Below are 64286 nucleotides of genomic sequence, written 5' to 3'. Positions count from 1 at the left end.
CAAAACATTGACAAAACAACAACTGAATTATTAAATGTTCTCTGAGGTCCCAGCAGCGAGGGGTGCGCCCGGAGTATATATGCACACACTGTGAAGTACACATGTACTGTGAAGTGCAGAGTGGGCTGCTATCGTCCATGTAGCCGACACGAGCACGAAGTGTCTGTTACCGGCTACCAAAAACTATGAAAAATAGTAAAGAATGAGCTACAAAATCACTATCAGTTTTAAGTTGCAGGTAGAATAAGTCTGTGCCTTAGTATAAAATACTATAAAAATAGTAGAAAGTGAACAACCAGCTGAAAGTTAGTTGAGGAGACCTTAACCGCATATCATTTGCATCTCATTGTCGGCTACATGGACTGTGTAGTGCAGAGTGGGCTGCGATGTAACAGGTTTGGGCTGGAAAGAATAAACAATGCTGGATTTTTAATGGTTACAGATGGATCATGCAGATCATGCCTGAAAAAGATAGAGCAGTATGTAAGCATGAAGTGTCAGGAAAGAACCTTAAGGATGAAAATCCACAATAATGTCAAGTATAGCACTTTTGTGAGATAGTTATCAAAAATTGGAACATATCCATGCATGAGTTTGTAATGCCAAATATTGCTGTTTTCCCTCAACATGGATCACCTCATAATTATTCGATCATACCGTATGATTATGTGTTCAGGCTGAGCACAGGTGCGTGGAGTTGCCAGTGTAGTGTACATAACTATGTATACTACACGGCAACTCCACGCACCTGTGAGGCTGAGTATATTAAAGGTACGATCTGTCGTCATGACAGTCATTTGCGCTATTAGTCAGGTGGCTTAGCAACAAAAACCGGCAAGATCGTTACACGGATGACAAAAGTGCCAAATTTGCTACAGAGGTTCGCATACATGTGAAGATCAAAATTAGCTATTGCTCCAAAAATTTGGGCCACCGGAAAGGCTCGATGACGTCATAAATTCAGAATGGCCGCCATTATATTGCTTAAAATACGGTTTATTCGGCTAGTTTTCAATATTTTTTTGAGTAAACGGACACAAACATTCTCAATTACAAATACAACATAAATTGATGCAAATCAATTATTATGATGACGTCATAAAGCCAAAATGACCGACCAAATTCAAAATGTCAGTCGTAACATTGTCTAAAATGTTAAAGCACTGTTAATAAGCCTGTTTCAGCATTTTATCGCTTGAACTGAAATTAAGACCCCAAATTACAGACAAAACATATAATTGATACAAATTAATTAATGTGATGACGTCATAAAACCAAAATGGCAACCGAAAGTTACATTAATTATGGCCTATTATGAAGTTCACTATGCTCGTTACAATAGCCCAATTACGTGACAAACTTATAGTCAAAATAAAAGATAACTGTACCAAAACTTAGCCAATAAGTTCAACACAAATAACAAACCTTTATGAGATTATTTATTATTAAACAATAATCTGTGTTTGAAAAATCGAATCGATATAAAAGGAAATGAAGGCACCTTCACACACTGGTTCAACCTTGTTTATGATACGGTATAGTGAGTGGATCAATGTGGTTTTGTGATAGGGAAACATGGTGCGAAACCAGTGAATCGATAGTGTTTTGACCCTCGTAATGTGACCTTTTTCCCAGAAAAAAGGTAAAATTTATATTTTAATGAAGCATTTGAAGGTTGGTGGCAGATAAATATCGTCAGATGGTTTTGTGTGGGTTTTACAATCGAGCCATCTCTCTCGATTGCGTCTCTGGCATTTGAAGACCACAAGGTCAGGGTATGAGATTTTGTCGATAAAATATTCAATTATGAATTCCCAAGTTTAACGTAGGGTACAGGGTGTTGCACTCGTCGACAAATGTTCTGAATGTTATAAAATTATGTTCTGTTCCTGAGTAAATCATGAAAATGTTACCTTTTAAACGTTTCCATACGAATATTTGACCGGATTTGGGATTTCATATAGTTTTCTCCGTTTCATGGTATGAGATATCAGCTATTTCTGGTGAGCCCATTCTTCACCCATAGATTTGCTTGTATTTTCTCAGTTGAATTAAAATATGTTGCGTTTCAGAATAATCAACAGTAAGGCTTTCATGTACGTTGTTGGTAGGTTTGTTTTTGTATCGTATCAGTTGGTTGGTAATGTTTCAGAGTCCAACGCTACGATCGCTGTATTTATGGCTTCATTTTTCGCATATTTGTATACATTGATACCACTTCTAATGTTACCAGAATAGAGTTTGCTTGTATATTTATTGATTCTAACTAGTTAATGAAGTTTTTGTGTCCTTGACATATGTAAGTCGTCTTTGCATGATTGGTTTTATGGCAAAGTCTAGAAATTCCGAGATTTGGTTATTGGACTCGAGCAGCCATTTCTATTGAGACGTTGGATGATGATTGTTCCTTCTACTTGGGTTTTGTGTATTTTTGGCAGGAGATACCATCGTATTTTACAAATTATTCTACTTATGGGAATGGGGAAACTGTAAATCTCCTCGTCAATGATCTTCTTGTCGCAGATAAACGATATCATATACAATTTCCATCGTATAGTTAATGTCGCCAAGTGTTGCCTTAATGTACATTAATAGTGTACATTTCGCAGCTGTCTATAACTTTCTTTAATGTCATTTGTCGTATTCACAATTGCTATGCCTCTTACTTTATTGATGGGTTTTATTGTGATTTATTTGTTTTTAGATAGATTGTTCAGAGCAGTCTTTTCTTGTAGAGTCATGTTCTTTCTGATGTGGGTTGCGAATGGAATTTCCTCTATCGATCTAAGTTGCTTCGAGACAGTTTTACAATTTGGGTTTTCCGCCGTTAGTAGTGTCGACATTGGATTTATCTTAGAACAGATGTCTGACTGATGAATTGATCGTTTGTTTCTCATGCGAATAGATTTGTTGATATCTGATAGGACAATTTTTCTGTATGGGCACTTCGGAATGGGAATAAATTTCAAGCTTTTGCTTGATGCTTTGATTTCAAAATTGGTAAGGTTTGATTTGCAAGATTTTTAATGAATCTGAGAATCTTCCTTAGTTCTTGCTTTTTTAATCTTCGAATTTCTGTTATGTTCTTCCTGATTTTGTTATGTTCTTCTGGCGTTTTTTATGTTTTTGGTTTCCAAATAGCAAAACGATACCAAAAACGAAAGGCAAAGACGCTTTTCATAGAATTCGTGAAAACTGCAAAAAGCAAGGTAAGCTAGCTTCAAAAGTCAAAAAGGTCTTCTCTTTGTTCAAAAAACCCTGACCAAACGGTCTTTTTGAGGCCAGCACATCCTCAAAAAAGAGTACTAATGTAACACAAAACTATGTGTCTGTCACCACACATCGAGACATAAAGAAACCAGAAAATTCAACAAACGAAAAAGGCTTCTCAAACAAATGAAGCAAAAGACCAAATCACAAACATAAAACCTTGTTTCGGGGCCAAGGTCACATGACCAGGGTCAAGGCATGATTAATTCGCCGGTTCTCGCCATGTTTTTCGTTATCATGAAATCACACTACTATTGATCTACTCACTATAACATAACACTTTCAAAGGTAGAACCGATATGTAAAGTTGCCCTTATTTCCTATGATATTGTTTCAGTGTTCAGACAGAGGTCATTTGTAAATAATCAATAATTTAATAATAGTTTGCAACTTGTGTTGAGCTTATTGGCTAAGTTTTGGTACATTTATCATTTGTTTTGAGTTTACGGATCATCAAGACAAATTGTACATTGCCTTGAAACTATTATATGCTGGACACAGGCTTCATCAACAGTAATTCAATATTATCACACGATATTATGGGAGATATTTTGAATTTGGTCGACCATTTTGGCTTTATGACGTTATCACAATAATAGATTTGCATCAATTTTATGTTGTATTTGTAATTTAGGATGTTTGTGTCAGTTTATTCAAAATAATATTGAAAAACTGCCTGAATTAGCAGTATTTTACCATTTTAAGCAATATGACGGCGGCCATTTTGGTTTTATGACGTCATCACAATAATTAATTTGCATCAATTATATGTTTTGTCTGTAATTTGGGGTCTTGATTTCAGTTCAGGCGATAAAATGCTGAAACAGGCTTAATAACAGTGCTTTAACATTTTAGACAATGTTACGACTGACATTTTGAATTTGGTCGGCCATTTTGGCCTTATGACGTCATCATAATAATTGATTTGCATCAATTTATGTTGTATTTGTAATTGAGAATGTTTGTGTCACTTTATTCAAAAAAATATTGAAAACTAGCCGAATAAACCGTATTTTACCATTTTTAAGCAATATAATGGCGGCCATTTTGAATTTATGACGTCATCGAGCCTTTCCGGTGGCCCAAATTTTTGGAGCAATAGCTAATTTTGATCTACACATGTATGCGAACCTCTGTAGCAAATTTGGCACTTTTGTCATCCGTGTAACGATATTTTTGTTAAGCCACCTGACTATACACTGCACTGTCTACTGAAGCGATAGCACGTCCTTAAACAGCGTGAACCCATGTGACCAGCCTCTTTTTCGCACAAGGGAATGACCCCGTTGTGAACCTTGGTTATCACCAGAATCCCTATTAATTTCCGGGTGTGCAAGGTACAGGGTATAAGCGAATCGACGTCATAGGCACTGCATTGGTGCTTTCAATTTGTATTCCTGCCATTTGTCAGTCACAAAGATGGAGTTACAGAAGGAACGACACCGCAGCCGCTTTTGACGTCATGTGGGATTAATTTGCTTAAGTTTGAGCATAATTAAGGACTCCCTATACGCCACATTACCAAAACATTGCGCAATCGTCACCTACCTACTCCAAACACCATGGGTATGTTGTATATATTCATTCTTTATCTGCGACGCTTTGCACTCTATTGCGTCAGTACTCTATTTGATTTATGGATTGTAGATAGCATTCCTCAGTAAATGATACTGTATTCAGTTTCGATTGTTAGAGTGACGTGAGCGATATTAAGTGACAAAATATCTGTGAAAAGGTGGAATACTATTGTGTTATATCTTCTATTATCATTTTATCAACTATAAGACAAATGATTGATAAAGTCAATCGCCTTAACAACAGTAGGTTCCCTTTAACATGCTATATTAGAATCGTTGTTTGAAGGCGGGAAAACATTGCGTGATTGTACGTTTGCCGCCAAAACTGAAAACAGTTGACCATGCAATTAGCAAATATCCCTTTCACGAAATGGCGAGCAGTGTTTAACTTCGCAACGTAGACCTGGGTATACAATTGCATAAAGATTGCCACATGTACTTGAGCCTTATCCAAAGTCTCACACGCCTGCCCCTGACTTGCGGTGTTTCCATGAAATCGATCATGACATTTCGTTTCTAGTTTAGAATAATTTTGTATTAAAAACTAGTTTACGGCTTAAATCACACTATTGACAAATTTCTATATATAGATCATTCACGTTATAGCATGACGTAGCCCAAGGATTTGAACAATCGATTCTGTGGCCGATATTTTTTTTTCCTAGAATAACATCCGTTCAGTTCTTTCATTTTCGCTTTTGCGCACCAATATTTGCTGACGCACTCCACAGTCACCTGTGGTCTATTCCGCTCTGTGTCTATATATGCTCCCCAATAGACGTGTTTACTATATGCCCGAGAAGAAGACAGACATATGTACACACGTCTATGGGGCTCATATATAGACGCAGAGCGGAATAGACCACAGGTGACTGTGCGCATTCCAGACAGTGCGATCCCTCTTTAATCACTGTACTCGTTCAAGTATTATGTACCTCCGGCATGATCCATATTTCAGCAATAAAATGTAAAAGTTCACTTCAACCAGGGGTGTATCATAATACTAGAAGGGTAAAAACAGAACACAGCTCCATATAAACCGTGTTACCTATTCAACAGCAGAGTAGATCGCCATCTTTGAATTTCCTTTCTGCAAGTCTCCTCTGTTCTTTGTCCAGACATACTGACCTTGTCAGCGGGCGTTGACGGGTTAGTTCCCGACTCATGTAACAGCACCGAAACAAACACATCCTGTTTCATTGAACATATGCTAGCAGTGCCCCAATGGTGACCCTGTCAGCAAACCTATGAGAAGCACACAACCACGCCGAACTCAGCTTTCATAAACGTTTTGTCTACAGAATGATGGAATTCACCACAAACTTATTATAGAGAGAGCACTTGGTGATTTAAAGTATTAACAATCAGGATAATCTTGCATATACGCTGCTAAAAAGTGATAGTATTTATCCCCATTCGCCAATGATCGAAGGGGAACGTCGGGGGGAGTAGCTCCATTAGCTGTAATTTTCATGCATTTTTCAGTGTTGCATTCTGTCTGTGAAATATACTTCTTGCTCTATTCCCGATCCCAACATCAAGTAAACGTTCCTTATAAGCTTGTCAATGCTCTGTGTGTGTAACTATCGTACAATGTTATGGTGAACAATGAATATAAGTGCTGTCTGGAAGTCATTTTCCAACAACAACAAGAACATCGCGTATATTGTATACAGTGCATTATGGTGGCAAGACTAACACTTTGTATTGCGCAATACTTTAGAAAGGAAATAAGAATATACTCTGACTTTATGGAACAATAATAATAATAATATTATTGTTTGTACAGCTATCGCTCCTTTAAAACAGAGGTAAAGATGATATGGGCCTCCGTGAAGCGACCACCGCCAACCTGAATAAACAAAGAACAAAGGAGGGGTGAAAGGTCGCACTATTTACATCTGCCTTTAATCCTATTCGTGTGTAGACGCAACATCCGATAGTAATTTCGCCAGCATCGTCTGCGAGTGACTAGAATAAGCGTTTTGATTATAAAATGATGATATAATATTACATAGATGATAGCCTCTGAACTTTCTCGTAGCAAGTAGGTGAAACCCGGCACTCGAAAGGTGGTTCAGTTAGGCAACAACGTATGTGCATTTAGGTAAATAATTACTTGACAAACTAACAGTGTTAGGGAAGGGATACCAAAACCAAACTAACAGATTACAGATTTAGAGGTGACCTTTGACCTGCTTACCATATATAACAGCATGCATTGTTAACATTTATCTGAAGCGCATGGCATAAGTCTCAGATTGTGGAATGCGAAGTCAAAAAGACGTCGGTGTCCCTGGGTCCCATGTTTCCTTTCAACAAGAGTAGTTCTTCTTTGTTGATTAGAATGTGGAGGTACTGTGGATGGAGCCTACATTGCTCATAACCATGGAATTATTTTGGTCATCAGTTTATCATAAACTCAAGACGAATAACAAGATATAAGTTTTTCTGAAATGATCTAAGTATAGAGAAATCTGTGAAATGTAAATATCAGTGTATGTTTATTTTGGTCTTCTAAAAAGTTGTAAGAAATATATATAGATATACTGCCTATATGTTTTGTGCTTGTCTTCTTCAACAATAGAAAGAAACACAACACCTGGCATGATGTTCCGGTTTTCTAAGATTAATGGCATTTAAGTTTTGATGTTTTCATCGGTGTTAATCTATAAATTGTTGTGATTTGTCTCAGACGACTTTCAAAGTAGTGTTCACGAATTAAGTATTACTCTAGCACATATAGTACCAGAAGCAACATCATAAACGTCTATACACTGCGCGCATTGCTTGCAATACATTCAAGAGATACATAGGTTGTTCCGTAAAGCTGGAAATAGATTCTACTTGCGATGTAGTCCCTCCAATCACTGAGAGGGACTGCTTCCAGATTTAAGGAAGAGAGATTGTCATGCTCAGTCCTGCCCTAGAAAACTACTATCTGTGTTTGTCTTCATGATGTTGTTCACACATTATGCACACTTCTACATTCCTTCTGAACGTGAGTGAACTATATTTGGTAAATCACCTGGAGGAGTCGTTTCATTTTACAGGGTCATACATGTATACTAATCAGAATTTGTTTGCTGTGGCGACAACAACTGAACGCCGGAATGCCACTTCGTACCCAAACGATATGAGTCTTTGACTGATCCAAACGTTTACAATTGTTCATAATGCAGTACAGTCTAACTTTTATCGTTCTGGTGCCCTTACTTTCACACAAAGTAACTATAAATATCGCATTGAGTTCATCGGTACATTGTCATGACGTTTCCAAATAGACACATACAGTTTCGAATTTCCATACTTCCATGTGGAATACATATTTGTTCAAGGGAGATCAGCGCCAAATAGGCCTTTTTGTGCAAATGTATTTGCCCCAAGAAAAGTGAAAAATGTATGTTAAAAGGGATTAATATACTTCGGTAAGTAAGCTTCTTCTACTGATCCCCAGGCTGATAATGGCTACTAACCATATCGTCATAAACCATTTAATATGAAAATATCGAATTAAAAAACGACATGGACAGTGTTTTCTCTGCATGTTCATCGAAAGGGGCACTTTCTACCCCATTCATCAAAATAAGGGGGAAGATTTGACGTTTTAGGGGGCAATGACTTTTGATGTGAATTTTGCCTTCCTATGAAGCGCTTCCTTGATGTCAATACGGTCGTCACCCAGTTCGGTTGCGTCGTCTATATCGTATGAAGCACATATGCATAAACATCGACATGATGACATTTGTCAGCTTTTGATGTGCTCGGCTGCTGTCTATCTTCTGTCTAATTGTCTCTTACAAGTTTCCCCGACTCAGGATTTGACATACATGTTCCCTCGGATACGATTTGATCCGAATTTAGGGGGCTTAAATCCATGAAAATATGCACCGATCCCCATGCGCCGATCAAACGATAGTGTTGCATTGCTATACACGTGCCTACACAATGCTAAAGCTCGAATTTTCCCAACTTCCATTATTGATAAACACAGTTCGCTGTACTATGCGCTTTGGTCACCCTCATATATCAATATATGTGAACGTCTTTGCTTGCTGTGTTCTGCGCGGTTTTCGCGCAGTCAGTGACTTTTTCAGGGCAGACAATGACTCGAAATGCGCAATTTGCGCAATCGCGCAGTCGAGAGAAAACCCTGCATGCATATTTCTGGTCACATGTAGCTTACGCATATTGAAACAGAAAGTTTTGATTCACTTCTGCTGATATCTTGGTTTAATATTTTAATCCAATTAGATTTTTTCTCGTTACACGAAGAGGCTGTAGCAGTTATATATCTAACTGGCACATCGGGCGGCAATTGTGTACACCTGCCACACTGGGCGAATTAGTATTTTGATATTATTCTTTCCGTGCTTCCAAGGTTTTGCAAACTGCTATTAACAGCAAATTGCAGTCGCTCTCTTTCTCAGAAATCTCTGGTATACACGGATAATACAACGGCGTTGCTACTTGCTTCATATAGGCTACTCTGAAGCGCACGAATTGTGTTTCTCTTTTTCGTTGTCATGTATGAGTGTTTCGTCTTCTGATTTTCTTTTTTCTACTTTTCTTCACAGATGCCTTTGCCGTTTATTATCAGATAAAGGAAACAGGTAATCGATTGCTCAAAGAAGGTCGGTTTTTCGAAGCAGTCCAAGCCTACTCAACTGCTCTGACTGTAACTCTACCGGGAGACAACAAAGAAGAATCGATCATCCTCAGCAATCGTTCTCATGCGTATTTTAAACTGAACCAGTTTGATTGGGCTGTAAATGATGCCCTGGAATGTATCACAAGAAACAGAACGTGGTGGAAGGTAAGGACATGCTTTCGAAACGTTGAAATTGGACGACCCAGTCACCGTGAAACGTACTTGTACATGTTGTATGTCAGTGAATAAATAGCCCTGTGTGATGTCGCGAATACAAACATGACATGAACTGAAAATGCTCACGTGTTTCATTATATATTGCAGTTGTGTGTAAATTTTAACTTTTGCCACATGTTTTCAACTTTATTGAAAGTGTTATGATCAACATCATGAACAATATTAATCATAAAGGTCACTAATTATACAAATATGTAATTAGCTGAAATAAAAATACTAAATTTCTTTGACTGCTGTCATTGTATCACCACTTTATATAGCAAGTGTAATTCAATTACCTATGGTCAAGTCCTTCAAACTTAATATGCCAAACTGTGAACAAAATGCGAAATGACTTTCAATATTATTTTAACTTGGTATCATCAATGTACATAGCATGTTTTGCAAACTTTGATCAAGTAAATCCTGGTATATATCCCTAATTAGGAAAGTTCATTAAATATGCAAATTAGAAATTGGCTGAAATTAAATGCAAAAGTGACTTTGAATAATGTTGTATCGAAGTATCTTCAATGTACATAGCAAGTTTTGTCAACTTTGGTCAAGTCAATAAAGATATATATCCTTAATTAGGAAAGTTCATTAGATATGCAAATTAGGAATTTGCAGAAGTAAAAATACAAATATAGAATACCGGGCGACGCGCTGACCATTAACGTTTATTTATGGGCAAGGGCGAGAGGAAAGCCAAAAATTAACGGGCGAGGCTTGCCGAGCCCGTTAATTTGGCTTTCCTCGAGCCCGCGCCCATAAATAAACTTTAATGGTCAGAGCGGAGTCTGTTATTTCCATTATATTATCAACGAACCGGAGAAAACCGTCAAAATTTGCGAAAATTTCGGAGCGAACGACAACTGGGCCCAAGAACTGAGCAATACGCGACGCACTGTCACGCGCGCTGTAAAATATTGGCAAATCCGGAGATATTTTCAGAAAAAAAGTATCTCAACTTGGCCCACAAGTGCTCCATTTTATTTTGTGATTGATTATGATTTACGTTTGAGCTGTAACGATACGATACTTGAGTTGTTAATCTCATAATTCATATTCAAGGGCATGTAAACAGACCATTACTGTGTATTTGTGATCAGTCACGTGGTTCAGCTCGACAAATCAAAATATGACAGGCAGATCATGGTAATATAATGCTTAATAGCTTTCAATAATGTTGTATCATAGTACCTTCAATGTACATACCAAGTTTTATCAACTTTGGTAGAGTCAATTCAGATATATATCCCTAATTAGGAAAGTTCATTAAATATGCAAATTAGAAATTGGCTGAAGTACAAATGCTTAGTAACTTTCCATAATATTGTATCAAAGTATCTTCAATGTACATAGCAAGTTTCGTCAACTTTCGTCGAGCCAATTCAGATAAATGTCATTAATTAGGAAAGTTCATAAAATATGTAAATTAGGACTTTGCTGAAGTGAAAAAAGTTGGATGACTTTCAATAATGTTATACCATAGTATCTTTAATGTACATAGCAAGTTTCATCAACTTTGGTCCAGTCAATTCAGATATATATCCCTAATTAGGAAAGTTTATTAAATATGCAAATTAGGAATCGGCTGAAGTAAATGTGTTTAATGACCTTCAATAATGTTAAGTCATAGTGTCCTCGATATACATACCAAGTTTCGTCAATTTTGATCAGGTCCATCAAGATATATATCCCTAATAAGGAAAATTCATTAAATATGCAAATTAGCAATTATCTTTCATGTCATCCCTTAATACCTTTCATGGCTAATATATCTTGTTATGATCATCATTTGTTACAAATCTCATCAAATTGTGTGCAGTCGTTCCCAATTTATGCTCTTTTTTTCTAAAACCATAATTATGCAGATGAGCGAAAATTAAGCAAGTCACACCCACCAAAAACTAATCAGTTCTTGTCATTTGCAACCTGAATCTATGTACAGGATTTGATTTTGACCTAATGCGCCGTTTTTGAGATATCAGACAGACAGACAGGCACACACACAGACAGACGGACAGACAGACAGACAGACATCGCTGCGACATATGCTCACGTGTGTGAACACGTGAGCAAAAAAATGGCATCAGAAATTCATAGTTCACTCATTGACCTTGACGTCATAGGTTCCCAGCATAGTTTACCCTGTGTAGACTCACAGTCAGTTGCTGACAGTGGAGTCTTCGGCGACATACAATACAAGATAAATGTAATGATAAAAATGTAATGTAAGATAAAATCCCTTGCGTTCTTTGCATACAATGTGTGCACACCAGACATCAAAACAGGAAGGTTAGCAGCAACGCCCTGTAAGAACGACCGTATTATCGTCTGTGTACACTGTTTTTGTCCATGTTTCGATATGACAGTATAGTGCTGCTGCTTTTGTTAAAGTTTAGTCATCCTTTCATCGTTCTTAAATATTCGATTAGTTTATACTGTAATGTAAAGTAAGTGGACGAACGAGGTCCCTCATGACGAACTGTACAATGTTCGGCTCTTTGAGTCACAGTCTTTCGAATGTCTTTACTTTCAGAATGTCTAGTCCCATGTACTGAATAAACGACTGGTACAGACTTTAGCTTTGATTGAAAATTTTTAGGCAGTACATGATTATCTTTACTAATGGCATTTTCTTCACAGGGATATTACAGAGCTTCCTGTGCTTTCAAACAGATGAATAAAAATCATGATGCGTTGATGGTTTTGGTAGACGGTTTACGCTTTGTGAAGAATAGTGGAAATTACGCCAAAGAGAATACGATAACATTCCTGGTAGACATCGCAAAGCTAGTGAACAAAGTCACAGGTGAACCCCCTTTTGAGTTTTTCATATAGTGATAAACATCTATTAATTTGAATTTGAAATTTTTAAACCCATTCCTCATTTCTTCTGCATCATTCCTTAATTTCACGGATAATTATTTTCCTGACTTAGAGTCAAATTTGACAAATTCACTTTCTTGACTGTTTCAGATGGAATGCAATTACTTCATAAGTGTCAAGCACCTCGTGAAATCTGGTCTCAAGTTGTCCTCAAGTTGGCTAAACAAAATGACTGGGATGTACGTATATAACAGATTACAACTTTTAATTATATTGTTCGGTTAATTAAATTCTCTTTCCATGAGTATTATTAATTGTTTGTTGTCAAACAACGCCATTTCTTCCAATTTTGTCAGCATATCATAATCTTAGTTTTCGAAAGTCTATGTCTTTCAATACTTACAATTGAGACAAAAGATACATTACAAAGGGATTGTGATGTAATGTTGCTATTGCCAAAGCGATGACTGGCCATTGATGTCTTCTAATGTATTGACAAACCTGTTTGTCAATTATGGATACAAAGTTTTGGATTCATTTGTGCATTTTCCACCATCTAGCATTGTACATCGATTTCCCACGAAAGTTCATGCATGGTACTCGCAGTTTTTCCAGTATTAGTGCTTGCGCGAATGCCACACTGAGAAAGGTTTCGGCCGCCTAAAGACAATCAATTTTACACAAACCCACGCACGTAGAGAGACATAAAATTGCTTGTACAGATTAGCATCAAATATCACTACGCGAATGAAAATGCCCTGCAAAAACAAAATAGACGGGTTCAACATTTGGGAAGAGCTGCAAACTGCATGTGTAAACAAATGATAACTCACACCGGATATAACGTCTTGCCGTCTCTATCGCTAGCAGGAAATCAAATTCGGTAAAATAACTTGAGAGAAAAAATGTTATGGACGCGTTTTCACAAAGAACAAAGTGTAAGATTGAGTAAGGCAACTCATACGCGCAGTATTAATCTTTGTGTCATCTTACAGCCTCACAGGGTGTCGGCTATCACTCATGTACGTGACCTTTAAACTGATCAGTCCAAAAATGGCAGGTCCAAATAAATTTATTTCCTCGTACAGGACTAATGATGAATTGTGCTTATTTTGGTAAAGGCAATCCATAAATTATTCCTTGGAGGGGGACAAGGCAAAAGACCAGGTGTTGGAGGCGTCGCAACCGGATGTGATACGTCAGTCGTTCGTATTGATCAGCTTTGCAGGTATGTGAATACCGTAGACTTGTCATTGGTTATCTTATGACATTTTAGAAAAGTATTAACGTTGAATTAAATATTTTCCCTTTTTCCTATACAAGCAATTTTCCAGTATATTGCAGCGAAGGGTAAACACGTATGCGCAAGTACAGTACTCATCTGTATTTAACTGTTTCTGCAGAAATCAGGGTAAAACGGATGGAGGTATGGCGTTAGCTAGTGAACTGATCAAACATGGATCTGATCCAAGTGCCCTGTACTTCGTCAATGAGGAGCCAGCTATGCACTGTGCCCTCAGATATGGACTACACAGAGGTTGGAATTTTATTTTATTCTGCTACATTCCTGATAGGACTGAATTTTGAAACCCATAAAAAAAGTAGTATTGTAAAAAAGATACACAAATACAAATACTGTCAAAGTACAATATTAAAAATCCCGGGATTAAAAATGAGAGGAGTTACGGGTCACACGCACTGCATATTTGACTTTCACTCACTGGCTTGTTTGCTAATGGAAATATATCGGATTAAACAGCTTTGCGAATTCAATTCAAAGATGCGCACTATCGTTAATGTATTGATCACAGGATTTAATAAATTTTCTCTATTCAGCTATCCTCGATTCCTTTTGCATCCAAGAGGAATATGGTGTCAAATTAACAAAATATATGACTTGATCGGTGGACAGTAGAAGTATATTTTAGTCTAAAATCCCTTTGACCGTAGAATGCCGTGAATGGATCATTCACTTAGGGGTTTATAATGAATAGATGCTTTGGATGTACCAACACAATGCAATCCCCTCGAATTCAGATCACCCAGCAAGCTTGCTTAAAATGCCAATAGTCAGAGTATGAAATTTGTTTGCACGACAATTATTACTGTTGTGCCGAATTTTACATTTCTAATAAAAGAGGTAAATGTCCACTAAGCTGGGAATATCCCCAAACCAACACGATACTCAACAAATTTATCGAAATTACTCACAGGCAACTTTATTCTGCTGAAGCATCTCTTTGAAAAGTATCCGAAGGCAGGAGAAGAAGCTAACATGACAACCAAAAGAGGTGAATCTTTGTATCACATTCTGGTTTTGGTCGCTGCCGGTCAACAGATCACGGAAACTGCCATGCGTATCTTGATAAACAATAACGCAAACCCCTGTCTAAAGGTGAGCGAATTAAAGTTTTATTTTATTAATTGATAGAAACACCTGACAGGAAAAGCCTGATTACAGGAAAACTATACGAATACATAAAGCGTTAAGATTAGTGGACACAGAGTTTCACATTATCCACTTGTATTTTAAGGAGTTACTAGACTATAGGGTTAGGGATACAGTATATAGCCAGACGCCCCTGAAACCAATTTTGTTCGTATCCTAAAACTTCTGCCCACTTTTAGTCACATAATTATTATCCCCTGTAGCGAGCTTGATCCTTAGATTCCATTTTCCTTGATTAGTAATCTGTCATCTCAAACAACTACCTCAAAATTTTACAAGATCAAGTAACTGACAGAACTTAATGAAATACGCTGAATTGCAAAAATAGAGAAGCCATAATTGAAATTGGCAACTTTAAAATATTAATGTTAAACATGATATTTAAACAATTACTCTAAAGTTGGCGATCTGCGCACAAATTGTTATCTTCCTCAACAAACACTGACTAATACTGACACTACATCCTTCTTGTAGGATCGTTCCGGTAGAATGGCTTTGGATTACTTGCACTCTCAATCACAGCCAGCTTTCTTACTGAGAAAGGCAATGGAGAAATATTTTGATCAAACACAAAAACAACAAACGTCTTCCAAAATACAGACAAAAGCACCAGCACCTCAAGAACAGAACACAACAGGTATTTTATGTTAAAGGCACATGTGTCACTGAGTGGAAAGAATCTGCTGTATTTGTTGATCATAGACTTTTCGTCCAAATACAGTCTGTTTTTTCCTCAGGTACAAACCCTGTCACAATGCCACAGCTAATTATCCCATCGTGCACTACGGTTTCGTTTCTACAGACCGAAGATATCCATTTTACAAAATCATTTCACTTGAGTCGGTTAGATATATCAGTCTTATGAAGTTTGTGTAAAAAATTAAATGTTAATAGTATAGAATAGTAAAACCACTTTAAATACAACGCCAACCATAGGGGATTACATATTTTGTATAGAACAGAGAATTCTTTATGTCCGACTTTTCAGTACACTTTTAACGCAAAGAAACGAGCTACACAATGTCCACATTGCTATTGACAGGCAGGAAGACGGGACCGTCAACAGAACAAAGAGACAAATCGTCTAAACAGCAGGATCAATCGGCTTCTGTCGACAGACAAAGCGAAAGTGAGTTCAAATGAAACCAGGAAAAATGTTATCTATACAACTCATGTTCGATTTTAACAGTCGATATTCGTATACTTCCCACTGATTTCACGATGGACAAACATTGTTGTATATACACCATACAGTATGTACGCATCCGTTCATCCATTGTAGTATGTGATCGCTTGCAATCAAAAATGAACTAACCTGTAGCCATCGTACTTTCACTGAAATTAGGTAGAAGGCGCCTGGAAAAGAAACCTTCAGACTCCGAAATTTTTACATATCTGTTTCCGATCTATCACTTATCGGACCTTTTTTAAAGCTTTTGTAGTAAGAGAGATTTTCATAGTCTTAGATTTTTGAAAATCGCAAATTGTCATTTTCCCCATACAGTAAACAAGGGGATGGCGGCCATTTTGAATTAATAATTCAAAAATATTTCAAATATTGGTAAATGTTAGGAAATTTGTCTCTTGTACCAAACGTTCCACGGTGACCCCTGAGTTTTATTCTTGATTTGATAAGAAAATTGTTGAAACTTTCATTGGGAAAAATTCGAACAAAAGTTTAAATCTTTCACCGCGTACTACCTAAATCGATTGGTATCAACGACCCATCACAGCTGTGACCAAAATTTGTCTTATTTCATCCGTTAGATAAAAATCACGCTGAGAAGATGTGATTCTATTGTTAGTATCTGTAAACTTAGTTTTTTCAAGTGATAAATGCTCTTCATTTATCATTGTCAGCTCGCAGGGATACACAAAAGGATGTGTACCAAACAGCCTTATCCATGAAGATAAAAGAAAAGTGGCATGAGGCCCTTAAAGGATTCTGCAAATTCATCAACGATCAACATTTAAACAGCTTTAGTGCAAATGATGTTCGGAGGAGCAAAGATAACATCATAGAGATTCTTCAACATGTAAGAGGTACGTTTAAGAATATCAGGTCTTCAATTACCATGGTTTTCAATGAAATTTAGTAAGTAGTGATGCGTTTATTTCGGGAACGATTATTTCCATATACATTACAGGTAACTATCTCTGGACGTAAGCAAAGGAAAGGTTCACTATCGGACCATGAATTATTGTATCAACCGAATAAATATGCCGACTTAAGAAAATGGATGACCATTGTTACTTGCGGTTTTGATATCAACAACATAGAGGTTAAAAATGTAACGTATTTTCCCTTTAGAACTCTGCAATATATTAATGGTTGGGTCGGCTTGTACCCTAACTTGGTCTGGAATCCCACATACGCTGACTCAGTTTCCCAACGGTGTTCTTTTTTCAATCTCCAGAGGTACACGCCAAAGTAGAATGCAGAGCGCCTCCATCTATCTGGAAATTCCACATTCAGTCATTAGTCACACGTGGTCTCTGGGGACAGGTGTACCTACTGCTGAATGGTGGTGGTAACGGCTCACCTTTTGGGAAGGGTGGTATTGCCAATGGTTGTGACATGTCTGATGTTAACATTCAAACATACTTGTCATCAGGTCATACAGATCGACGCATCAAGAAATATGAACTTGTGAAAACACTTCTTGATGTAAGTTGGTTCCAAACCCCTCTTATTGTAAAAATACCCCTTCCTGAACAATTATAATGACCGAAGTAAGGTGGACAGGCATTCTTGAGCGTTCAAGTAGAAAATGCATACAAGAAAATATAATATAAGAGCCATAAAGAAGACCAAGGAAGTCAAATAAAGCTAGCTTTTTACATCCATGCCATGCATCCATTTTATGTTTAATTATATATGAATGCAAAATTCATCGCAGTAAAGAATTTTGATTGATTGATTGATTTTCTATCTATCTATGTACCTTTCTGTCTGTCTGTTTGTTTGTTTACCTATTTATATTTATCCACCCCACAACCAAATAGGCGAGAGCCACATTTCAGAATGAGGTACCCACTGCCCAATGAAGCGACAGGGTTTATAGTTCCTTACTCAATGATACAGCATTGTTCTCGAATATCAAACTCACTATTCACCAATAGCGAGTTTGTACCCTAACCACCCTCCCAGATTAGCAGCCGTCATAAAAACCTCCTGAAAGCAGGCTTCACATATATTGTATATCATTTGTACACGCTCACACTCAGACACCAGAATAAAGGTACCTGATCGAGCGCACATTCAAAAGTACCATAATATACAAACCACAGCTGATATGTACTGCAAACCGTGCTGTGAAATGCGTCTTAATGGTGACCGCCAGTTTTTGCCATGCTGGAAGCCATCGGCGATTGTTGCAATTTTATTTAAACTTTCAGCAATATCATGAAAATTCTCAAAAGCCCCAGCTGTCTGAATGGCGAGCTGTGATAATTTCTGCAGGAATTTTACCTGGTATTGAAAGCAAACTTTCATTGAACAGTATAACGGTACATATTAAGTAATACAGACTATGTTTTATGTTTTCTAATACTAATTTATATTGCCCGTGTGTTTTTTGCATGTTAAGCATGGTGCTAATCCTGATGGACTTGATCCAAACTCAATGCCACCACTTGCATACTCCTTGAGATTGCTTGAAGATGGCCAATTAGTCAGTCTTCTTCTCCAGTATGATGCTGATCCTTCATCACTTAGCCTGAATGATGGAGACACCCCACTGCATGCAGCTCTCAAATTTTCCTTGCAGAAGAAAGGTACTCTTAGAAAGTAATCCGTTATTTATTTTCGATGCTTGGTGAACATAATTGACCCTCGCAGGTGCGTTAAGGCATTGGTCACTGTAGAAAACATACCAGATTGCATTATTTTAAGGGATATGGTCAGAATTGACTGAAATTTGGTCAAATACGGTACTTTGTTTTGGTATTTTTAAAAGATAGTACATGATAACTGTCGGCACACAGAGTCACGTGACTGAAAATTTATATTTTCTCGCACAAATTCATACATTTAAAAATGTAAACTTTCAACTTGTAAACCCAATTTTTTTGGGTCAGTTTTTCTGCATATTCTGAAAATGTAGTTATCACTCAACAAAACAGACACCATAACCCGAGTAAAAGAATTTGACATATCTATTCAATATATAAATATGTCCGTGATATGTAAAATATTGCTCAATGTTTTTGGTTTTTGACGAAAAACATGTGAACGATTAATAATTTTGAATTACTCAGTGGTTATTACATGAACTTTCATGCTACTTTATATCTATTGACGATTTAGTTTGAATAAATATTTATCCTGAAGTTGAAATATCTCATCATTACCAATATGTTATTTTGGCGGGAAATATGAGCTGTTAGTCACGTGATTTGGTCAAAAGCTAATGATTTGCAAAAATTTCATTTGTACACAATGAGAAATATATTTTTGCCGACTTTAAAGTAATTTCGATCAGAACTTTCTAAAACTTGACCCTTACCTACTCTTAAAATGTTAAAAGTGTGAGACCCATGCCCTAACATACCTGCGCTCCGCATTCAAATCAGGCAAACACAAAACGTATTCTTGTAGGCGAAGAATGATAATAATGTCGTTTTGTTATTGGTGATGATGATGATGATGATGATGATGATAATGATGGTGATGATGATGATGATGATGATGACATAGAGTTATTTTCTGTTTGTCGAACCGCTGTCACATTTAGCGTATAATCCAAATCTATGTTATCAATCCAAATCTATGTATTGTCTAATTAACACTACATACTGGAACTTGTCTTGATTACAGATCATACGTTCCGAATCCTGAAGACCCTATTCGAGAAATACAAACACGATCCAGCTTCCAATCCAAACTTAGATCCTTGCATACAAGATGATGGAGGAAACACTCTCTTTCACATGCTTATACAAGGTCCATGCACACCCATCTGTCTGAATGCTGTGAAACTGCTGCAAGAATACAAAGTCGATCCACAGATCAAGAATGGTCAGGGAAAGATACCTTTGAATAGTTTGAAGAAAGATGACAGAAGACTGCCATATCTTAAAATAGCCGCACAGCACCATCCTACCGTTAGACCAAGAGCAAAGAAAGTCAAGGAAAAGAGCAAGACCACAACACAGCCAGAACCTGTGAACGAAGTCAAAAGTGAGTTTCAGAATGTCGAAATGCCTGCGACCAAAACAACGACCATTCCTGATGATGGCATAAGAGTTGCAGCCGTTGAAGGTAGCAGTGTGGGAAAACCCTCAAAGGAAGAGATAAAAAGACGGATTTTAGCTGCCATAGAAGAAATCCCCCAATTCATAGCAAAACGACCAAAATTCGATACCACACCAGAGCAGGAAATTCCGAGGAAAGACTTGGCTCCGACAACGCAGATGAAAGGCCCTAAAGAAACCCACACATGCGCAGAAGGAAGTGACAAGAATGAAGGTATCGATTTTTAATCTTTATGGCCCTGATACGGATTTTGTGGACCAAGGTCGTACGGCGGAAGGGCTCGAGCGTGCGAGGGCAGTACGCCGTAAGACCAAGTTCCTTAAAACCCATATCAGGGATCATACACCTTATGGAACGGTCAGATGTGTCGGAATACAATATTCTTCAAATTATCAAGGTATTTTGGAACGTACAGAGTATAAAATATGCGTTAAGCAGCTTGAATGGGATTGGGGAAAGGTTAAGATCGCAAAGCTGAATCCCACTTGTCCTTACGGATAGATATACACATAATGTTACTTTTGTTTACGCTTTGCTCCTCATGAGCTGAGGTGCAGAAAAGATCTACGCTCGTGCTGCTCGGCCAAAAGGGCTAGCTCGATACCTCCGTTCCGGACTCACGTTGAAATGTTATGAAGGCATTCGCAAGATGAAATTATCGATATTTTTACTGAAAATATCATCTGAACTTTGCGGTTGCCAAATTAACTTTTTGGAATATTCTTTGCCTTTCATCTTCCACATTCTAAAGCTGCGCAATTATTTAATGAAAATCACATATTATTTGTGAAAATACTTCAAAACAACAAACGGTGTATTAAATGTAATATTCAGTGTGAAACTGTTCATAGTCAAACGTAGCACGGTTCACTGCTGCCAATTCCTGCAGTTGCGCAGCTGGTGACGGATGAGAACACGATGGATGGTAGGGTCGATTAGCTGTCCTATTTTCCTCAGTAGATCGGCATAATATGGCCGAAATGCGCCGGTGATCTTCCACGGAAATGCTATCGTATTGTTGCAAACTCGAAACGTTTTTGTGTCCGGTTATTTTTATGATTTGTTGCGGCAGAATTTCTGCTCTGGTCAAGGTTTGTCTTCAAACAAAATGATATTGTCCGTCCACTTAAATTAATAGATGTCGCTGCTCGGGGCATGAATGAAGCGATCTTGTTTTTCCCACGATGATCTGCATACGTTCCGTCGCGACTTTTTGTATCGCATTCTTTGAATTCCAAATATTCAAGACCTGAGCTGTCTCCAGTAGAGTGATATCTCTAAAACAAGTTTTCTGTGCTCATCCCTACTGTGAAGTCTGAAATGCTTCGTGAACAAATACCACAGAGTGAAATTGTCAGCGTCAGTCAGCGGTGCCGAGTTTACCCTCTTTCCACAATGGCTCTTCCTGATTCTATGATATTACTTCACTATAGGACAACTACCTGAGCCAAGATCAGACATTTTTAGGTGCATCCGCTTGGTCTTTACCTCGTCATTTGTCAGCGAGAAGAACTAGTCATTCAGTGATGCTACATAGTTGTTTTGCGAGAGATATTGTTCTAAGGTGTACTTCATTGCTGAAACTGAGCCCAGTTCATAGTCAGTGCTGGCATTTTTTTCCAGATGGACTGAGAATGTTGCCGAATAGTCGTTCAACGTCTTGGTTGGAATGTCAACTAAGTCTACAATGTCGCCGTATCGGTTCTTGATGTAATGATGTACTTTTATTATGTCACGTTTAGTCGTACGAACCGTACTCGGTTTCTCTGTGCTTTGATGAACTTATCTACTGTCGCATGTTTTCCAACCGTTGGCTCGTCAGTAAAGTTGTCTCCAGAAAACAAAAAATCAAGTCTTTCAGAAGCTCGGCCACCCACTGAATGATAAAGTCCGCCGCCATAGTCATTTGGCATAGGCGATAACTTTTGAATCTTGCGCTCTTGTTTTTCGAGTAAACTTTTCTAAAACCGAAAGTAGGTCCGGAATAAGACGCGTTCAACCCAACATGGGCAACGGACTGGGATGTGATACGTAAAAAAAGCAAAGATGTGAGGGCGCTTTTTACCATAGCTTGGGGCTTTGGCCAAATGGTCTTGACTGTAATGTCTTCGCCAGGTGACTCGGCGCCGTACGTTGTGAGTTTGAATCCGATCGAAAATCTCCTGAATTTACACAGCCGCGTTAATCTAGGTATATGATAATACCTTATGATATCCGCTTAAGTTTCATTTCTAAATATTTAAAGCAAAATAGAAGGCTTTGAATCTACTTTGCGCTATTTGTCTGAAAACATATAGCCAACTTTTAAAAAAACAAGATGAGACTGTATGGCATATTCTCACCACTGTGGACTAAATCAACCTACTAATGACACACTCTAATATTCCTCTGTGTCCAAAAATATACAAACTTTACGTCATTCTAACGAAACGTTTTTCATTCAGTGTGTCTGTCAAGTCAGTAACTGTCAGTAAACTGCAAAAAAGCTACATCAAATGATTTACACACAGTCGTTTCTGTTCCAGTGCACGAGGTAGAAGAGGCTGAGGATGTGGAAACCAAGGAAAATACTGAGGAAGAGACAGATGAAATGGATGAACTTGATCCTTCTCTGTTTGATGACCTTGCCTGGGAAGTTGAGTGCACATCAGCAGTGTGGAAGATACTCCGTGATAAAAGGCTGGAGCAAGGAATGAAAGTCAGGATAATCAACAAGATCCGACTGCTAGCTTCAGGAATCTGGAGACCAGACCTGGCAAAGAGATTGGAAGGTGCTGCCAAACAACATGATATCCAACTGTTTGAAGCCAAGCTGACCAAGGCTGCAAGAATTCTATGGGAGTTAGCCATAGCGTTTTCTCCAAGATGCAGCGAAGACCCTGAGAGACGTTTACAGATTGCAGGTACAGTTTTATTGTGTCACATGTTAATTAATTTATCATTTCATTTATCTCGTGAAATATTAAGTTTAACTTACATTTCAAGCACATTTATTTTAGTTTCAAACTGAGAAAACTTCTATCAGTGACTAAGCTATCCCGACCTGCAAATTTAAAGTGATATCATTGTTTTATAAATATTTTGTAACCACTAATATCTTCCTAGTACATTCAATAATGCAATCAAACTAATAAACCCTGTTTCCGATCCGAACTTAAGACTTAGGAACAATTAAAACTCACAATATTCCTGTTCTAATGTATTTTCTTTGTTATAGCTACCAAGGAATTTGATGACTATACAAACACGGTTGGTGGACGGATTTACTCCGAAGTTATTCGTGTGTGGGACATTGTCTTTGATCATGACAATGTATCAAGAAGCATCGACAACATCGTGAAATCTCACCAACGAGGTCACGATTGTATAATTAGGAAGAACTTAAAGGGTATTGACAGAAAGGAGTTCAGAAAAGGTGCGAATTACGTGGTACTCGTTGTCTCATCCATTTTAAATAATAACCAATATTTTATTGTCATTTATGGTTACGAATTAGTGGCTGCTCTTGTTATTTTCGTCAAATGTTTCTGAATAATACGACAACACAGAACTTACACATTTTGTGGGGTTAAACCTTTAGTATACCGAGATAATGCGAACATCTTAAGCATTCTTTTCTTTCCATTATTCTAATATTTCACGTTTCGCAGGGAAAAGTGCAACAGAAGAACGAATTCCAATGCTTTATCGAGAAATGACCAGTAGTAAACGTAAACCAGCTGCTGTAAAGAAAAGATCCAAGGCCTTGGATGCTGCAAAGTTATTCTTTCCACCAGCAAGTTCCAATGAAACAGAATACCACATCATGAAGTTTTACTCTTTTTCATCAACTCTGGTCAATAGTATTTTACTGAATGAGGACATCAAAGTTGATTTTCCATTCCGTGTGACTGAATTGGAGCATGCAATCATCAATCTTCAACCAGATCCACCATCTGCAATACTACTCCTTGGCAGGAGTGGTACAGGTATGTATTATTCCTGTTTTAGAATTAGCTTTGAAAAATCCAATGTTTGTTCACGTAAATACTACCAATGAGAGCTCGCCTTCATCCGCATTCCTTCGTCATGCTTCCCTTTACGTTTGTCCTGTATTTAAAACAGAACAGGCTCCCTGTTGGCAATTGAAATATTCATCAGGTGGTGCCTCCACAAGTCACTTGCATTTATGAAGCCCTTCTTATAAAAGCGACATTCCTTCTGTACAACTATGCAATATATCTGTCTGTCTGTCTGTCTGTCTGTCTGTCTGTCTATGTGTGCCTGTGTGGGTACATGTGTGCGTGCATGCATGTGTGTATCTGTGTCTCTCTCTCTGTCTGTCTGTCTGTCTGTGCTTGTTTGTGTTGTCACCGATTGGATGGCTGTCACTGTCTGTCTGTCTGTCTATGTGTGCCTGTGTGGGTACATGTGTGCGTGCATGCATGTGTGTATCTGTGTCTGTCTCTCTGTCTGTCTGTCTGGATGGATGGCTGTCACTGGCACATACATCGTTGTTGAAGTCGTTGCTACTCCTCGTTCACAATAATGAGAGACAACGTATTTTGCTAAAAAATCGCTTTTTTAAATATTCATCCAATTTTGACTTCTTTGTTAACCCAAGATTAAAAGATTGGTTGGGTTCAACTTTTAGCTTGTCAAGCAGTGGTAAGTTGGGTGATAAAGACGTAGTAATGTTTGGCAATAAAGTTCTTACATTTCGAATAAGAGGCATTGTAATTTTGCTAATCATGTTTTTAATCACTTGTTTGGATTGCCGGTCTTTCATCCCTTGCCATTTTAGAATGAGGATTGATGATGCAAAATAACATAGTCGTTTTTCCTACATATACTCTTGTTTCAAGTGAAATATTACATTTCAGAAGAGTGCCAAGTTTTTGACGCACGTTATTTTTTATCATTAATACTAAAATTGATTTTTTTACCCCAAATATACACGTCCTTCATCCGTCAAGCAAACTATTGTACCACAGTAAACTTTAGATTCTCTGCTTTTTGAACATATGTATAGTATGAGGGGGTTTCTTTGTCATCGGTGAGAAATATTTCTTTGAAAAAAACTCTACAAAGCAGTACAAAGATTGTAGTTTGAACTTCACGTGCTATCCGTCTTCCATTGGAGAACTTTATGTTTATGCCATCGTCACACGTGGTCAGGTCAGGTGTCATTGTCAGTCATTACGTCAAAGTTTCGTCATGTAAAATACAGAACAATCGAATGATCGTGATCGACGGGCCTCCTCCCCTAATCAAATAATCAAAACCAATGAAGACAAAACCATAAACAATCAGAACGTACAAGTTTGTAATCGAACTTACAGATACTCCATGACTTATTGTTTAATAAAGTTCACTACAATTGTAATAGTCTTTTGAAATTCGCGTTTATCTAAAATTCTGATTATTTAAATATTCGATGTCAAAATTCTCAAACGTTTACAAATCTTCAATAAGTAGAGTCAGTCCGTAAACACAATATAGATAGGGGTATTATAATAACGCCCAATTTAACATTAAGTTGTTCTGTATTTTACACGACTGAATTTATAAGTAATGACTGACGATGACGCCTGTCTTGACCAATACTGACCATAACCACGAAGGTTTCGGACCGTGACCATGTGACTTCAACGAACACCCGTCACGTAATTGTTATCTCTATCCGTTCTACTTTTGATAAATGACTTGACTTGTGACTTGAGGTCATGGTCAGTAATTCATGGGACGATGAGTACGTAAAGTTTAAAGTACAATCTTGACGCGTCTTCCATTCATTTAGTAACAGTGACAAATGGATAGCAGCGTGACTTGTGTACTTCGACGATGTCGAGATAGAGATATATGTGTGCCATAAGTGCAGATACAGCTTTACATGCACTGGTTGACAAGCCAATGGCTTCCGTGAGAAACCCTGTCTACGTGTATTGTAGTTGACGACGTCATAGTATGGAGCAGACTGCTTCCAGACATTGTAATTGTGTTTGAGTATGATTCTGATTAAACGCGGGCCAAATCAAGAAGCTGAACATCTCGTCACTATGTTATTACCGACCCTATATATAATCGTGGGTTAGCAACAACCATCGGGAACAACGCGTGTACCGGCAACGAACCCCAATATGCAATATTACATATGCATGTATGTGTATGTGCCTGCTTTTCTGTCAGACTGGCTATCTGTCTACCTAAATACCAATCCACATTCCCATCTGTCTATCTGTCTATCTGTCTATCTATCTATCTATCTATCTATCTATCTATCTATCTATCTATCTATCTATCTATCTATCTATCTATCTATCTATCTATCTATCTATCTATCTATCTATCTATCTATCTATCTACCTATCTATCTATCTGTCTGTCTATCTATCTATCTACCTACCTACCTATCTATCTATCTATCTATCTATCTATCTATCTATCTATCTATCTATCTATCTATCTATCTATCAGGGAAGACAACCTGTTGTTTATACAGACTATGGACATACTTCATTCGATACTGGGAGGCAGCAACGAAGACAGGAGATCTAGAGCCATTGCTGCCTAGGGACACTACCTTCATAGATGTTAATGAGAAAGACAACAATGATGACGATGATGATGAGGAGGATGACGACAATGGTGGCGAGAAGGGTGGAGATGGAGATAGAACAGCAAAGGATGGAAGTACGTCTCTTAAATTGGTATCGTTTAAGTCACAAAGCTTGTCCTCGCACAGAATTCATGTAAAATATTAATTTACAGCTTTCACATGGTTTCGTATGATGCTTTTTCAGGACCGTTTAAAGTGAAATGGTTTGACTTTAAGGATTATCTACCCTTGACGGTTTCAGAGAGGGATATTTATTATAAGAAGGCGCATGCTACTTTGCACAATGTAACACGTTTGTTTGATATCACATTCTGTCTACAGATGAAAGCTTGGGAGCTACTAGCACTGAATTTGCGACCTGTCAAGCAGTTACTGATTGTGGAGCCCCTGACACAAATGCCAACGACGATTTAGAGACTGTTGGCGATGGAATAGCAATGGACCATTTACACCAGATCTTTGTGACAAAGAATGCCGTATTGTGTAGTGAAGTAGAGAAGAATTTTCGTGACCTGAGTCATGCCCATGACGCCGCTAAGGAACATGTAGCTGTAGAAGACAATTCCCTGCCATACAGGTTACAAGATGCACATCCAGCTCAGTATCCTATGTTTTTGACTTCAAGACAGTGGTTACTGATGATGGATGCAACCTTACCAGAACCTTACTTTCCAAGAAAGCCTGATGGGTCATTGAAAAGAGAAGTCAAAGGCTGGGGAATCGGTAAGGCATTTAATTTACGGGACTGTTGTATTGTCGTTATTGTCATTTTTTCAAGTAACATCAAGAACACCAATTTCATTCACACTGTGAGAGCATAAAATCATACTATGCTTGAAAAAATATACCACCAAAGTTAGCAATCGAGTCAGCGTCTCTCTGCATCGATATGTTTTAACCTGTATTCATGAAATCCAATGTCACGTTTATTGACGTTACATATTCTACTTAACCTCATAACCAATTGTTTGGTGTAGTACTTAAAACGCTATCGTGCCTTTTTGTAGATGTTACTGTTCATGCATTATTAAAAATCTTTACAAACTTTAGACTTTTAAGGTGCCTTGTTGTTTAATATTAGTTTTCTCTTGTAAACTTGATTGTGAGAAATGTTTTCTAAAGTCATCGTTAATCAAACTCTCTGCATTTTAAACAGATGAGAGGCCACTTTCATTTATTCCACAACTTGAAGACAGGGACGATGACGACGACGAAGACGAAGATGCAAACGAGGCACAACAAGCTGAGGATGAGGATGATGAAGAGACTTTAGACATGACAGTCAAAGACGAACAGGGAAGACAGAGGAAAGAAATCGATCCACGCAAAGAAGTCACCTATGAAGTATTTGCATATGAACTTTGGTCCAAAATAAATAAGAACAAAGTGGATTATCATCCTACACTGGTTTGGATGGAAATAAAATCCTTCATCCACGGTATGTAGGACCATGAGGAAATATTCCTGTACCTACTAGACTTCTTTGCTAAGAGACTACTTTGGCGCATACAATTTGATTTTTGAAATGAAGCCATAATTTAATTTTGAATGATGTCCGTGATATAGTACTGTATTGATGGTTTAAACCATTGAAATCTGCTATAGCCTGTCTTATACAAGAAAGTCTTATATAATGTTTCCCATAATTTGTGAAATTTTTGTAGTAGCTCAAAATCAAATATGTAGGCTTGTTCCCAACCAACAAGTTCATTGCTTCTTACAACAGGTTCCATCGAAGCCCTGCACACTACAAATGGGCATCTTAGTTTGGAACAGTATGAGGAACTTGGCAGGAAGAGAGCTCCAAATTTCACAGCTGATAGAAGAGAAATATATAAACTGTTTGAGAAATACAAAGTAAGCGTAACTGGTCATGTAGTGGTGTCTGTTAAAATATCATTTAAAGCTTTACAATTCTGACATTACATCTGGTGCACTATGTTACAGCATGTTGACCTACATACAGAACAAATTGAGAACTTTTGTTCAGGACTGGTAATGTACGTTTATAAAGAAGTGTTTTAAGCTTCAATGATCTATGTCTAATTACAGTGGAACCAAAGTTAAACCCATGAACACCGTCTTACTGCTGATATTATGACTGCTGTCATAATGTCAAGACAACTAGTGAAAAAATTGTGGTCTACCGGTTAGCATATTGTGAAAATGCTCGATCCACAAAATACCTTCAAAGTTTAAGTCCGTACATTTAGCAATTAGTGATACTTGGCGTTAAAGTAGCCACTGACACCTCAGTCGAAGAATAATACAGAAAACATGGTAACATATGGGCAATAGTCTCCGTGTAGTTAAATGATATATAAGGATTTGATAAAAAGGGAAATATGCATGTTATTCTTTTCCAGGGTACCAAGAGACAGCGTGGTTTGTTTGATGAATCAGACTTGGTCTTCAGTGTTTACCATCGTCTGAAGAAAGTGGAATTCCCTGACTGGTGTATCCATCAATTTTATATCGATGAGACACAAGATTTCACACAGGCAGAATTGTCTCTTCTCATAAGATGCTGTAGTAATCCGAATGCACTATTTCTCACTGGTACGGAAATCAGTGTGTATATTCAACTTAGAGGATCTGTTTTCAAACATATATGCCTTTTATTACGGTCAATAAACGGTGTTATATCATACCAGTATATTGATGGCGTAAATGCGGCGACCTGATTTGTCGAGACATGAAAAAAAACCGTGGTATATTCGCGATATACCACACACGCATGCTTTCGGCAAGAGCAAAAATCTTTTTTTCAACGTTCCATGTCAGAATGCGATAAATCACACCCAGCGACAGTCTACCACTCGGTTTTGACCAGTTCAACTCATATATTCACTCGCTATCGCTCGTGCATATATGTCGCGAACGGTCAAAATTTCGTGGTATACCGTCGCTGGGTGTGCTTAATTGTTTAAGTATATCTCGTATATAGCAGATTGATGATGTTTCCTTTTAACATAATCCTGGGCAATACTTATATAAAAATGAAAGTTTGATAATATGGCCAATATACCAATTTGGCTAAATGATTTTCCAAAGTAAAATACAACTTGAAGAACATAACTGATCGATGAATTATACTGAACATACTGATAATGGATTTTCAGTGAGAATTTCTGTGTACACACTAATATCAGAAGCAAGCTCTTGTTTTTGTGGATGCTTTAACAGCAACTATTCTCAATGCATATTTGTTTCATTCTTGCCAGGTGACACTGCTCAAAGCATTATGAGAGGAGTTGCATTCAGATTCGATGACTTGAAAACACTTTTCCACTATGCTAGCAAGTCAATGAAGGCAATTGGTAAAACATCACAGGTCAAAGTACCTAAAAAGGTGTACCAGCTCACTCATAACTATCGATCACATGCAGGTCAGTGGAAGATGTGCCGGACATTATTTGTTGACATCTTATTGTTCAGCATATAAACGTCAGGGAGATTAAATGCCAGAAATTACCTATTCTTATACTTGCGGTGCTAATGACGGTAATATTGATGATGCCCGAGCCGAAGGCGAGGGTATCATCAATATTACCGTCATGATCACCAGCCCGAGGGCAGGCAACAAATCGTGAACTTGCCCATGCTAGCGTATGTGATTAACTTTATTACACCGAACAAACAATTTTGTTTTCGACACTTTGCTTAGGATGCAGTCAAGTATCGATCGAGACTCGCCACAGTGAAACGTTCTATTTGTTGTTCGATCGCAATGCTACATGAAGTTGAAGGTCACCTTAAATTAACGTTTCTCGTTTAGTTCACTATTATTTAATTATAATATCATCTGAGAGAAAGAGATTTGACATGATAGTAGACAATGTTTGATCGTAATATTTTAAAGAAAGTTTCTGTTCAGTCATTTGCTGCACCACGTGTTTTGCAAGTTGTCAGTTGTCAAAAGAATGTTTGACTTTTCATCTTGAACAAGCTTATGTCTTGTGATATTTGAAATTCTTTATCTTTCTACAGGCATTTTAGATCTTGCGACAAGTGTAGTGGATTTGATGATTGAGTTCTTCCCAGAGTCCTTTGATAGACTTCAGAGAGACCAGGGACTATTTGATGGTCCCCAACCAGTTCTTTTGGAATCTTGCAGTTTCAGTGACTTAGCTCTGCTACTGAGAGGGAATAAGAGAAAAACATCAGAAATTGAATTCGGAGCTCATCAGGTAAGCTTTACTCTCATATGATTGGCCACAAACAGTGAAAATGCTCAAGTATTTCATTAGAATCCCCGCCATGCATCTTAAGGTATTAGGTGAAAGTAGTGCAACTTCCCAAGTCAATAAAAGAGTATGTGCAGAGCATGGAATTTTGCCGGTCTTCATGTAGGTGCACTTTGTAGCGGCTCAATTTTGGGACGGAATATGACTATAGCACCAGCCATGTGTCAATTGGACTCCAACTGAGTTATCTGAAAAGTAGCATATAATGTGTAAGCATACCATGTATGGTGTCGAAAACATTACCGAAAAAGTTGAAAATGGATTTTTTAATACCCTGTCCTGATTTGTCGCTTGTTCGATTGTAGGTAATTCTTGTGGCTAATGAAGAAGCCAAAGATGCCTTACCAAAGGAACTCAGTCTGGGACTTGTACTGACTATCTATGAATCAAAGGGTCTGGAATTTGATGATGTATTGCTGTATAATTTTTTCAAAGACTCGCCTGTAAGTGTGCTCTGTCACAGAATCTGAACATTTGAGAGCATTTTTCAATGAGTTATTAGAATGTGAGCTATGCTTTGTATGTCATATACTGACAGGAACATGTGGAATCACTCTAATCAATTACATCCTTTTGTAAATAATATGAATTTCGCTCAGCCTGATGTCTGACGAATATTCAAGTTCGTAAAAACATCGTTGTAAAACAACAATTTGTTAAATGAATCAATGTGAAAACAAAAGTATTTCGCTCATGGGTCAATAACTTTCAGTACTGACATCAATTGGCGTGTTTCTCTTCTAGGCACAAAAGGAATGGAGAGTTGTCATTTCCTACCTCGAAACGTTGATTAAAAAGGGAGGCAATGTCAGAGTAACCAGAACAGGTCAGAGTCTTGTAGAAATTGATCAATCAGAAACCGTGGAACAGAACCTCACCACAACCAGACCATTGGAATTCGATCACGATAAACACAAGGTATTTTTTTCTATCTTTGTCAACTCTTGATTGTAGTGGACTCATTAATGCCGACGAATGTGCACTTACGCGATTCACACTTTTGAAAGGAGCCACAATGACATTGTCATATTGTTAATGAAATGATAAGGTGTTATTTACCGTCTCGCAAAGGGTGATCTACACTTTGCAAAGGTTTTTGGAAACTTCATAAAAATGAGATGAAATATTTACAAAATAGTAATCAAATCATTGCCATGTTATCGTCGTTGTAAGGCAAAGGTGACGCAAGCACACAAATGGTGACATGATTTGGTAGATTGATTTGTTTACAGGGCCGATGTTCGTAAATGTTTTTCGCTTCCTCTAATAAACTTGGACAAATATTATTGTTTGTTCTTTATTTATGATCGACTTCAAGGTACTCAACTCAGAGTTGAAGTATCTGTACACAGCTGTAACCAGGGCAAGGGTCAATGTGTGGATATTTGATGAAGATCGGGAAAAGAGAGCTCCAATGTTTGAGTATTTTAGGAAGAGAAAACTTGTCCAAGTGGTCAGAATTGAAGACAATGAAAGTGGGCAAGAAGGTATGATGCAAAATTTTGTGCCATAAAATTAATAATTTGAATTCATTGCTTCATGAACAAGTTAAACTATATTTTATGTGGAAAATTAATATTAAATTTTATATCAGAATAAAGTAAACGTCTTCTCTTCAAATTTGTAAGGTCTTTCAGATGGCATGTTCGCCACAACCTCCACACGAGATGAATGGAACAAGAGAGGAGACTATTTCTACAACAACAAGCTATGGAAAGTAGCAGCAAAGTGTTATTTTAAGGGAGGAAATGGTAAGAATCAACGATTAAATTCAACTGGTAAATTATAACCATTTGCTATTGAAATCCGTTTTATATGAGTTCCATTTATAACTAATTGTTATCTTTAAATAATTATCGCCTTCCCAAATGACGCATTTTTTGCTTGGTGATCTTCTGTTTTGAGAACGATTACTGTGTTTCGATTTCTCTTGCAGTATATTAGGTTTTGAACTGTTATATTCTTAAATTTTAACAAAAACAAATCAGTCATTTTTTAATTCTAGGAAAGCCTTCGAGTAATGAAGTTAAGTATTTAAGTTATTGTGATGGTATTCACTGAAATCTTCATAACCTACTTTATATTTAAAGGTCAAAAAGAGATGATGGCACTTGCACAGGACAGGGCACTGAATGCTGAAAAATTGCGTGACAATCCACGTCGATTGAGGGCAGAGTTTTTAGCAGCTGCGGACGAATTCATGCAATGTGATATGTATCAACAAGCCTCAAGCTGTCTGTACAATGCCAAAGAATATGAACTCTCAGCAATGTTATTCGAGAAAATCGGAAAGGTAAAGTATTAAAAGATTTCCGATTATAGTCGTTTTTCTTTGTAACATAATAAATATTGAAAATGATGGTAAAGTCAAGTCGTCAATTGAAAGTTGCAATGTTTTCAGAATTTAGAATCAAATGCTTGTTGAATGAGATGGACGCCATCATAACAAAAGCAGCCCTATGGTTTGTTGATGACCTAACACCACTCTTCAAAACATTATGTTCACGAGAACGCCAGCTCTCGCACAGATATGGCAGGTTATCAGAATTTCACTCCTTAAACTAAAACTGTGATAAATACCTGTATGTAATTTTGAAGCGCCATAATTTTTTACCCTTCAGTTTACAAATGCAGCCCTGCTAAACGACAAACGTCTGAAGAAACCCTTTGACGCTGCACGATGCTATGAACAAGCTGGAAACTACAAAAAGGCCCTTGAATTGCTATATTCTCTCGAAGCCTTTGACAAGGCAGCTGATGTGGTCGAGAGGTACAATCTAAAGAAGAAAGAGTATGAAGAGAAGAGCTTGCCTTTACCTGAACATTTGCTAAGAAATGCTCCTGGGTAGGTTCCTCTAATGAGAAGTCATTACTAGCTTGCCTGTGGTTACCATCATTGGTCCACGACATCACTGATACATTCTACATTTTTTCATCGTGATTTGTTAGAATGGGATAATCTACAGTCGCTAATGCCCCCAAAACATTGGATACTACAGTAAACTCTCTTCGTATCAAATAATGTAATTTAATAGAGGCACGAAACAATAATAATATATTTTTGCATATCAAAGGTTTCACTTTAGACATTTGTTACACACTTAGAGAATTCTGCTTCTGTATGCAAACTTGCGCTACAACTTATCTGCAACATTTCAGCCGATGAAGCGTGTAAAGACAATTGAGAAACAGTTAGGTCGAAAGTGATTGAGCCATCACTACCCACTGTTTCTGATATTAAAGGACCCGAGAAAAATACATTTGTAATTTCTCAATTTTGCTGACCATTAATGGCCCAGAATAAGTATCGATGGTTCACAGTTTTAAAGTAAATGCGTCGAAATCGAACATTTCAATCTGTCGCCAATATTTTACTCTGGGGATTTTGCTTATCATTTTATGAACATGAAAATAAATCACACCAAGGGTAGTGAAAAGTTAGAATGAATGAACAAAATACTTAGAATTTACCAATACATTGTACTTGAAAGTCATGTATTTTTTCTATGGGTAAAAAGTATATTTTCGAATTTTACCGAACACAAGATTATGAAACTTATTCACTTCACATGTTTTGCTTCAAAAAGGTTCACAAAAGAAGTAGACATGAAAAGCAATGTCAGAAAATGAAAGTAAAAAAAAACTGTCCCTGGGGCGCATTTTACCTTATTATTAATTGTGACTGTCGTATCACATTTTAGGATTGTACACACGATGGAAAGGCTGTCTTTTAGTGCTGCAGAGAAACATTATAATGTCCGAGAGTTTGAGAAGATGAATGCAGCTATTAGTCGGTTCCCAAAGTTTGAAGATAAACTCCAATTCTTGAGAAGCAGAGACAGAATAGAAGAAGCTGCAAACTTGCTCAAGGAAAATGGAAGAAAAGTGGAAGCAGCCAAACTTATGAGATCCAAAGGTAAACTGAAAGAAGCTTTGGACTTGACCGAATCAAAAGAAGATGTCACTTTACGAGCAGAAATTCTTCTGGCATGTAGTCGCATCCATTTACAACAAAATTTGGCCGATAATTCAGAAGTCCTCTCATATCTGGAAGAAGCAACTGCTTTATTCAGAGAGGCAAATAATTCTGATGGAGAAGCAGAGTGCTTGATGCTTATAGCGTCATCGAAGAAAGATGAAAATATGCTGAAATCTGCCCAAAACCTATTCGCAAAAACCAAAAACATTCGTGGTCAAATAGAGTGTGTAGATGTCCTGGTAAAGAACTGGCCATTGACAGTTGAAGTAGTTCAACGATCTGTACTCCATGCTCTTGAGCAACTCTTCAAGTTGATATCAGTTCTCTATAAGCCAACTGAAATAGACGAAAGGCACATGACTTCTCTGTGTGAAAGTTTCTATGGGTTGAAGGAAGTCGGCCCGAATGAAAGAGAAGTGTTGATATATGAAGGAGCCCGCTTTCTGACGATAGATCATGCAATGCCCTCCCCTAGTTCAACAGGATCAAATATTGTTACGGCTGCCAAAGAAGTCGGTATATCAACAGCCCGTACACGCATCATAAAGCATCTGTTTTCAATGGCATCACATTGGGTAAAGTAACAAGGGACATTTTAAAAGACGAGCAGACTAAATACAGTCAGTGCCAGGATTATATCATAGGTTTATCATGCCAAAAGAAAGGGTGTCCTCAGTTACATGAAAACTACAAGAGGTTCGCCTACTTCAAATACCTGATTGCCCTTACAGCAGAAATAATGTTGACTGACGTGTTGCTACGATCAGCAAAGCTTCCACACTTTGACATTATGCGGGGAGAAATGGAGTCTTGGTGTGCTACAGAAGAGGAAGCAGATCAACTTTGTCTGTTACTTCACCAGGCACTCTTGCCAAAGCCTTACCATCTGAGAATTTCGAGTGAGAAGCCTGCTGCTTTTGTTGATGTCCTTAAAATTGTCAGAAGATTTTCAGTGAAAAAGCAACTCCGAGAAGTAGCAGAAAGGAAGTGGAACGCAGCTAGTATCCTCGACAAACGTTCAAATTCGGACCTATATTTCCTTATATGGATGTTTCATCTACTTATCCAAGAAGATGTTAACATCTTTAAGGGATGGATAAACGACATGCAAAGGAGTTACTGGCATGAAGTTGTTAGAGTGCATAAAACTAAACATCCAGAAAAGATACATTCAAGTGTAGGTTTGATAGCTGTCGGTGAAGGAAGGAATGTGAATTTTTTTAGCATGATTCATCCCTTTCTTGAATCAGCTCGTTATCTCCATGAAGGTAACGACCCTGTGCAGTCAGTTGGTTCGTTTAATAGATTCATTGGTCTTCCAGCCAAGAGGGCCGTTCCTCCCCTCATACCATCAATTTGCAATGTGCTGATGATGTTAGAGTTGAAGTATACCTTGTGCATGACCATGGTAACAAAGTTCAAAAATGTAAACGTCACCATTCCTGCCAGCTACCTTGCTCAAGTAACTTTCTTTGACATGCTTTGTGCCCCAAAGAAAGGACGACAACATCATATGTATGCGGCAGTTAACTTGGCAAATGTAGATCATGAAAGCCTTTATCAGCTCGGCGGCCATATACGCTTTATGGTAAACCTGCTGTGCGGAGAGCTATTCTCAGGGAACTTCAATGTACTTAACGATTCTTTCATCGCTGGAAATGGTGATTTTATCAAGACTGGTGAAGCTGAACGCTGTCTTGTTCTAGCTTTGGTGATGCTGAGCAACATTGGCATTGTTACACCTTTGATCTGTGAGCAAACACTCAGAAAGCATCTCATGCAAATAAAGGTAAAGAAAACGTTCCCACAAAGAGTGGCAGATGCTTTGAAAGCAGTGCAGAGAGCCCAAGGAATTCAAGATGTGATTGTTGCTTTGAAGACCCTGCTAGCCAAAAGAGATGATGAAAGACTCTATCAGTGCAGATGGATGTGGAATACCTGGCAAGGTGGAGTCAAAGGTTTACATTATCAGCCAGTAAGTGAGAAGAAATATCAAAACAGCTTCAACAGACCACTTCCAATAGGAATAAATATTCCAGCCGACGGTAATGACAGTAATGAAAGCGATGATGATGATGATGGTGATGATGATGATGGTAGTTTTGGTGGTGGTGATAGTGGTGTCGGTGGAAATCATGGAGGTGCAAAGGATGGAATGCTGGCATCAACAGAGACAACTGGGGAGAATGATGAATATGATGATAATAATGAAGGGCACGATGAACCGCTTGAAATGACGGGTATGTCAGCAGAAGAAATTCAAAGAGCCAGCGAAGATCAAGCTAAGCATAACAGACATCAAGCAGCCAACACCATCATCCGAAATTTCAAGAGGTACAGATTGCTTAGAAATCTTAGTGTTTTGGTTCTTAAGAAGCGGTATGGGATTCTGATGGATTATGATATTGCGGATCAGACATCTTCACCAAAACAGGCACCTACTGCAGCAGATATAGATTGGCTATCTCAACTCTCAACTGTCAGTGACAAGATGTGTGGAATCTGTGGTGTTATACTTGCTTCAGGCGATGAAACAATGGAGAGTATCAATCAATATGGACAGATCGAGCTCGATATGGAGGATGAACATGATGTATTGATTGAGGGTAAGCAATGTTTCGGTCTTTGTTACATATGACATCAACCGATTCATATCATGTTATGGTATTCAAATGAAAAAAAACCCATTTGTATGCGGGTCACACTTATTAACACATATTCTTCACGAACTATCATCGTATCATCATTCAATTCATACCAAGTCCTGTTAACATAACATCAACATATTTTAATATTACAAAACGTTGATTTTCCTTATGCAATCCAGCAATGACTTGTGTCGTCTGTAGCCGCAAACGTCATTTTAACATGATATATTTCGGCAATTTGTTGTGCAATTTTATGTGTGAATCAGTTCTTAAGTAGAAGTTCAATGTGTCTATTTCGACCACTACAGAACCTCAGTCTCCTGAAAGCATGTCGCAGCAGAATCCGCTATCTCCCAGAAGTCCAACTTCATACACAGATTTAATGTGGCCAGGTAGACAAGAGGCAAGTGAAGCCGGTGACGTAAGTCCTGTCACACCAACAGATGACTCCCTATCACATGCACTTGGTCCTTGGGGAGCTCTTCCGGGAGAACAGGTAAAAATTATATGATTCTCTTGCAGAGATTTATGGTTGCAGTATAAGCATTTATATGCACTTTTCTTTCCTACATATACGTCTGAGATTTAATAACATTATATACTATTTTCACTAAAATTACACTACTTTTATGCTACTGACATTATAGGCGCAGCAAATTTATGAAAAAGGACACTAAATACTTGTTGAGAAAATTGCACGTAAAAGCAATCCTTGATTTAACGCCAATAACTGTCTTTGTTCTCTTCAAGATGAAAAGTGGCTTGCCTACGTTTAAAATACATATGCAGAATGTCGAGCATTGGGAAAAAACTCGATTATTCAAAATATACAAGACGACATTCGTCGAGATTATCCATCCGACTGTATCAGGTAAGGTGTTTCTTTATTTTCTGGTGCTTCTTTATAGATTAGTTTTTCAAATGAAAACAGCCAGCTAACCAGCGTTCATCGACAGATGACATTCCAAATGATAGTAAATGCTGCGTATGACCATTTCCACCAGCATATATCTAATTTTTCACAAACATACAGTTGATATGCTCAGTCACAATGCCCCAAAATTACGTTACTTAAGCTACCACCATTGTATCATAGACGTGTAGCTACCACCATTGTCTCATAGACGTGTAATCACCAGCACAAAAGATTGTACAACCTCAGCTAGTTCTACGCCATAATCTCTCAGCAATATTATTATGTCAGTATGATTTAATCGATTGCGAATTACTAAGCCTATTTAGCTTAAATAGTTCTTAAACTTACATGTAACAAATCATCGTTGATCGTAAATGTACCCAGATATCTTGCAAAGCGACACCTACATCGAGGATTTATCAATAACCAAATATACTATCTTCTCTATACCTAATAACTTGGTTTAATTGTTTGTTTCTGCAAGATTGTGAATCCTTTTTTGCTAAAACATCGGACGAAAGCAAGAAAAGTACGCCACTAGCTCTGGATATTCAGGTATGTTTCAAGAATCTACTTATGTTCTGGCATACTCTAGCTTAGTGTGAGTAGTGTAATCTCCAATATGTGAGCATTACAATCGATTTATACGAATAAGTATACTCTAGAGATGACTGCAAAACTTGTGACCGTGCGTCATTTCGAGACACTCCAAAGCTGTCACAAACTTCCCTTGACTCTATACCATTACATTTAATTTTTCATTTCTCATATAAACTACGAAAAGAAACAAAGAAACGTAGCAAACCGGTTGAATTCATTATTGCAGCAACTAAAAGCGGCCAAGAAAACACTTGATGAAGAAATCAGTGACGTACATAGGACTCGGTCCTGGGAAAGGGGACAGCAAGTGAAAGAACTCGCTGAAAAAGTGAAAACATCGCTAGAAAAAGTAAAGAATTTACTGCACGATATCACCACAGAAGGAGGATTAGCAACAGGTTGGTGCATCTTCTCCTGTAGATGTTATTGCGAATTATGGAATGCAGCCATTTCTGTCCAGCAAAGCAAAATACCCCTTAGACACGTTTGAAAATTTATAGATATGGTTCTTCTGTTTATAACAAATAATATGTAGAAATCAGATTACTTGTTTCATCGCATTGAGGCGATAGTAGCGAATTTTAATTGGGCCAATATTTTGAGGCAACATCCATTTGAGATAACAGAAATCCCACTTCATCGATGAATTTTGTCATTGACAACACTTGTCAAAGTAAATCGTAAAAGTACTAAGTGTGCCATCGTTTGTACATAACTGCCACATTCTACATTCAAGGTGCAACGCCCGCTGATGGAATTGGAATAGGAGAGGATGCTGAAGAGGCTGTTGTCTTAGCAACAGAGGATGGAGATAGAGAAGATGAGGCAGGCCATCTGTTGAAAGTAGACAAGTCTTACAAGAAAAAAGATCGAAAAAAGAGGCCAAGAGGTGGACGAAAGAAATGACATGATAACAGTGCATTTTTATTATTCTTGCTGTCAATGTCATTTTGGGCCTATCCTTATGTCTAATTAATCTACTACGTACTTCCGTGAATAGTTAAGTATATTTACGTGTAGTTACATAATTTTCATGCCTTACACGCTTTACAAAGTTTAAATGGACGGTCCAAATAAATTGAATTCACGAAAAGCCCCTGAATGCAAATAGGTTACTGGAGCTTGTTTTAATGCTATAGCTTATTTGTTAATCGTTGGAAATAACTCCTAGAAATATTTCCGAACGTACTGTAACGTAGTAGCGTTACAATATTGTCGATTTCAGTTTGTCCAATTCAGTGATTAGTTCATTTACTCGTTACATTTACTTTGAAGTATTGTATTTTACAACACATGTTGCATTTTTTGAAAAGCAAAAGTTTTTAAGCAGCTTGTAATCTTCATAGACTTTTTGGTATTTGGCAAACTCGAACCAAATTCCTAGGATGGAAACAACAGACAAAGAAGCGGTGTTCCTATTTTGGAGTTACTCTATTAAATTATACAGCCTTGATTGCATTTTTCAAGAAAGGGGGGTTTGAGTTTTGAAGACGAGTAATACTTGACGATATTTGATAAATGGCTGGCCAAACGCGTTGGAGATGTTTACGTGCTCAATACAGTGTCTATAGATCTCTCCTGTACGGCAGGTTATGAAAGAGTTTCGAATGAAATTATTTGACATTGAATATCTAGTTAAAATTTTGTATGTTTTAACAAAGGCCTAAGAAATAATAGAATCTCACAACCCCAAGGACCTTGGATCAGATTTCTTACACGAATTGGAGATATTTTGTCTCGACTCATGTGAGACGAAATATCCCCAACTCGTGTGAGAAATCTGACCCCAAGTCCTTGGTGTGTGAGATTCTTTTTCTCACATGGCCACAAAATGTGTTAAATTCACACTGGAAATATTGAATGAATATTTTGAGTGTTTCAGTGACTATCCCTCTTTGTGGTCATATATTATTCCGCGTCATTAACATGAAGTCCGTGGTGTGGCGAGTTTCACTGCCAATCACTTCTGCTCGGGACGAGATATCCATAAGAAAACTTTGGTAATATGTTCCAAGTGGCCTATGTTCACTTGTCATTTAGAAAATTCGACCGTGTTTTAGAGTCTCACCAACGAACTACAACATTTTCCAAAATCGTGACAACACCCTCGCCTTACTTACTTTGTAGTTCTGGTCCATGTGCTAATGGTCGGGCCATTGGATAACATTTTGCGCCCGGAGCGAAAAGTCGTTTATTATCCAATCAAAGCTGGTGTAATAATATACCGCTTACGTATATGCATATTTATACACGGTGTCGGACGATTTCTGAGAGTATGGGATCGATTTTCCCACACCGTCGATCCCGCACTCTCAACGGCCAGGAATGTGAGAAAAGTGTTATCTTTTGTTCAAAGATTTATTCGTTAAGGAAATCGAGGGTTAAAGTACACAGGCAACCTTTTTTTCGCAAATTAATGTCTTCAATGCACTACGGCGTTCTTTAACTATGTCCGCAATGGCGCAAGTGGAGTAACAGCTTAGAAGTAAATTTCCACGTTTTGTTAACGATTTAATAGTATTTACCAGAAATGCCAGGTCACTATTTACATTGTTCTTTTTGTTGTTTCAATCACCTTATTTTAGCACAAGCCATGTACAATATATATATGTTTACTTATCAGTGTTGTTTTAACTTCTTAAACTTTCAAGTCTTGTTTAGAGTAACTTTTTATTTTGCAACTGCGCTTTTTATTTATATACTGGATTCACTGAAAGACTGCGTCGTTGGAGAGCATACATCGAAATGACAGGTTGATAAAAAATAATGGATCGCCAAACACGTAATATGTAATATTATGAACGTCAACAGTGAGGCTGATTGTGTCAGATAAGGAAATCTGTGGTATTTCGTGGCTGGTGACTTAAAGGCACTGTTCGCGATCCCTGGGATCGCCTTTGTTCTAGTCTGCAAGAGGATTATGGAGGTGTGATAGCCTTTTGTTTTCCATTGAAATTGTAATCTGCTTAGTAAATTTTCTGATGAGACAATCTGGTGCCAAAAAGGCCTTTAAGTGACTTCAGTCCGAACCTCAGCAGGGGCGGTGTCTGTATTTACATAAACTTCAACTGTCATAGTTTGAATTGGTATTAGTACAACTTATTAGCGAAGGGCAAGCAAAGTCTCCAGCTACATTGGAGGGGGGGGGGTCACAAAAAATTGAAGTGATTTTTAGAAGTCTTCAAAACCTGATATGTAATGGATAAAATCACTAGTCAAGACTGATTAAACGGGCTGAAATAAATTGAAGAATTCTGGCTGTTATTTTACTACATCTCATACGTCAATATCTTCGTCCACCTTCACCCCTTGTTACTTAATTCCGTCGAAGTTCGATGGATGGATACATCAGTCAATCAATCAATCAATCAATCAATCAATCAATCAATCAATCAGTCTATCTATCTATCTATCTATCTATCTATCTATCTATCTATCTATCTGTCTATCTATCTATCTTCCTATCTATCAAATACTCGACCTCTTCTTCTAATTCACTGATTCGGATTAGGATAGAAAGATCAAACACTGTGCAACATTTATCTGTTTTAACCAACTGATAATCCTTTGATTTAATATCTAAGCTTTAATAGCTCGTAACTACACGCTTATTTCAAGCCAAGTACCATTATTTTTACCGATCGCTATCGAAGTTGACGTTGCATTTCTATGGAATTATGTAGTGGCAATCTATTTAAAATAAAGCATTATGGCGATATAGAACTGCATCGGATATTTCACATGTAGGACTTTGACTAAATCAATAGTGACATGAATAGATTTGTCTTATTTGGAAACGAATAAAATGCCGATAATTAAGAAAATTGCGGTATCTTTCAAACCGAACAGCTATGATGGCGTGTCAAACACGCTGCTTGGTGAATCGTGCATGACAGCGGACACTCGTATGACTCAATCTGCCATGTGTACCTGCTACATTCGAAATACAATCTTTGTCCTGGTGATAATAGTTTGTAAGGAGCAATTTTCAAGAGCGAAATTGGAAACTGTAGGAGAGAAAGTTTGAACCCTGACAAAAATATAAAGCAATTTTAAACAGGTGAGCATTAATGATTCGTACAACAATTGCTCGTAAGTTTACATTCTTACTGCAGTAATTTAGTTGACATTGTAAGAGTAAGAACTTGCTTACAATATGCAATCTGCTTTTGACCAGGATCCATATAGGCACAGCCGAAGCGATGTTACGACATCATACAATAAAATACGAGCCCGAGTACTAGTATTTGATAAGTTATCCAGTTTTTCCCAAGAACCACATTATTACTACCCGACGCATTTAAGACAATGTACGTACACTTCTAATGGGCGACGCTTGTGAGCATAAAATATGCTGAATTCATCACTAGCCGACACATGAAAATAAAACTTTGCGCGATGATTCATCAGTGGCATGATCATTGATGCATATAATGATTCCTTGCTTTGACACATTCCCAACATTGATGCAATGTCTATCGATATGTGTATGACAGGTACAGACAGAAGGGTAGTACACTCGGACGGAAAGTAACTTCTGCAATACTTTCAGTACTTAGAATTTTGCATTTCGCATCAATCAATAGTAACCTAGGCAGTCGATATAGGGATACTGCACATACTAGCTACCGGTCCCAATCAAAGTGCTTGGGAATAGCACTCCTTGTCAGCAAATTACCTGGCAGTATGATGAGCCATAGTAAAATACATTTGATTGTTCGTGCTTAGGGAGCCACTTTGCTTTTACAATGACATTGCTTTTCATTTCAGTCAACTGCAGACTCGTTTTTGTGTGTGTCTCCATATTAAGCCTATCTGGGTACAAATAATTCAGTACAGGGATGGCTGTTTGTTACTACATATTTGAAATTGTACATGATGACTACGTTACAATAGTTTTCTTCATTTGAAACATTCCGTAAACTGCCAGGCAGTCACGGTGTTTTGCTGCCATAAACTTCTGACAAATTGCGTGTAGTTTAACTGATCTCATACGAAAATCGATAGCGTGTAAAGTTCGTGTAAAGTGAGTCACAAATTACCACGTGAATTCATTATATTTATGGTTAGCATATTGCTTGATAATTTACTCTGCGTGTCAAATTTCAAGACATTTTTGTCGTGAAGATTTTTAGTTTATGCCCATTAATCCGTACTCATGCCGTAATTTTAACAACGAACAATGCGATTCTGATATTGAAATGAAGAGTTTGAAAATCACATTAATATTAGTGTACTTTATTTTACTTAACTCCAGATTGATTACGGAAATACGAATTGTGATTTGATCGCCAAGGATTTAAGCTATGAAAACAATCGTCAATAAAATACAACTGGTATCATGGCGATACTATACATATTGAAATAATAACACAGGACTATTGCATGTGTGTTTCTAAAATGTGTCATATCATTCTCAATAACTGCATGTTTGTTTTGTATTTCTGTCAGTGAGTAATGATTTTGACCGGATCTGACCCAATGGATTCTAAGATGGCAGACACACTCTGAATATTCTTGTCGACGATTTCACGGAGCTCATCCGAATACATCTTCATCACCTCAGGTGCATCGAACCTATTAATGTTCCTATTTTCAACGTTTTCCCATAAACACTGTAGTCTTTCCTCGTCAACTGTTGTATTTAGAAACTGCATGATACGCAGTATTTCCCTTTCCGCGTCTTCCTCTAAATCTTCATATCTGACAACCAATAGGGATGTCTCAACTGTCAGCGATGACGTCATTGTGTCCTGCCAACGTGTCACATGCCATGTCACAAACTCATTCCAGTCTGTTGGGAAAGCGTGAGCAATATCTATCAAAATATCATTATCTTATAAATTAATGAGGATTTTAAAGGGGCATGTATTAACTATCTTTCATATCAGCTGTCATCAAAAAGTTTGTGATTGAGAAAATAGTGTACCCATAAAGATGAATGTCAGTAAACGTTTTATCTTAATGAAATATGGCCCACAGAATTCTACTGCCAGCAAGCAAATTTTGATCCATCTCGTTCACATAAAGACCAGATTCCTACACGATTTGGCTGTATGACATCGACCCCCCCAATACGATGACATTACTGTCACAGTGAATAGGGCATCAATCAGAATTGTAATATACCTAGTCCAAACTCTCTGTTGTTATTCGTTAATTTATGGTCTCAAGGTATGTATAATTTTGACGCTTATATATGCAAAAGAGCAATTTACCAGTCAGCTTGTGACTATTGAAGTGCCATTTTCGCATACACACATTCTAGGACGCGTCAAGAAGATGGCAGTGTCGTCTGTGACCGAGATGATTGATGATTGCTGAGGAACCTTTCCAATTTTTTTGGCGACTCGTCAAGAGGAGAGTAGTGAATGAGGAGAAAATTGCATGAGGTGTTCTACAAAACACAAATTGACTGGACATATTCGGGTAACAGTATTTCCCTCGAGCCTTAGAGTCGCCCGAAACAGCATGACTTTTTCCTCGGCCTACGGCCCCGTGCGGCTGTTTGAGCGACTCTCGGGCAACAAACCTATGTAATTATCTAATGGCAGACCAATATGTGTACACTGTCCCACTCTGTTGTCTCCTATAGACTTGTCACCCCGCTCCTACAAGATGTACTAAAAATAGACCTTACCCACTCCGCAAAGCCGACTATACTTGCAACATTTAACAAAATACCGCAATGTCCTTTTACTCTGTAGCTCACGTGTGAGCGGGCCACGCTAAGTTTTTATAAAAACCATGTTTCGGCTGACTCTATTACTTCATGATTACTTCACCTTTAAATAAAACATCAGTGAAGACAATAATGAATTACCTTGTTCGGTCTCCGAGTCTCGTTTCATGATATCATCAGCTGATGCAAGATCCGTGAACTGTCCGGTGACTTCTCTGGTCCGTTCACATAGGAGCACAGAGTAAGGATTGCGAATTACCAAGACTACGGCATCAAAGTGGTTATCTTCCTCCATGTCCTGGTTACGTTTATGAACCAGTAACGTAGTACCTGAATTCCAGTCCTCCATTTCACCAAGGAATCCTATGATAGAAAATGTTAAAATAGTTTCTTTAATAGAATCCCAATCACATTTGATCCCATTCATGTAGGGTGAAGCACCATCCCTACATTAAATGTACAGTACTTTACCGCTTTGGTTTACACTTTTCATTGCTATCCAGTTTGCTCAAAAGTGTAGAATCCCTCAGATCTCATTACAAAATTCCTATGTTGACATCTGGATTTCTACACCGCTAGGATATTCTTACCGTTATTGAATATATCTTTGTTGTGTTCTGTTGATCCTGTATAAACACCAGTCGCCATCTCCAATAAATATCTCATCCACTCACCGCCAGAACACTCGTCACTTATCAAAGCTGTGATTGGCCGGTTGCTCGGAAGGAGTAAAGATACATTACACTGCCCATCTGTACACACATAATATGTAGATAAAGAAAGAATTAATGTTGGAAGGACCTAATCTCATGAAAGGTTTCAACTCAGACTTTGACACCAAAACCGGCAAGGCTGAAAAAACTTCAGGTTGGCATTCCTTCAGGAATTTGAATAGGTAGGCTGGGAACATTTTTACTTTCATATTTCCATAAAGCGTGGGATCCATATAAGGGCGCACAATTTGTCAAAATAATGCGTGTTTTTAAAAAAAACAGGAAAAAACAGGGTTGGATGATTTACAAAGGAAAGGCCGGGTGCTGGTAAAAACATGTCTTTTTTTATCTGGTCTTTAATAGCCTGGCCTTAAATGGCCTTCTATTTTTTCTGTTATAAGCTTGTTTATTTATTTAAACCAAGAATTGCATTATTTACTCATTAGATACAAAATTACATCAATATTAATGTAGTAAAGACAATGAAATTTTACAAGAAATGTGAGGAATAAATAAATGAATAAATAAATTAATAAAAATAGTGGAAGACACCCGAAATCAAATTTGTAGTGACTACCATATCTTGCAATAGAGTTGTACTAACTTTTTGACACGAAGTACTGTTGTTCTGATACTGCTCTGCAAAGCTTTCAACGACAAGGAGGTGTTGGCATGCAATTTATTCTAGTAACAATATCAGGGTTGACGAAAGTAAAAAATAATCCACTCAATACAATTGAATCCATAGCCAGAATATACAAATCTACAAAATTTACTTAGCTGTTTTGTCGAAAACAATCAAACAAATCTAATGTACCACGTAAATCCATACTATAATCGTGTATATATATATATATATATATATATATATATATATATATATATATATATATATATATATATGTGTGTGTGTGTGGTGTGTGTGTGTGTGTGTGTGTGTGGTGTGTGTGTGTATGTATATATTGTTACGTGCAGAGAAAACGAACAAAAGGGTGAACTCAGCAGTTAACGTGTAAACAAAATTTATTACGAAAATAAAACTAATTGCTAAGTCAGGGATAGAGTACAAGCTTTAAAAGTGTACAGACTACTTATCTCAGCTGGGACGGCAAAGCTCCAGTCTCAGAGTTGTAACAGTCAGTTGGATGAATGAACAGTCCTTGCAGGCTTGAAGCTGCACAAAGTCCACAGTATAAATCCAGCGTTGGCAGTGAAGGTCTTGAAAAGTCTTGAGAATGACTACTGCTGGAGTTTAGTAACACACAAGAGACACGATCCCAAAAGTCTGACTGGAAGCTGTGCACGTCCCTTTTATAAAGGCATATAAGAACAATCTAGAACTTTTATTGACATGCTAATTACTGTTCTAAAATTATCTCTCTTACACAACTAATCAACTTTCCAGAACATTCCAAACACGACTAATTGAATTCAAGGTTGTGAGGTCATTAAGGGCAGTGACCTTGAGAATGTTCTAGACTAATTGAACTCAGGTCATGATGAGTGTGGGGTAAATGACCTACATAACACACCCCCTCTTCAAAAGGGAAAATTTTAAAAAAAATTTTCTTTTACAAATGCAATCTTAAAAGTGTGAACAACAATAAGCTCTAAATACGAGAGAGACAGTCTGCAATTAAATTGTCTCTGCCTTTGATATGTCTAATATCAAGATTAAACTCCTGTAACATTAAACTCCATCTTAGCAATCTCTGATTTTTGCCTTTAAATTTCTGCAGAAAAACAAGAGGTTGTGATCAATATAAACCACTATTGGCTGATTTGAAGAAGTAACATAAACTTCAAAATGCTGTAAAGCTAATATCAAAGATAAACACTCTTTTTCAATTGTAGAGTAGTTTCTCTGGGATTGTTAAATTTGCGTGAAAAATAGCAAACAGGATGATCTACACCATGACTATCCTCTTGCAATAAAACAGCACCAGCAGCCGTATCACTAGCATCTACAGCTAATTTGAATGGCAAAGTGAAATCTGGTGCAGACAACACTGGGGCACTTTGCAGTATGGCTTTAAGTGTATCAAATGCCTGTTGGCATTGCTCTGACCAACAAACTTTACTTTCTTTTTAAGTAAGTTAGTCAAAGGCTCAGTAATTGTGGAGAAATTTGGACAGAATTTTCTGTAGTAACCAGCCATACCAAGAAAGCGCATCAGTTGTCGTTTGCAGTTTGGTATGCGAAAACTTGAAATGGCACTGATTTTGGCATCAACAGGTTTTACCTCACCCTGTCCTACAGTATGTCCGAGGTAAGTCACCCTCGCCCAACCAAACTCAGATTTGGCAAGGTTGACAGTCAACATTGCTTTACTCAGTCTCTCAAAGAACTTCCGCATGAGTTGATGTGTTCCTCCCAGGTGTCACTATACAGGATGACGTCGTCAACGTATTGCACACCCGTCTAGCCCGGATATGACGTCGTTGATCATCCGTTGGAACGTTGCCGGAGAGTTCTTCATTCCGAATGGCATCACCTTGTACTGGAACAATCCGTCTGGTGTAACAAAGGCGGATATTTCCCGAGCACGATCCGTCAGAGGGACTTGCCAAAATCCCTTCAGTAGGTCAAATTTCGTCACATACTTGGCTTTTCCCACTCGGTCGATGCAGTCATCAATCCTCGGGATTGGGAAAGTGTCTGTCTTTGTTAAAGTGTTGACCTTCCTAAAGTCGGTGCACATACGATAACTGTGATCTGATTTGGGAACAAGTATGCACGGCGAACTCCAGTTACTTTTACTGGGTTCAATGAAGTCATTGTCCAGCAGGTATTTGACTTCTTCCTGTAGATATTTCGCTTTTGTTGATTCAGTCTGTATGGATGTTGTTTTACAGGCTTACTGTCCCCAACATCAACGTCGTGATAGATGACGTTTGTCCTCGTTGGAACATCTTGAAATAGGTGTTTATATTCGTGGAGCAGTTCTTTCACCTGTTGTTGTTGTTCTGGCTGGAGGTGTGCCAACTTTGTAGACTCCAGCTTCTCCAGGATTTCTGAGTTCTGAAGCTTGACCGAGCCCAGCTTTGAGTTTAGAGTATTTTCACTCAAGACAGTTTCAGTATCACTATCTTCATAATGGCCAGAACTGACGGTACTGACAGGCTGAGTTATAGTAGGATTATCCCTATCCAAATATGGCTTAAGCATATTTATGTGACATAGCTGTTTTTGTTTTCGCCTGTCAGGTGTTATTATGATGTAATTTAAATCACTCAATTTCTTATCAATTAGATATGGCCCAAAGTAACGAGCATGGAGTGGTTTGCCAGGAATTGGAAGTAGAACAAGAACCTTTTGACCTAGTTCAAACTTCCGTTTTGAGGTGCTTTTATCATATTTGGTTTTCATTGACTGCTGAGATGACTCAAGATTTTCTCTGGCTAATTCACATGCTTTAGAGAGTTTTGTACGAAAATCTGACACATATTGCAAAATATTCAGACAATCATCATCGTCTGATAGGAATTTCTCTTTAACGAGCTGAAGTGGGCCACGGACTGTATGTCCAAATACAAGCTCAAATGGCTAAAACCAAGAGACTCTTGAATTGACTCTTTAACAGCAAAGAGCAGAAAATGAATTCCTTCATCCCACTGCTTCTCTGTGTCGAAACAGTAGGTCCTAATCATGTTTTTCAAAATTTGATGAAATCGCTCAAGAGCACCCTGACTTTCTGGATGATAGGCGGATGACCTATACTGTTTAATGCCTAGCTATCCATTACTTGTTGAAAAATACCAGACATAAAGTTGGAGCCTTGATCGGACTGGACGCATTTAGGGAGGCCAAATAAAGTGAAAAATTTGACTAAAGCTATCACTATAGTCTTTGTCTTTATATTTCTCAGTGGTATGGCTTCGGGGAACCGAGTTGATGTACACATTATTGTCAGCATGTACTCATTTCCTGATCTTGTTTTTGGTAGGGGCCCAACACAGTCTATTAGTATCCTACTAAATGGTTCTTGAAATGCAGGAATTGGCTGTAAAGGGGCCTTTGGAATGGTCTGATTTGGCTTTCCTACCATTTGACATGTGTGACAAGTTTTACAGAAATGTGCTACATCCTGCCTGAGATTAGGCCAATAAAAGTGACTGAGAATTTTATGATAAGTTTTCCTGACTCCTAAGTGACCAGCCCAGGGCGTTTCATGGGCCAGGCGCAATATTTCAGCACGGTAGGGCTTTGGAATCACAATTTGATGTTTTATAGCCCAATCGTCATCAACCAAGACATCTGGAGGTCTCCATTTACGCATGAGAATACCAGATTTGTATAATAGGAAACAGAGCTATCTGAAGTTTTATCTTCATCATCTACCCTGTCAAACAAAGACAAAATATCTGGATCTTTGTGTTGTTCTGCAATGAGATTTGATCTAGAAAATGTCTGACTTTGGTCAGCAGAAGTTTTACTGGAAGTTTCAAATCCATGAGGGATAACGGAATGATCCGTGTCAAACACCTGACTGAGAAAGGTGTCATTTAAGTCAACATCTGTGACATTATTTTTGAGAGTATTTTGATTCTCAGAAGTTTTCTTGGACATGGCTCGAGTAATTGCACACGAAGGAAATAAATCGGGTATCTCTTGTTCAATTGGCTCTGGATCCTGATCTAAACTAGGATTATCAGTCACAAGTGGATTAGTAATGACCTTGTCCCCAGCAAGGTCGTTTCCAAGAAGAAGGTGAATCCCTTCAAAAGGCAAAAAAGGCCTAATACCTAAAGTCACAGGTCCAGAAACAAAGTCCGAAGACAAATAGACATTATGGAGAGGAACAGGAATGAAGTCATTGCAATCTACCCCCTTAATAAGAACTTTAGAACCTGAAAATGACTTTTCAGAAAACGGCAGGGTATCTGCCAACAAAAGAGATTGGGAAGCCCCGGTATCTCTTAAAATTTTGACAGGGGTAGCGGAAGAGAAATCACTAGAAAGTGATATAAAACCATCATGAATAAATGGTTCGAAAATACCCATAATGCTATCTTGAGAAGAATTGACCTTGACCTCATTAATTGGGGATGAGAGGGTTTAACCTCAGAAAATGTGTTGCACACATTATTAGACTCTAATCGAGTTGATGAAGAAATAAAGCCAGTTGGCTTAGATCCATTTTGACCACTTTGACCTTCACGTTTTCTTTTCAATTTGAAACACTCTGACATCAAATGGCCGTCTTTCTTACAATAATTACAAGAAAGTGTACCGAACTGTTTGTCAGAAGGAGATTGAGACTTGGGATCTGATGATGTGGGAGTATTACTTGAACTCTGTGAACTGTTGTCATTTGATTTCCTACTGTCCTTTGAAAAATTCTTGGATGAAAAGGAGGAGTTAAATTTACCTGCATTGCTTCTGTATGAAAAGGACTGGGATGGTTTGCTGAGAAATGACGATTTGTGGGTCAATGAATAATCATCGGCCAAACGTGCAGCAACCTCCAATGTATCTGCCATTTGTTCATTGATAAACGTCTTGATGTCACTTCTGATGCACCTTTTAAATTCCTCAATCAAAACAAGCTGTCGTAATTTGTCATAATTCTGACTGACCTTTTTCGAAGAACACCAACGATCAAACAGTTGTTCTTTTGTTCGAGCAAATTCAACATAAGTTTGATCCTTCACCTTCTCACAATCCCTAAATTTCTGACGGTAAGCTTCGGGCACCAACTCATAACCCTTGAGAATTAACTCCTTCACAGAATCGTAATCTGAAGCCTGCTCTACTGACAACTGAATGTAATTTCTCTGGCTTACCCACCAAAGCACTCTGCAAAAGCATAGACCAGGACTCCTTAGGCCAGTTCAGACTCTGAGCAATTTTCTCAAAATGAAGGAAATATTTATCAACATCCTTTTCTTGGAAAGGGGGAACTAACCTGAAATGCTTAGTGATGTCAAACTTGTCTGAAGGGAAGAATTTTCCTGACTGTCCAAGCTCCAAACGTTTCATTTCTAATCTTTCCTGCCTATCTTTCTCTCTCTGTCTTTCTTCCATTTCTAATTGCATTTGTATTTTTTCTTTTTCTAATGCCTGTCTCTCTTTTTCCATTTGTAATTCTAGTTTCTTGATCTCCAAATTTGTCTGCATTTCTAATTCTAATTTCTGAGTTCAGAGGTAGACTCGGGCTCATAATCTTTCAGGGTGGATTCCTCAAATTGGCCTAAATCAACTAGATGTTTGGCAATACGGTACTGTATTTCCCTCTTGCGCATAGATCTTTTGACTTCTACTTTAAGGAAATTGGCCAGTGTTATGAGGTCATCTTTTCTGAGGGAATCAAATGTGTCCTGATCAAGGTCATCCATTTCCTCTGGTTTAAATTCCGCCATGATTGAATTTCGCTGAGTTCAAAGTATACAGTAGTTTTGAAAATGTTGTCAAAATGTTGTCAAACGGCTCAAAATATTCGTCTCCTGGACGAGCCCCCAATTTGTTACGTGCAGAGAAAACGAACAAAAGGGTGAACTCAGCAGTTAACGTGTAAACAAAATTTATTACGAAAATAAAACTAATTGCTAAGTCAGGGATAGAGTACAAGCTTTAAAAGTGTACAGACTACTTATCTCAGCTGGGACGGCAAAGCTCCAGTCTCAGAGTTGTAACAGTCAGTTGGATGAATGAACAGTCCTTGCAGGCTTGAAGCTGCACAAAGTCCACAGTATAAATCCAGCGTTGGCAGTGAAGGTCTTGAAAAGTCTTGAGAATGACTACTGCTGGAGTTTAGTAACACACAAGAGACACGATCCCAAAAGTCTGACTGGAAGCTGTGCACGTCCCTTTTATAAAGGCATATAAGAACAATCTAGAACTTTTATTGACATGCTAATTACTGTTCTAAAATTATCTCTCTTACACAACTAATCAACTTTCCAGAACATTCCAAACACGACTAATTGAATTCAAGGTTGTGAGGTCATTAAGGGCAGTGACCTTGAGAATGTTCTAGACTAATTGAACTCAGGTCATGATGAGTGTGGGGTAAATGACCTACATAACAATATATACATATACTCTTTTCGATTCAATGATAGTAATGCTATTTATGAAATTAGACAATAATTCTTTTTTGCTGAGTTAAACATTAAAAGGTGTAATCAATGGCGTTTATTTACACGGTGCGGTGCGGTGCTGTGCAGATCCTATTAAACGATGACAAAGAGAATTCTTCGATTGCAAATGCAAAAGCGAAGCTTCAACACAAAGAACAGCGGCTTCGTGAAATGTATACACCGTAGTCATTTTATTGATATTCTGTCAAGACTGTTTCTTTGTTTCATAAACTGAGGTCGCCATTTTCGTTCAAGTAACAGGTGGGGAACACCAATAGGTCACTGACGAGTCATGATTTATGAATATTATTTTTATTAATCCACGGCACGTCCGGTAACGTGTTGACATACCGTCAGCGTTATGTACATTGGACACTGTGCAGAGGCCTGCCGCTTCAAAGAGCTGCTGGGCCACTGTAACCAATATAGAACTCTTTAAATGACATAGTGAATCCCCAGTTCAACTATCGGTCTCTGCTTTCATCTGACTCACCTGAAATTTCTCTGTAGTGATGATTTGTCATTTTCACAGCGAACATAGGCAGCCATATTGACACGGACAACGCTACCACCAAGATAGATAACAAGACCCTCCTTTTTATGTACAATATATCTGCCTTCCGAAGTCGGCTCATCCTCCTGAGGCAAACAAAGTACAAGTTTAAAACTGTGATTTCATATTTCAAAGTTTTGTAGAATAACTGTGATGACGCTTGATGATGTCGTGCACATCGAAGCAATGCACTGTTTCACAAAAAAGAACACGTAAAACTTAACTTCACTTTACTAAATTTCATGAATCAAGTACATTTAATGTATATTGAACGAATCGTTACTGTCTTGTGTTTCGCGTTTCTACTCGAATCGGAGAGGATGCTCCTCTGTGTTGAGAATAGACTGTAATATCATGTTGCCAAGCGCTGCGCAGGCAGAATGCATACAGGTGACGCAGGAATCACAGTTGATAATCGGTTAAGATCATGAATGCATAAGTGTATGCTTCCATGTTATCATTTTGCAAATGGAAGGCGCCAGAATCTGCTTGGATTAGAATGATATTCATGGAAAGAATACGTAGACCATCATAAAACGAGCCATTCTGCTCACGAACATCCCGTCATTGCTCAAATGGTATTTGCTGCATCGGAATCGATCACGTGACACTGGTAAAGTGAGGTCTCTGTGATTGAAATAGTTTGATTTCAATACCAGAATATACAAACGGCATTGTCCACACGTCAACAAGTCGGTTTAGAATCGAATTCGTTAATATTTGTTTCTGTATCAAAATAGATACAAACACACATTAGAGCACACAGGTAGCAGAAAGGTAATTGACTGAAATAAATAATCAAAATAGGACGCAAAATACCGGTGAGAGTCATCATCATGACAACGTTTGTTACCCTAAATAAATTATACGACAATTTTTCAAATCGTTCGCTGCCACACAACATGAAAATCTAGTGCACTGACATTGTCATAGATAAAATCGTGTATCACTCACATATTGGTACAATGCCACTACCCTGGTTTTCCCAATGTCTTATGGGTCACCTCCGTCACTTACCCGATCTTCAAAAACTCATATTTCCGTTGTAAAACCGAACAATTTTCAGTAAAAATTGCCCAGGGTAAGTTTAGGTCTCTACATGTACAATGGCTTTAGACCCAATCTGTGACACATACACTCATTCATGTATGTAAATAATCCTATAGGACGATGTTCAAGCCATGTTGTAACAGGTGGCCTCAATATGCGTCGTCATGGTAACAGACTTTTTATCGGTGACATATCTATAGGGACTAGCTTGGCAAAGCGACTGATAAAAATAACGGTGTAAGCCAGAGAAGGGAGCTGATTCAGTGTTTCCTGGAATGGCTCGAATCTATTATTGTCAGTGGATCATCACATCGTGAATGCAGAGCATACACACTGTATGTAGGACGTTAAAGAGAGTGAGAGAGATACGAATACCTGAGAAAAGGAAGTTGATTACTGTGGCCTGCATGTCTAGGCAGTCCTTCAACCTCGTATTTGTTTAAGGGACCGTCTCAGATTATCGCACAAGTTCAAGAAACGAAAATCCATCATTTACATCCAAACCCCCTCCCCCTGAACGAAAGTTCAAAAGTGCGAAATGTTGATGCCTGCCTGAGGGTACAATGTAGCATTTTGCCATAGCTACTGAAAAATATGTTTCCCATGACCACATTACACCGTCAAGTAATCGATCAAATTTGAGGACCTCCGTCAATATGACAAGAACGAGTTGGAAATAGTTACAGCAAAATTTGTATGTACGAGTGTCCATTTTTTGTTAATTCTTACACACAATGTAAAGAGAACTTGTAATCAAAAATGAAAGTGCGAAGGTGAAGTTCACTAATTGAATGGAGGTGAAAGCCCCTCCCCAGGAAACGAATAAACTTTTTGAACTTATGCGACAATCTGAGACGGTCCCTAAGCGAAATACAAATTATATTTATCTTTTTCAATGGTTGAAAAAACATATGTGTCAGACCGCCCGTATAGGTTCTGTCCTTGGAATGAGGCATAAGTTAAGTGACTCGATGCGCAGTTAACGTTGATAAAGGCACATAAATACAGTAAATACGTATACAACTCAAAATTCAGAAACCCGATCGCAGAAGTTGAAGTAATAAAATCAGTCGACGAGAAAGCGTACGAGAGAACACAGAGAAAGGCTGCAGTTTCAACAACAATAGGGCACATCACAAGTAATGTACAACAAAAGAAAAAAGAAAATATCTATAAGATAACAAGAAAAGGAAAGATAAAAATGACAAGAAGAGTCAAAAGATAAAAAAGTGAAACGAAACGAAACAATACAACAACATTCAAAAGAATTAAGAGTAACCTCTTTATCCACTTCTTCATCAGTTCATGAAACTGATGACGGCTCTCCAAGTAAAGTTTCGGCCGTTATGGCAGTAATGCTTAAATTTCGTCCTCTACGTTTGATCATCGATGGTAGGAGTCGTGACACAAATGCTGTAACTTCCTCAAGTATCAAAGTACAAAGTATTAAACTTTGTCATGCAACGTAGATGCATTGTTCATGACACATTACATTATTGTTGACATATGAATTCTAGTCTGGACTAGATTTCAGTTGCCAACAAGAACGTGACCAAGTCGTAAAAGCTCTCTTGACAAGTTGAACTCTACTTATTATAATATGAATTTTCGGAGTAAACAGTAAATTATATTTTTACATATAAGTTACAGCTGATGAAGTTTTAAAGACGAGCTATATTTCTACTGTAGCAATATACACATCGTGTGATAATGCGCGTTCATAATTCATATGAACTCAACATTTCAAGGTTTTTTTTATTTTTGAAAATGGCAGGAAATCAAAATGACCGTTAACAATTGAATTTACTTATTTCACAAATGAATTTTTTAAATGTTTTTATTTAGTTTTATTAGAAAGACAAAACTAAGAAACAGACAAAACAGCAACACGAAGCTGACAAAAAAAATTAACATGCTACAAAGAGAGATAAAGAGAAAAAACTACATAGCAGAAAAAAAATGAAACTTCACAGGTCTATACGTTTCCATTTTGAAAAATGTTTCTCAGGAGTTCGATTCTTTACAGCAATATTTCTTTCTACATCCCTCACTGTTCTGACTGTTTATAAAAGCAGAAGTTGACAACCTCGCAGAATATATAAAACAATTGTTGACATATTTCTTCGCCAAAATAAGTAAATGCTCCAAAAGTATGTCCTTAGCATTTAGATCATAACCAAAGAAGACAGACATTGCATCAAGGGTGATATCGATGTTAAAAAAATCAAAAACATACAGAATAAATTCTCTCCATAAGGCAATGGGACAAGTCCAAAGTCGATGAAGAAGGGAGTCGGGTGTTTGACAGCAAAAATTACACATTTCACTCTAAATTTTACCGATTTTCTTTAAAATTGTGTTTGTAAAAATATTTCTATGTACAAAGTTGAATTGAAAGCTTCTACTTCTTTTTCTATAGTACATTCGTATGGAAGACTAAAATTTTTCTTCCAAATGTTTTTGTCGAAAACACCAAATAAAACCGACCAAGAACTCATGGCCTTTTCTGGCATTGTTACGATTCCTTTGAAAAGACTCCAATACACAATTCCAGATGAGCTCTTACCAAATATTCGTTTGTAGAAATCGGAATGGTAAGTATTCATTGGCAAAAGTATAATCATATTGTGTTTTCTCTCATACAAAGAAATTGCTTTCAAAATACTAAAATAAGAAATGAAATCAATACGTATGTCATATCTATTAGTAAAGGTCCGATAATCCATTTTATGGAAATTTCTCGAAAATACAGTTTTTCCAGCAACCAATATATTTGAATTATTCCACACAATAGCCTCTGATTGGAAGCACACATCCTGAAAATTTAGCCTGCACCAGGAATACATCATATCATACAAAAAGTGATATATTTTAATACATGATGGGGTATCTCGGGTATGCAACTTACATTTGAACACAAATAAACTTCCAACAGACGACAAGAGATAACTATGAATGGATTTGATATTGCTTTCTGTTTTTGATTCAACCAGCCTTTTTACCCAACCAACCTTCATTAACTTGATAGTCACTAGATAATTAGGAGCATGAAGGCGCCCTAAATCTCAATCATTCATGAACGTACTTCGCTTAATTCTTTCTCCTTTGTTATTCCAAATGAACTTGAAAATTATACGATCTATTCTTGAAAAACTTTGTCAGGGGGGTTTGGTAAAACAGAAGCGAGGTAGGATAACTCGGAAAGAATAAGATTTTTCAATATGGCAATTTTTCCAAGAAAAGAAAGATTTCTTGTGGTCCAGATGTTGAGGACAGACATTGTAGACTTGATTTTGGGTACGTAGTTCAACTAAAAAATAGTGCCTTCATCAGTTAGGGGAATGATAACCCCAAGACAATCCATTTGACGATTCGACCATGCAACCAGGTTACGAATGTTAAAGTTAATCCACTGGTGTCGAAGGGACCCAATTTTAAAAACCTTTGATTTATCATAAATAACTTCAAGCCCATACATCTTTTCAAAGTTATCCAAAGTAAGCAAAACTTGATCGAGTGACTGTTCACAGCCATTCGTAAAAATATTTGTGTCATCCGCGTACTGTGAGATTTTATGCTCATGACAACCCATAGTAATACCTTGAATCAAAGGGTCCAGTCTCATCTTTGCAGGGAATAACTCTGCACAAATTATAAATAAATACGGAGACAAAGGACAACCCAGGCAAACACCTTGCTCAACGGGGAAAAATTCTGAAGACCAGCCATTATTAATAACACAGGAAATAGGGTTTGAATAGAACAATTTCACCCACTGGACTATACTGTCGCCAAAATTGAAATAAGTGAGAGCTTTAAAAAGAAAATTCCAGTCCAGGGAATAAAAAACTTTCTCATAATCAACCGTAAAAACTAAACCAGGAATTTCTTCTTTTTCGGTGATATCAATAATTTCCATGAATGTACGAATGTTTCCACCTATGTATCAGGACTTAACAAAACCTGTCTGATCGGGGCTGCTGATAGATGGAAGAACATTACGTATACGAAATGAAATGGCTTTCAAAGCAAGTTTGTAGTCAGCATTTAAGAGCGAAACGGGTCTCCAATTTTTAAGATACCATCGGTTCTTATCCTTTTTAAGAATGAGCGAAATGACACCTCTTCGTTGTGAAATTGAAAACTGATTTTTAACTATGGCTGAATTCAAGGAATTGACCAAACTGTCAGAGATCGCATTCCAAAAGACTTTGTAAAAGTCTGCCGGAATGCCATCTGTTCCAGGCGAACGACCGTTATCAGTTGATTTCAGGGTCAATAATAGCTCATTCTTATCTATGCGACCTTCACAACTCTGCCTCTCACGAGGACTTGGGAATAATAACTGCAGTATCTCAGGGGTTAAAATTATTACGAGTAGAATATAAATTCTGATAAAAGGTCTTTTCCATATTTAAAATTGTACTTAAATCAGTTGTGGGCGACCCGTCAGCTTCGAAAGTGACTTATTTCTATAATTACGTTTTTCGAGTGACAAAATATTTAGTACTCTTTCACCATGTTCATAATACCCAGCTTTAGATCTAACCATCACTCCTTGTGTAAACATGTCAATAAATTTCTCGCGTTCAGAAACCTTCTCAGATAACTCAGTTTCAATTTGCTTAGATGACTCTACCAGAATTGTCTTTTCTAGTTCTAAAATAGCATACTCTAAGGTGGAAAGTAACGTCCGTTCTTTACGCTTTTCCTTACAGTATACTGAATTGTCTCAGCACGTACATTACACTTGATAATTTCCCATAACAGCTGCTCATCTACATCTGGATCATTTGCATAACTATCTTTTGTTTCTTGGATGCAAGCATTGATGAGATTGATGTAATCTATATCAGACAAGAGAGAACAATTCAGTTTCCAGAAACCTGGACCACGTTTAACCTTGTCCAAGGTTATAAAAATAGCAACAAGAGAGTGATCTGTAGGAAAACCTGGACCAATATTTGCTTTGACAGTTTGGCTCAGGAGACTGAACGACAAAAGGAAAAAAAATCAAATCTACAGTGTACAGGAGACTTCTTTTGCCTCCATGTGTATCTACGAGTGTTCGGATTCAAAACCCTCCACACGTCAGCTAAATCCAACATTTCTGATTTTGACGGACAATATCTCGACATCGGAAATGCGTTGATGGCCTTCCACCAGTGTTATCACTGGGTGGACTTGATTGGGGCGACCGGTGTAGACCGTAGCCTAGAATCTATTCGTCCGCTTGCCTCCGTACCTCCGACCCACTCGGAGGCAAGCGGACGAATAGATTCTAGGCTGTGTAGACCGGTGCACGCAGGCAACTGTACTTGTTCGGTTCGGCGATTGTTCGCGCGCATCTATTCGGTGATCCCCGACTATAGCGACTAGACCGATCGATTTTGGTCGGGAGCAGACGAATGGTGGCCTCTTAATCGAGAATCCGCCGGATGACCCCGACCAAGTGACGGAAAAAAACCCGGTGACGCTCCGGTCAGGTAAACCGGGGCACCTCAATCAAGTCCACCCAATGTGAACATTCTGTACGAAATTGTAGTCCCCTCCTAGGATGAGCTCTACATCTGTAAAATCATTTTGAATATTTTCAAAATGCGACTGAAAAAAGATGGTTCGCCAGTATTTGGTGCATATATGTTACATAACACAAATCTGCGGTCATTGACTGCGACCTCGCAAATAATATACCTTCCATCATCCACGCCACGTTTTATGAATAACAAAGGAAAGTCATTTATAAACAAAATAGCGACTCCTCTTGATGAAGACGACCCGTGACTAAACAAAACTGTGTAGCCCCATTCGTGTTTCCAGACAGATTCACAGTCGCGCAACGAATGTATTTCTTGTAAGAAATAAATATGGAAAGATTTTTCTCTCAACCACAAGAAAATCTGACCTCTGTTTTGGTGTCTACACATCCTCGTACATTCAACGAACAAATGTTTAACTCACTCATAATTTTTTTTTTAATCTGAAAAATATTTCTACCCACATTAGCAATAAATAAATTTGGCACAAAAAATACGTCGCAACTCCATCAACATTTCGTAAAAGATCTGAGGAAAGTTTGCAGAAAAAGAGTCCTAAATGAAAACATTAGGAAAACTTTGCGAAAATCTGGGATTTGGAAAAGAGAAGAAAAGTTTAACATACAAAGACAAAGGAAAACAGAAACAAGCATCACGCGATCAGCTTTCAGCATTCTGAAAACTCACACATTTATTACAACCGTTACTGTCCGATAATAACGTTCATTTCTTTAAGTCTTCCAGGCGAATGACTTTAAGACTCCGTCTTCGACCTGCCACGAATGGTTCGTCTGTGTATTTAATGACCCTAGGTACCGACCACGGAATAAAAGCAAAGTTTCCTTATTGACGTAGCTCTTGCATTTTTGGAAGCAATTACCTATGCTGCTTTCTGGTTTCTTCATGGACATCGTCAGAGATGCGTATCTTGTGCTCGTCCTTTTTGAAAGTTTTCGCTTGTTGTCGAAGTATTTCTTCTCTGTCTTTAAAACGTAGAAACTTTACATGGATGGGACGCGGCGGCTTCCCTATGCGAGGGTTAGCAGTGATTGGCGATCCCAATTTCATAGTCCTTATTTATTTTCAGTTTATCTTTGAATAACTCTTTGACAAAATCAGAGCAGTCGAGAACACGATTTCCTTCCGCTTTTCAAGAATGTTATACAACACAACATTGTTTCTTCGGCTGCGGTGAGACAAGTCAACAATTTCCGAACGTAGTTGGCTCACCTGGTCGGCTGTCGCCAAACTCTCTTTCACTTGAGTCAATTTCTCTTTCAGACCTTCCACCGATTCCTCAATAAAACTAGCAGCATTTTCTATATCAGTACTAGTGCTCTCTAATACTCCAACTCTCTTTTCCACGTTTTCCAGTCTTGTAAAGGCACGGTCGACTTTTGTTGACAACGAGTCCAGCTTTGGCATCCGTGACCATATGCCACGTAGTATCTCTTTGTCTTCTAATGAAAAACATGCCGGACTCGCTGCCGCTGTAGCTGTAACGGCACTTGCATCTTTTGAGCTATGTTGCCGTGCGGAAGACATTTCGTTTCTGTTCTGCCATAAAGTTTTTTTCCGGACAACAAATGTACTCAACTAATACCTGTAATGGTTCAGTTGGCAGTTTTTATGACAGAAATGGTGTCCGAAATGTAGCAGCTCGTCAACACCGTTGCACACTCATTGAATGACACGTGATTTTCATGGATGAAGTAACCGAGCAGAAAACACACATGCCGAGCATAAGCGAACAGTTTTGATTGATCTTTTCTTATTTCGCCACCTTTGTTTAAGTTCATGACCTCTCCGTCCACAAAACGCCCTCCCTATATTCTCGATATTTTCTCATCAATGGCTTCTAAACATGCAACTGTGTGCCTTTGGTTCACTACACAAAAACGAAAAAAATCACGGTGATATTTCGTATTTTCGTCCTCAAGTTCAAGATCGATGACTGTTGTAGTTTGGAAACGATGCAGATGTGATAGTTCTACAATGCCAAGCAAGCAATTATCTTAAAAGGCAGTTTTTAGTCTTCAATCTTACAAAATGTGCAGAAACGTGTAGATTCAAAGGGAACTTCAAAATGTAGGTTTGACGGGTAAAAACCGCAGGATGCGTAATCTTCAACAAGATCCATGAGGATTCTTGGACAACGCCATTCAGAGTTTTTCAAGTGATGCGTGTTAAAAACGGATAGGTCGGCAACAGCCTCGGGTAAAAGTGACCTCGTCTAGTATTTATAAGCCAATTGCGATGCCATGTTTGTGTGCTGAAACATATAGATGAACACTAAGTCTTGCATGTTTCATTTTGAAACAGAAAGAAAGTGTGCAGTCCACCAATTTTAGAAGGTCAACTGCCAATCTTCTGTCAGTCTGGCAGCGTGATGAAGATGGGGGTTTACTAAAAATAAGAAATATTGTCATTTTTCTGATTTTTACATATGTTGTCCTCTGATCAATCATATCAACAAAAATTAATAGAAAAGGGAGTTCCCGTCCTACTTTTTTGAGTAAGGGGGTCCCAAAAGTAGCCCTACCCCATGCTTTTCGACCACGAGCGAGCCTGCTTAGTCACGGTCATTTCGGATGATTTTGGTAAAGATCATGCCCTAACCCTGTCAGCGAATATTGTCATTTTTCTGATTTTTGCATATGTTTTGCTCTGATCAATTATATTTACAAAAATAAGCAGAAGAGATGGAGTTCCCGTAGGAATGTAGGAACACTTTGAGGTAGGGGATCCAAAAAATGCTCCTACCCCGTGCTTTTTCAACTTCCAAAGGACACTAACAAAAGGACAAAAGGAACACTTGTTAACAGATAGTCATTTTTCGGATTTTTGCATATGTTGTGCCTTGATCTTTTTTAACAACAAATATAAACAGAAAAATGGGAGTCACTATTTTTTTAGTTTGGGGGTGGAAAACTATTCCTATCTCGTGCTTTTATCAACTGTAGACATGCTTACTTTTTCGTCATATTGATCAAAATACACGACCGAAAGTTGTTAGCGAACACAGTCATTTTTACTGACTATTGTATATGCTATGTAGGGTACAGTAAGTTGACAAGAAAACTGGTGAGAAAGAGCGTGGTTTTCGTTCTTGCTTTTTTCAGAAACATTGTATAGAAGTATACCATATCCTTTGATTTTATTTACTTTTAATTGCTTTAAGATACATTTCAACCCTTAAACATGTACTGTGCTGATTAAGTTTAGAGTATTGTTATTTTCTTCAGTGTAGAGTTTGAAAAATTCCTTTACAAATGACTGTTATATTCTATGAAGAAAATGAATATTGCTGACAAGTTGATGAAGTCACACTATGATATGTTTATCAAAACCACTAAGAGTCAACATTTTTTGCAGGACTTTTGTACAGAAAGGAATAGTCTTGGCATTTTATCTTTAAATGTAGC

General features: G+C 37.8%; 2 protein-coding genes across 3 annotated transcripts; one reads left to right on the top strand and one right to left on the bottom strand.

Annotated features, from left to right (window-relative positions):
• The first annotated feature begins 4567 nt into the window (after window positions 1-4567).
• Window positions 4568-42487, top strand: LOC139139851 (TPR and ankyrin repeat-containing protein 1-like). The gene is given in 36 exon segments (XM_070708791.1): window positions 4568-4836; window positions 9425-9663; window positions 12367-12532; window positions 12700-12788; window positions 13671-13777; window positions 13953-14086; window positions 14763-14944; window positions 15473-15635; window positions 16041-16127; window positions 16859-17041; window positions 17416-17666; window positions 18589-18775; window positions 19818-20468; window positions 22781-23158; window positions 23473-23670; window positions 23906-24223; window positions 26712-26927; window positions 27175-27576; window positions 28010-28291; window positions 28580-28710; window positions 29220-29412; window positions 30078-30242; window positions 30844-31043; window positions 31406-31543; window positions 31845-32018; window positions 32419-32587; window positions 32729-32851; window positions 33191-33393; window positions 33722-33945; window positions 34802-35660; window positions 35663-37685; window positions 38036-38223; window positions 38478-38598; window positions 39128-39198; window positions 39470-39641; window positions 39980-42487. Coding segments are annotated over 36 exon segments (9561 nt in total). The 5' UTR covers window positions 4568-4832; the 3' UTR covers window positions 40150-42487.
• Window positions 42488-44460: 1973 nt separating this feature from the next.
• Window positions 44461-55401, bottom strand: LOC139139850 (sialate:O-sulfotransferase 1-like). 2 transcript variants are annotated; one of them, XM_070708789.1, is made up of 5 exons: window positions 55229-55401; window positions 54215-54360; window positions 46516-46677; window positions 46067-46288; window positions 44461-45037 (listed from the first exon to the last, which is right to left on the bottom strand). In XM_070708789.1, coding segments are annotated over exons 1-5 (879 nt in total). In that variant the 5' UTR covers window positions 55231-55401; the 3' UTR covers window positions 44461-44690. The 2 variants fall into 2 exon arrangements, with proteins under 2 accessions (XP_070564890.1, XP_070564891.1); XM_070708790.1 differs by having other exon boundaries at window positions 55292-55401.
• Window positions 55402-64286: the final 8885 nt, after the last annotated feature.

This window comes from Ptychodera flava, chromosome 9 (assembly GCF_041260155.1).
Source record: "Ptychodera flava strain L36383 chromosome 9, AS_Pfla_20210202, whole genome shotgun sequence".
Classification (NCBI taxonomy): domain Eukaryota; kingdom Metazoa; phylum Hemichordata; class Enteropneusta; family Ptychoderidae; genus Ptychodera; species Ptychodera flava.
Note: the sequence above shows the minus strand (reverse complement) of the source record. Positions and strands in the feature narration are given on the sequence as shown.

Coding starts and splice junctions, on each gene's coding strand:
- LOC139139850 (XM_070708789.1), bottom strand. Junction 46,678..54,214: donor TCACTACAGAGAAATTTCAG/GTGAGTCAGATG, acceptor ATGTGTGTACAG/ATGGGCAGTGTAATGTATCT. Junction 45,038..46,066: donor AGACTCGGAGACCGAACAAG/GTAATTCATTAT, acceptor CTTTCCCAACAG/ACTGGAATGAGTTTGTGACA.